This window comes from Taudactylus pleione, unplaced genomic scaffold (assembly GCF_031769625.1).
Source record: "Taudactylus pleione unplaced genomic scaffold, aTauple2 ptg000212l, whole genome shotgun sequence".
NCBI lineage: Eukaryota > Metazoa > Chordata > Amphibia > Anura > Myobatrachidae > Taudactylus > Taudactylus pleione.
In genome coordinates, this window is record NW_028284614.1 from 3,784,318 (window position 1) to 3,856,406 (window position 72,089).

General features: G+C 43.1%; 1 protein-coding gene across 1 annotated transcript; it reads right to left on the bottom strand.

Annotated features, from left to right (window-relative positions):
* Nucleotides 1-724: 724 nt before the first annotated feature.
* On the bottom strand, nt 725-41,314 carry CDX1 (caudal type homeobox 1). The gene is made up of 4 exons (XM_088478357.1): nt 40,882-41,314; nt 29,717-29,767; nt 3,071-3,216; nt 725-937 (listed from the first exon to the last, which is right to left on the bottom strand). The coding sequence occupies exons 1-4, from the start codon at nt 41,312-41,314 to the stop codon at nt 725-727; spliced, it is 843 nt and encodes a 280-aa protein (XP_088334483.1).
* Nucleotides 41,315-72,089: the final 30,775 nt, after the last annotated feature.

Below are 72,089 nucleotides of genomic sequence, written 5' to 3' on the forward strand. Positions count from 1 at the left end.
TGTTTTATGAGCCTACTGCTAGCTAGGTATAACCGTAGTTCTAGTATCAAATTACTTTTATTCCAAAACTAGAACAGTTAAAATATAGATTATTTTGTAAACGTCATCTATAGAAATGGGTAACAACTATACTCTAATTACATTTATGTTATTAAACATATAAATTGTATACATTATACACAATTCTGATGAGAGAGGCCCTTTAATCTGGAGGAAAAATAAACTATTTCTTCTTATCTGTATGATTAGGGCCACTTGACTTTCTTTTCAAACATTTACACAAAAAACATCACAGTAAGAAGAAAATTCAAAACATTTTATAATAACATAAAGCTCATTACTGAAGCTAAAAAATAAATCCCAAATGTACATGTAATAAAAAAAAATGCCTTCTGTCGATAACACCCTTTCTTTTAAATATACAGTAACACAAACATATGTAAGAAAGAGTTCATCCGCACGCTCAAATCATTTCACCTCCATCTTTTCTGGGTGTGCAGGGAATGATATCACCAGTTCTTTAGGAAAGGAGAAAATTATAAGATCAGTTCCGCAATGACAGGTTTGGCACCGAAACGCGTGGGTGTTCTGCAAGAACAGGTTTGGCACCGAAACGCGCGGGTCCCTTATTACACAAGATTCTTCAAGAATCAGGTTTGTGGAATCAAGCTGACTGTAAATAAGGAGTTTCCTGTAGTACTTGGTGTTTAAAGGTTTGAAGACCTTATGGAAGGTATTCTTCTTTGATAGTCAGTGCTGTCGGCGATACCAAATTACTGTTGCTGCTACTGCTGCTGCAAATGGCTCCCATCCCAGAGGTGCTGCCAATGGTGGGGGGTGTCGGTGTTGTGGTGCTGGCCTGCTGACTCTGCTGCTGCATTTTCTTCTTGTTTACTTTCCTTTCTTTTGCCCTCCTATTTTGGAACCAGATTTTTACCTATAGAAACAAAGACATTTAGAATATAACAAGTCTGCGATAGAAGGTGTACACATATTAAGAAGACCAAGACCTAAAATGCAAGCAAGTTATATCATTATTATAGCACGTTTATACGTATGAATTCAGTTACATATAGTATGCATTGGACCACACGATCTACCAGCACCAGTTTGGCAAGAACATCACAACACTATGCTATACTACTGGACTCTCTCATCAAACTTGCCTTCCCTTAATGTTAGGGACGCCAGTATAGAGGAGCCTTGACGATGGCCTGGTGCTTATTCATATATTTGCAAATGTATGTAACTAATACCTCTGAATCTCTATTATCATGTAGGATTTAAGTATTTTTTGTTGACATTGCTGCAGTGTTCAGTGTAAACCCCGCCCTTTACAAGCACCTGTGCTATGTCATTAAGCTGATATGAGCGACCACCATACTTTTTGTTTACATCTTTGTATGAGTTGGCTGTAGGGAAATACTATTTATTGCTGTAAACAACCAACGTCCCAACCACCTCATCACTTGTACCCATTTTTGAAGAATAAGTGCAATAGGGGCTAATTGCATGTCTCAGCAGAACTGTGGGTGTGGGCTTGGAGAGTGATATTTATTATTACCTTCAGAACTGTGGGGTAGATGTACTAAGCCAGATAAATTGGAGAGATATATGGTACCAAACCGGAACCGGAGAAATTTGGAACCGCGAAAAAAAAACGGGAATTTTGGGGAAATAATCCTAGAACCCCCCTAAAGATGTCAAGACATGGGGGATCACTATGGGTACCCCTGTTTTTGCCTGTAGAAGAAAGTCGGGTTTTTAAATAGCCGCGGCAGGTGCATAATGCGACTTTGAAGAAGGTGATGCAGAAGAGCATTTAGAAGTTTATTTTGGGAAAAATAACTATCCCCATCAAATTTGGGGTACATGAAAATGGGTGCAAGCATATTTTTAAATCCCTTAAATGATTTAAAAAAATTCTTCAAAAATGCACCTGCCGCTACTCCCGCAATGAAGAAAACACCTGCCGCATATAAGGGAACCCCTCTTGACTCAATTCCTCAAATTTACAAGTGTGTTACCTATATATTTTTTTTTAACCCCAAAATTTTAATTAATTTTTTGGGGTGCGCCCCGATTTTTTTTTTAAAACTTTTTTTTAACACAGAACATTTTTTGGGACCAATCCCATGGGTGCAGGCTATTTTTTTTAAACCTGCACCCCTAAACCCCAATTCTGCACTTTTTTTTTGCCAGCAAGTGGCTGGTGAAAATTTATCCCCATTTTTTAACATAGACTTTTCGCACAGGCGAAAAGTCAATGTAATTGAATACGGGGATATTGGAAATTATCGCCGATTACAGACTTTTCGCTCCAAATTGAATATGGCCCCAGGGGGACATTTATCAAAACTTGGAGGGAGATGAAATGGAGAGAGAGGAAGCACCAACCAATCAGCTCCTAACTATCCCTTTACAGCCTGTATTTAAAAATGGCAGTAAGGAGCTGACTGGTTGGGGATGCAGTTTATAGACCGGCGGGCTATATGCCGCTGGTCTATATCCCGACACGAGAAGCCCGACGGGGACTTCAGATAGGCGTCAAAATACCGATGCCTATCTGAATCCCGACGCCGGAACGCCAAAGGATGACTGCCAGAATTAGGTAAGTCCAGGGCGTCCTTAGTGTTAGCCGCGAGGGAGGGGAGGGTTAGGGTTAGGGAGTGTAGCGGGGTCAGGTTTAGGTTTTGGGGAGGGAAGGTTAGGGTTAGGCACCCCTAGGGTGGAGGGTTAGGGTTAGGCACCCCCGGGGGGTAGGTCACATTACAGGCTGTGTTTGAAACATAACAGTTAGGAGCTGATTGGTTGGTACTTTATCTCCGTCCACTTTATCTCTATCCAAGGCTTAGTAAATTGTAAACTGGCAGTTAGGAGCTGATTGGTTGGTACTTCATCTCTCTCTCTCTAAGGCTTAGTAAATCTCCCCCTGAGTCACTTACATTCCATTACATAACATGCCTATAGGGCTTAGAACACTGCATGAATAAGTGAGGCTGGGCATCCACTGAAATGACGTCCTATGGCTGTAACATTGCCCATCAGTGCTTCAGAGGGACTGTGTTACCTGTCGTTCTGTGAGTGACAATGTGGCTGCTAGCTCTGCTTTCCTGCGTATTGTAATGTAGCGGCTGTAGTGGAATTCCTTCTCCAACTCAAGGCGCTGATGATCCGTGTACACGACGCGATACTTGTCTTTTGTTCTGGTTTTACCTAGCGGACAAAAAAAAGAGACAGACGTGTTTGTCATTGAGATGTTTTACTTATTGCGTGGTTGGTATATTGTCATTTTAGTACACAGGTTATACTGTGCAATGTACCCACAACATAAATGGAATATTAGAACAATTTACTATAGATTCAGTGACTATGTAGGGGTATATACGTTTCAAGCCTTGAAGAGAGAAAAAGTAGTGAGAAATAAAGTACCAACTAATCAGCTCCTAACTGTCATTTTTCAAACACAGTCCGTAACATGACAGTTAAGAGCTGGTTGGTTGTTACTTTATCTCGCCCACAGTGACTACCACTGATAATTCTTTTACGAGATGTTAAAAAAACAAAAAAACCACAACAATAATGGTGGGATGCTCCATTCTAAAGCCTCTGCATAGTTATTTATACATCCTTTGTGTATTATAGACAACATTGCCTCTTTAGTTGTCTCCCCACTCATTTAGCATTTTAGTGGTGGTCCCTCTCTCTTCATATGACCGTCAACATTCCCGACACTAACTCAGCGGCCTGCATTTGACAAAACATAGAAACATAGAATTTGACGGCAGATAAGAACCACTTGGCCCATCTAGTCTGCCCCTTTTCATGTATCCTTTAGGCAACTTCAACCCTATTTACTCCTTACGTCTCTCATGGATATTCTTATGCCTATCCCAACCGACTTTAAATTGTTCCACTGTTTTAGCTCCAACCACCTCTGATGTGAGGCTATTCCACTTATCCACTACCATTTCTGTGAAGTAATTTTTCCTCAAATTTCCTCTGAGCCTACCTCCCTCCAGTCTCAGTGCATGTCCTCGTGTTCTTGTACATCTCTTCCTTTGAAGAATGCTTCCCTCCTGTCCCTTGTTAAAACCCTTCATGTATTTGAAAGTTTCTATCATGTCCCCCATTTCCCTTCTCTGTTCCAAACTATACATATTAAGATCTTTTAGTCCTTCTAGGTAAGTTCTGTGATGTAGGCCATGCACCATTATAGTTGCCCTTCTTTGTACCGTCTCTAATGTGTCTATATCCTTCTGGATATATGGCCTCCAAAACTGAACACAGTATTCTAGATGAGGCCCTACCAGGGACCTATACAGTGGCATTATCACTTCTTTTTTCCTGCTACTGATTCCTCTCCCTATACAACTAAGTATCTGACTTGCCTTCCTCATTGCATTGCATTGCTTGCCTGCCTTCAAGATTTCTGAAATGGTGACTCCTAAATCCCTTTCCTCCTCTGTATTTTCCTCCTCTGTATTCTCCAAAAGAGAAGGGTCGGCTATCAAACATTGATGGCTAGCAAATATTGATGTCTCCTCCCAATGGTTGATGGTATTACCATCGAAGCGGAAGTCCGATGGTAAAAAAAATTCCATTGCTTTTCTGTATTGCGCATGTGCGGCCAAGGTTCAGTTGGTTTGTGCATGTCCAGACTTGAACCATCGATGGTTAAACCATCAATTGTTTCCCCCTCTGAAGTTAATAAACCATCGACCAATAATGGTTTACCTGTCCAAGGGTAACTCTATATTCAGCATAGTAGGCAGGAGGGGGCGGTGGATTTAAATATCTTGCAGACATCCAATCAGCACCTCATTCACTCCATGGGGTGAATTTACTAAAAGTCGATTTCAAATCTATGTAAATCATTGTTGTATTTCTGGGACTAAATTAATTACTAAAAGACAATTTTGATTTGTTTTTTTTATTTAAGTTTTAATATACAGTATGTGTCATTTAGTCCCCAAATCACAACAACGATTTAGATCGATTTGAAATTTATTAAAATTGATTGAATTTGACCTTTAGTAAATATACCCCCGTGCCACAAATCCAAGAATCTGGAGTTTAGGCCACCAGCGCTATCAGCCTCTGGAAGTCATTTAACTATGGGCTATGGGCTAGGTGCTACAGTACATGGTGGGTAGTAGGTGAGGTTAACTATAGAGACGAGTTTACATGAGGAAAATGACACGGTATGTTGCCTAATTCTGCATTAGAAGACTCAGCACACGCTTTTCCGTTTTCTGAGATAAACCATTATATAAAGTATGTTTGACTTTCTGCCAACTAAGCAAATAACTGCTGAGTTATAGCTATATAGGCAAACATCACTGAATGATGGCCAATATAACATTTACAGGTATATTATAGGATAAACTTTATTTAAGTTTGACAACCAGGGATTAGGTTTCATTACATACTCCTTTCATGGTATTCTGTTTGATTTAATTTCATAGTATGGATACTGTATTGCTAGTCAGGCAGAGATAAATTGTTTCATTGTGGTTTTAATTGTCCACCTGCCTGCCCTGTTTTTGGCCCGTTGTAACTCTGCAAAGACTTTCTTAAAGCCTAGTAAACACACTGCAATGCTGATACTCCAAAATAATAATAATAACAACGTAATCATATGTCCCCATGGACTGCAGTGCTTAAAAAAGCGGGTTTACTGAAGGTCCGAAATCTTATAGACCGAAGAGTGTCATCCCTGCTGCTATATGGATATATATAATTATATATATATATATATATATATGGATCGGTATGGAATACCGTCGGCTATGAAGATCCCGACATTTAACTATTTTTTTAACATAACCCCCCCCAACCCTCCCTTAGGGGTGCCTAACCCTAACCTCACCCCCAAGTGCCTAAACCTAACCCCCCCTTTCCCGCAGCCTAAACCTAAGTCTCCCGGGGGGGGTGCCTAACCCTAACCCCCCCTTTCCCTAGCCTAACTCTCCCGGGGGGATGTCTAACCCTAAGTCCCCCCCCAGGAGCGCCTAACCTAACCCTTCCCCCCCCCGCGGCTGTCTGCGTACGCTGCCCGGCTTCCATTCGATTGGTATGCCGGGCGTCGGGCTACCGGTGTAAGTAAACTGACTGGTGTCGGGATTTTGACGCCTGTCATTAGACCCCTGCCGGGATTAGACAGTCGGGATGCCGACGGTCGGCATTTGGACCGTTGGCATCCCGACTGCCACCTATATATATATAAATATACTGTATATATATATAAAACTGATGTAATGCAAAACGAGAGACTGCAATGCATGTTTTGCATTATCTCCTGTAGCATGGATTACATCTCTAAATGCAAATTTTCAGCCCACAAAATTAAAGCTCATTTTTATGTCAGACAGCCATTAGGTGTACATAAGCAGTTGCACAGGGCACCAATGGTTATGGGGTGCCTAAAATACTGAATGAGTGTCATAATGTCACCCATCCATCCATCCATTCATTCATTGATTTTAAAGCTCCTGCTGTAACCCTGCAGGGAGCGCCTCTTTCTAACATGCAGGAGAAGCAGCCAATATTGTAGCTTCTTACATAGTAAGCTATCGGCTGCCGCTTCTCCATGTCTGTGATTGGCTGGAAGTGTGGTGCCTTCCACTCCCAACTCCCACCTGCCAAAGTAAAAAGCAGACGACGGAGACCCCAATTCGGATTGGGAGTTGGATGCATAAATGTGTCTATTTCATGCTCAGCAAGGAATGCCCTCCAATCTGGCCAACCCCTTCCACAAAAAACACCATCTTGGCCTACAGGTCTATCAGTAAAACTGAATTAGAAGTATGACACCTCGGAGTGGAATTTGCGCTGCGGTTTTTCATTTTTGCAGTTGGTAAATGAATATTACTGGGCCTGATACAAAGTTGCACGCAGACAGCAAAACTCATATGCTAATTCCGTGGCCGATTTTCTTAGTACTGAGACGCCCCCTTGCAGCATCTTGCGGTGGTGCATCTCCGTCTCGGTGCATCTTTAGGCGCACCATCAGTGCACTATCGAAACGAGCGGCTGTGTGTCTTTGGACATAGCCATTTACAGTGACATGCCCGCAAACCCCCCCTACTGCTTAGTCACCCCAGGAACATGGCCCTCATCTGCTTGCTTATATCCTAGGAACGCCCACTGAAATCCACAGACCCAGCATCAAAATTTGTTCTGCGTCTCCTGACGGTAACAATAGGGACTCAGGCGCTGTGTGATTTTGCGTGCGCAGAAGAAAAACCATTGGCCTTTTGAGTACGACGCTGAATCAGGCCCTCTCTTTATAGCAGCAACCTGTAGTCATGGGGCCACAGACAGAACGTTGGCCAAGTATGAGAAAATATCGTAACTTGAACTCAAATATCTTCAGGTCAGAAAGTTTTATAGTTATACTTATCTGTTAGTTACTGTTATTTGTGTCTATTTTATAGGTGTAATGGTCCTTTACAAGCTTATCATATATGGCATAATATACTCCCTACTGTAAATTATATAGACACTGATTATATATAGAAAACATATTCATTTAGAGATCTGTACATGCTTGGATAACTCACCATGGTGAATTCGACCTTCATGACTTGGTATAGCTAAGGGCCTGATTCAGAGGCGCTCGCTATTTGTGAGCGCTTGCTCTGAATCAGGGCGGATTTTTATTTTTTTTAAATTGCCTTCAGGCCGCTCGCATAGCTGTGGGTGACCACCCACAGCTTTTGCGAGCGGCCTGGCGATGGTTACGATTATCGCGACCATCGGGCTTGGGACCAGACCCTTGTGGTAGGGTCTCGATTCCCGCAAGCCCGAGTGAACTTCCTGCTCTAATAGAGCAGGAAGTTCACTACTGACATCACGAATGATGTCAGTACGGCCGCCCACAAACGCCCGTTCGTCCAGCCACCCCCCCCCCCCGATCAACATCAACAGCCGCCCCGTTTTGTAGTGAGCCCCAGAGCAAGTGAAGTTCTCATTCGCTCCGGGGCTCGCTTACGCGCATTGCGCATGCCGCGCGTGCGCACTGGCCGACCATCGACCCGCTTGCGAGCGCTATGTGCTCGCGAGTGGGTCTGAATCAGGCCCTAAGTATGAAGTCTCTCTTTTGGGATGATATGATTGTTTCTTTGTAATCTATCTCTTATTGTAATATATATGGAAATTCCATTACGCTCATGTATTGTTCTGTATTTGCATTGCTGACACTTAAGCTAGGTACACACAGGAGCGACGGGCATTCGTTGCCGTTTCGTTTTACGAAACGGCGGCATATCGTCACGACATCTCTCCGGTGTGTACCTAGCTTAGCTGATAGAACACGATCCAAACCTTAACTTTATACTATACTTGAATGCTAGCGCAACATCCGTTATCAAAATGCAATTGTAGTTTGGTTTAAAGTTAGCCGTTTATTGGCTTATTTAGTTTATTGTCTAGTTGTTAGTATATATAATAGTATGCAATAATTATGCCATTGTATATTTATGTATTATACAATATGCAGCATTTCCATTTGGATTTGGATATTTTCTCGAAGCTTTCTATGTAGTTCCAGGCAAACCCATGAGCCCATATAATTGCTGACCCAAAGGTTTGTTTCAATTCACCTCAGGTCATTGGCCAACTATGATCTGACTCTAAGAGGTCCTTATAACTAGAGATGAGAGGTTCCATTCTACTGGGCTTTTTTCGCCAAATTAGTGCAAGTTTGGATTTATCTTATTGGCTATCCAAAACACGCGAGAACCAGATGGCCAATAAGATGCCGTTTTTCTGATAGGAACGTAACCGTGTAGAACCAATCATCTCTACTTATAACAGCTCTTTAATGTGAACAAACAATATTTAGTAAGATATATTGCAACCAAATTAGTGAACTAAATCCGGGTTTGGTACGGGATGCCCGGCGCTCGTGAACCTGGCGGTCAGAATCACGATGCTGGCATCCCGACAGGGTTAGGATACCAACACCTGTCGGTAAGTATCCTAACCCTCCCCCTCTTTTTACCCCTCCCTCACCGGTGCCTAAACCTAACCTCCCCCCTAGTGCCTAAATCTAACCTCCGCACCATAAACTTAACCTTCCTCCCTAAGGACCTCATTCAGAGCCGCTCGCAAAAAGCGAGCGCTTGCTTTGAATGAGGGCGGCCACTTTTTTTTTTTTTAAAGCCGGCCTCCTGGCCGCTCGCTAAGCTGTGGGTGACCACCCACAGCTTTTGCGAGCGGCCAGGTGATGGTCGCAACCATCGGGCTTGCGATGAGACCCTTGTGGTAGGGTCTCGTCTGCCGCAAGCTCCAGTGAGCTTCTGGCTCTAATAGAGCAGGAAGCTCAGTACTGACATCACTGGTGATGTCAGTAGGGCCGCCAACAAATGGCAGGCATTCCTTCAGGAACGCCTCCGTTTGTCCAGCCACCCCCCCCTCCCCGCCTACAAAAAGGGGCAAGCTGTCAATCAACATCGACAGCCGCCCCGTTTGTAGTGAGCCCTGGAGTGAGTGAATTTCTCACTTGCTCCGGGGTTCGCACACGCGCATTGCGCACGCCGCGTGTGCGCAATGCCCCACCATCGACCCACTTGTGAGCACATAGCGCTTGCGAGTGGGTCTGAATCAGGCCCTAAGTGCCTAGCCCCTAACCCTAATATTAACCCTCCACCTAACTCTACTTACCTTCAAGATGCCGGTGCCGGGATTCTAATAGGTGTTAGGATTCCGGCGCTGGTATTCTAAGCTCCGGCATCCCATGTGCCGGGATATTGACTGCATCCTTAAAATCCAGCCATTCTGCACTCAGGCAGTGGGGTCTGGGTCCATTCCAGCTTCACCGGAGCCTCTGGTTATGCTCAGGAAGGTGACCACAACGGATCTACTGACAATATTTATCAGGAAATGCAGATAGAATTTGGCTGCCCCCTCTGGGATTATATGGTCACTTCTGGGACTGGGCAGTCAGGTCGGTCAGTGTGGAGCCGCAGTGCGCAGCTAAGTATTACGGTGCGGGGGGGTGTGATGCCATGTTCGTGTCAACATGCCCTCATCCCTGCCATACAATGCCATGATTAATGGTATTGTAAAGTGGGTAGGCGTGGTCATGATACTTCAAATCAGCGCAAATGAAAGTAGGAGTGGCTCTAGGCTAATTGTCCTGCCAAATTCCAGTTTGTGTGATCGGCTAGTTTATCAATCTACATATTCCTAGTGCCTAAACCTAACCTCCGCACCATAAACCTAACCTTCCTCCCTAAGGACCTCATTCAGAGCCGCTCGCAAAAAGCGAGTGCTTGCTCTGAATGAGGGCGGACGCTTTTTTTTTTTAAAGCCGGCCTCCTGGGCAGCACAGATGGTCTAATGGTTAGCGTTACTGCCTCACAGCAATAAGGTCATGGGTTCAATTCTCACCATGGCCCTGTGTGGAGTTTGTATATTCTCCCTGTGCTTGCGTGGGTTTCCTCCGGGTACTCCGGTTTCCTCCCACATTACAGAAATATACTGGTAGGTTAATTGGCTCCGAACAAAATGTCCCCTAGCCGGATGCTCTGACAGAGCGCTCGCTCTGAATCAGGGCCGACCTTCTCTTTTTTTATAGCGGCCTCCTGGTCGCTCGCATAGCTGTGGGTGACCACCACCCACAGCTATAGCGAGCGGACAGGAAGATGGTCGCGATGGTCAAGACCATCACGACCATCGGGCTTGCGATGAGACCCTTGTGGTAGGGTCTTGTTGCCGCAAGCCCTGGAGTGCTTTTGGCTCTGTCAGAGCCGAAAGCACTCCCACTGACATCACTTGTGATGTCAGTGGGGCCGGCCCCAGACGATAGGCGTTCCCATGGGAACGCCTCTGTCTGGTCAGCCACACCCCCGGCACGCCCACCAAAGGGGGCGTGCTGTCACTCACCATCGACAGCACGCTCCCTTTGTAGCGAGACCCATAGCGACGACTTGCCCGTCGCTATCCGGGTCTCGTGCATGCGCACGACGGAGCCGGGTCCGTCGTGCGCATGTGCACTGGGCCAACATTGACCCACTTGCGAGCGCTCAGCGCTCGTGAGCGGGTCTGAATCAGGCCCATAGAGTGTAAGCTCCACTGGGGCAGGGACTGATGTGAACGGACAAATATTCTCTCTGTAAAGCGCTGCGGAATATGTGTGCGCTATATAAATAACTGGTAATAAATAAATAAATAAAATATTCCAGCTTTTCAGGGTCGTGCCGTCCTCTTCATAAGCATGTGTCAGCCTAGGATTTATGCAGGCATACTTAGTAAATATATTGCACAGCAGAGCTTTTAGGTCTAAAGTTGACACCGTATAACTCGTGAAATAATTTTGGAAATGAATAAAATAGGCGTCTGCGCACTTATATAGCGTATGGAAGCTGTTGCAAATCCCCTGTCCTCTTGTAACTTTAGATGAGTACCGACACTTTCAAGTCATTATATTTGGAACACAATCAATGAAGTGGTGGCATTGTACTGCAGTCTCCTTGCTTTAGGGAACTTGGATTGTCACAAGTCAGATGTGAAGTGGTTAATTGTCACCCTTTAAGATCAAAAGGGGTTGTTAAGTTTGCCTAGTGCTTATGTATTGATTTCCCCATTCCTTACCAGCCTCTACCGTCACTAATGTTAGGCTATCCCTTGTAGGCATGGAGCCTCGCTGTCTGCAGTGACATTTTAATTATTAGTACATTTGCAGAAATCAATATTATTAGATCTAGGGCTGACTTATAAACTTCCAACAGTCTCAGGATTCAAAAATTTGTCTCTGGAAAATGTTTTTTTTTTTTTTTTGTCCAAAATGTTTTTTTTAATCGTTTCTTTAAATAGCATTATTAATATATTACCGCGGGGGCCCGGAGCTATTTTATTCACCTTGCAGTTTAGTCCGACAATGACAACTTAAGTCGGAGTATGCTGGTTCTCGCGACTTAACTTGGGCATTTAGTTGCGTGAACCGGCATTCTCCGACTAAAGTGCCGGCCCCCGAGGCTGTTAGCGCCGCGCTGAGCCAGAAAACAGTCTTGCGGTCAGCAGATTAGTCGGATTTCTCCTCGCACCTTCAGGAGGGTGCAAGAAGAAATCTATTAGTTGGCTTAACAACGCGCTGAATTGAATAACTCCGGGAACTCCTTCCTGGCAGCGTTAACAGCGCATTGGATTGAATCGACTCCTTTATGTACAATACAATTACCTGTACATTCTGCTAATTCCCATGTTGAGCCATATCTGGGTGTAAAATAAAATATTGGTGACGCACAAATGAATGAAAGGAAAAACATTATATTGATTGATAGGCTAGTAAACCTAGACTTTGAATCTTTTTTTTTTTTTTAACTTAACTTTTCATCTGTTCTGCCCTAAGTAGAATGTCAATTTTTGCAGCATAATCGACCCAAAGATCTATATAATAGCCAGCATAGTAACCCCAGTGTCCAGCACAGAGGTAGGCCCAATATCAAGCATAGCAGCTTAAATGTATGGGTTCCCAGGATGCCACGGTACCCAGTTTGGGAACCACTGGGATAATGCATTCTTTCCGACTGTAAATCCTATTGATATTAGAGGTCACCGAGATTTTGGATCATAGAATAATACAAAGCTACTGTATAAGCCAAGTGCTTTTACATAGGTCACAGAAATACATTTGGAATGTCAACACCATGATGTCAACATGTTCTGAGTGTCGACATTCAGGATACCTACACATTTAGAATGTTGACGGATAATATGTCGGCACATAATTTCAACATGTTTAAAATGTCGACATTAACATTAAAAACATGCAATTAGGATTAGGGTTCGTCTATAATTAGGGTTAGGTTACTATTAGGGTTACAATGCAATTAGGGTTAGATAGGCTAAATTTGTACTGTCAACATTTTGCATATCGACATATCATATCCAACAACAGCTGCCTGCCCAAATGTCTAGTATAAGGTCCTTAACACTAATGCATGCATACTGGTCATTGAAAGCCACTCTGCTGACCTTTGGGTTACTATGTATACTGGCACTAGAGCCCCACGCTAAAGCTCCAATGTCCAGGATAGTATGTGCAGTGCCTACCCTACTACATAGCATAGCAGCACCCATGTGTTTGCAGTTACGTCTTGGAGTGTTACCTGTTGTAGTGTTACGGCAACAGTTCAGCTTTGGCTCTCGTCAAAGCAGAAATAGAAGCAATCGCTTGGGTAACAGTACACTGCTGATGTGTGTTTATACAGTGCATCCTAATTGGTAGATTGTGAGGTAGTAGCCAATCACAGAGCAGGTTCCTTCTGTCATTAGTGTCTTCAATCGTGGACATGCTTGTATGACACTACAATAGACAAGGTACATGCACAGCGATTGCTAAATGCTACATTCCTTGTAGTCCATTTCAAATGGGCGCCGTATATAGTGACACATACATTTATTATTACATAATAATAATGTATGCTGGGGGTAAGTTAAATATATATCAAAGGAAAAATTTTATGGAGCATATTTTTAAGGGATACATCTGATCCGGTGTATCCAAACCCATCACGTGTGTCGCTGTCTTTTAGGGACTGATTCAGCAAGGATCGTAATTGCAAAGCTGCACGCAGGCTATAGATATATGATGTATGCACGCAGGCTATAGATATATGATGTATACACGCAGGCTATAGATGTATGATATATGCACGCAGGCTATGGATATATGATGTATGCACGCAGGCTATAGATATATGATGTATGCACGCAGGCTATAGGTATATGATGTATGCACGCAGGCTATAGATATATAATATATGCACGTAGGCTATAGATATATGATGTATGCATGCAGGCTATAGATATATGATGTATACACGCAGGCTATAGATATATGATTTATGCACGCAGGTTATAGATACAGTATATGATGTATGCATGCAGGCTATAGATATATAATGTATGCACGCAGGCTATAGATATATGATGTATACACGCAGGCTATAGATATATGATATATGCACGCAGGCTATAGATATATGATGTATGCACGCAGGCTATAGGTATATGATGTATGCACGCAGGCTATAGATATATGATATATGCACGCAGGCTATAGATGTATGATGTATGCATGCAGGCTTTAGATATATTATGAATACATGCAGGCTATAGATATATGATGTATGCATGCAGGTTATAGATACAGTATATGATGTTTGCATGCAGGCTATAGATATATGATGTTTGCTCGCAGGCTATAGATATATGATATATGCACGCAGGCTATAGATATATGATGTATATATGCAGGCTATAGATATATGATGTATACACGCAGGCTATATAGATATATGATGTATGCATGCAGATTATAGATACAGTATATGATGTATGCATGCAGGCTATAGATATATGATGTATGCACGCAGGCTATAGATATATGATATATCCACGCAGGCAGCTTTACAATTGCGATCCTAGCAGAAATGGTAATGCAGCAGGAGGCATCATGCTCCCTGTGCATTACTTATCCGAGCTGTGTTGTCCAACGCAGCATCAGATAATCTGCATAACATCGGCCGCTAAGGTATCCCATGTGGTCACGCAGCCGGCCGCCGCAGTTGAGAGGAAGAGGCCAGGAAATCTCCGTCAACCGACGGAGATTCTGGCCTCTTCCCTCCCACCCAACGGCAGCAACACGCCTCTGTTTCAGGAAATGGAGGCCATCGCTGCCCCCTCCCCGCCCACAAACGGCAGCAGACTGTCAATCATTGACAGTCTGCGAGCGGAATCCTAGACCCGTTCTACACATGCGCAGAACGGGTCATGCGCTTGCGCAGATTCCCGAACATCGTGATTCTGAATTCAGCGTGCACTGCTGAATAAGGCCCTAAGTCATCTTTGGCCTGTTACAGTCCCCATCATCTCACTTTTACGCCATTTGATCACAAAATATTAATTTTTCTGGCTTTTTAAATACTCCAGAAATATATATAAAGCTCAGAAAATGAGAATAGATGGAAGTAATCGTATCTTTAATGTGCAGTCAGTCAAAGGGAAAAAAAAAAAAGAACTAAAAGGACATTGCCTTATATCAAAAATCCCAGAGACAAACCTTTAATGCTTGGTTCTGCCATTAGATATAAGGGACAGATGGTAACTATGATTTGGCTACTACTGTCATTGTTGTTACAGCAATATACTATAGAGTAACATATATAGAAAAGCTTGTAAAAAATAAATAATTTGGTGGTCAGTAACCACAAACCACATTTTTATTGCGCCCACAGCCTCATCAATTTAGCTCCGCACCCCATCGAGCTGCCCAGATGCAGAGACGCAGAAAGAATTTGGGCGCAAGAACTGTGAGTTTTTAAGTGGGCTTGCCTGAGAGATAACAGGGGGGTGGCTAGCCACAAGCAGGCTTGTCGCGGGCGAGTGTGACAGTGGCTGCATCTTCAGAAGCAGCAGCGGTGACACAGGACGCCTTGCGTAGACGAAGGCCGGGGCTAGTTTCCATGGTACGACCAATGGCGCATCTAAAAGCACACTGAGACAGATCAGCCCCGCTGCATGTGGGCATCTCAGTATGATCTGCGTCCACCTACGCTGAATAAGGCCCAAAGCGAGACAAACAGATTATTTGGGGGGAATACATGGATCATGTGAAATGAGGCCACGCCTCTGATATACCCAGACCACACCCAGATCCACCCATGTCATAACTGTTTCCACCTCAAAAGTCAGAAGTGTAAGGAGCAATGTATGCCTCAGTACGTACAGTAGGTAGCTTTGCAATAAAAAGGGGCTAAATAAAAAGTCGGTCCGAGTCCAAAAGAGGAACCACTGCCACTTAAAAAAAAAAAAGATGCAATCAAGGGGAATCACCTCAGAGGGAGTAGCTGCTTTTCATCCCCGTTTTCCTGTAATAGAATGGGACGGCACCTTTGAGTTATTTTTCACATCAGTATCCACGTAAGCCGCCTGTTTATTTATCAGCGTTAATGAGCCACTTCATTTTTAGTCCTCTGATGTATTATGATTTACAACTATCCATATGATAAGCAGGGGTATTAATTTCCTATCCCAGCTGCAGACAGCTGGCTAATCAGAGCAGACTTTTTTTTTGTTCCCGCCTATTATTGATTTCAACCATAAGCTGTCATGAGCAAAGCAATAATCAGTGGCATATTGACCCAATTGCTTATTATGCGGTGTGAGAACTCTGGGAAGTAGAGATGTATATCACACATCGGGTCATCATAGCAATGCAGGGCTCATTTACCAGCGTAAGTGCCATATATCACATCTGTTTCATTACTCACTAATAATAAATACTAGTTGGCTTATATTAACAACCTACTAATAGCGCACAAACACCAACACAATCACACACACAATTCCCATACATTGAAAGGTACCGATATCCGTTGAACAGTCCCACTTCGCTGCCCATTGAAACAAAAATTTGGGTTCTGTTCAGATTGGGGCGGGGTCTATGTTGCCCCAATTTGCTAGTTTCAAATATTGTGAGGTATGCCATAATTCTCTGAGTAAGCTGGTGTATTATGTTAGCAGCCATTTTAATGGATTTCAGAATGCTTGGGCTATATGGCGAGGGATGTTGTGAGTGTGGCGCTGCAGCACGTGCCCCGGAAAGGGGGTGTGGCCTTGCAGCCCGATCCCTCTCGTCCCATTTTTTTTAACGTTACTGGGAGGGGTGCAGGGGGTGCTGACTGCATTGTGTTGCAGTGCCGGCTCCCTCACAGTGTCAGGAGCCGGGTGCTGCACTTAATATTACAGTGCAGCACCCGGCTCCTGTCACTGTGGGGGAGTGTCAGTCTGCACCTTGGTGGGTGACACCCGGGTGCGGCCCGCACCCCCTTTGTGAAGCCACTGAGGGAGATTGTGAAAGCAGCACCTATGAGCACGTGGTAAAGTGGGCGTGTACTGCTATATCTGAGAGGCATGTCATAAAATTTCCTTACATCCAAATGTAAATGAACCTCAAAGCAGTCAGTAAGATCTACTTGTTGATGAAAACACACTAATACTTTTGTAGTAAATGCATGTAGTCATAGGGATCGTTGTGCCTTATAACCAAAGAAGGGAAATTATACTAATGATCCCATTTGAATGTATACATCCCTGGGTTTTTTCATATACCAGCTTCATAATGGGAGTAAGAGGTGGCGGGCTGGGCCGAGGGGCAGGCTGCCATGTGCCCCACGGGCCGCAGCGCCATGCTGGCCGGGGGCAATCTGTGTCACTGTGACACAGACTGCACCGCGCGTGTACCGCTGACCGGACAGAGTTCGGTCAGCGCTACACAGTGACAAACACACAGCCGCCGGCACCGGCAGCTGTGTGTTTGTTTCAGCAGCTGATGAGAGTCTGTCAGACTCTCATCGGCTGCTGCTGCTCCCACTGCGGGAGCCATCTTCCGGCTCCCGCAGTGGGTAATGGGAGAGACGTCATGACGTCTCTCCCATAATGCAAAGCGGCCCGGGAGGACGGACGGAGGAGCTGATAGCAGCGGCGGGAGCAGGAGCGGGGTTTCAGGTAAGTGTTTTTTTTTGTTTTTTTTTTAATTACGTGTCTCTCTACTGGGGGGAGGACTACTACTGAGGGAACTACAAGGGGGGATTACTAGTGGGGCCACTACAAGGGGGGGACTACTACTGGGGGCACTACAAGGGGGGAACTACTTCTGGGGGCACTACAAGCTACAAGGGGGGGACTACTACTGGGGGCACTGCATAGGGGATACCACTACTGGGGGCACTATTTAAGGGGCTTACTACTGGGGGCACAAGGGGTACTGCACAGGGGTAGACCACTACTGGGGGCACTGTATAAGGGGCACTGCATAGGAGGATCACTACTAGGGGCACTACTGGTGGCCTGCAAAAGGGGGTCCTCTCCTGGGGCACAGGGGGGCACTGCATATGGTCACCACTACAGGGGCTGCCCCATATCTTTATTTTTACTTTACATTAATTACATAATGAGCCACCTCCTCCCTGGAACACTTGAGGGGGGGCACCCTGGCTACACGCTACTCCTCTGCCAAGGCCACCTGCATGCATTTGCCCCCAGGCTAAAAGTTGCCAGCCAGCCCCTGGGAGTAAGGTGTAATCAGGGAGATTGCTACTATTTCAGGGAGTCTTCCTGACAATGAGGGAGAGATGGCAAGTATGTTATTTGGTTTGCTGTATAAAGGGGCCGGTCTGATACAGATGTGTCCACTCCTCATACATCTAGCCTCCTTGCGCGCTAAACAGCCCTTCTAGTCGTGCCATGTCGGTAGCGCCGAGTGTCTTTTCGTGCGACTTTTTACCCTCAAATGCGTCTTATTCGCACAGCACAAGCAGCTTCTGCTGATTAAAATGATATGCAGCCTATATTCTGTTAGCAACTGCGGCTGCATCTGCATGCGAAAGGCTACGTTACACTGTCAGCGGCTGTAACACTGTAACGTAGCGTTATGCATGCAGGTACACCCGCAGATGCACCCAGAACATAGGCTGCATATCATTTTACTCAGCAGAACCTGCTTGTGCTAAATGTTTGCATCGCTGTGCGAATAAGAAACATTTGTGTTGCGCGAAAAGATGCTCGGCACTACCGAGTCACACGGAGCTCCCGTGTTATGTTGCGCAGGGAGGATAGATTGTTGCGCAGGGAGGATAGATGTATGTGGACACATCTGTATATTATTGACCCCTGATAAGCATGGGTCTATCTATAATGGGTGCAGGGTGTGTAGTGCACACGGCCATCTGGGTCTAGGGGGGCCTACACCGCACACCCTGCACACATTCACAAAACTTAACTCTGCATTGGCACCTCGGAACCAACTGGGAAAATGGTGCGGGATCCATTTTCCTGGAGATCGGTGCATGCGCAGTACTGAAATCACCAATAAAATGGCGCCTGTTCAGTAAACTCTTTTACAATGCCATCTACTGGGGACTGCCGATGAGTGTAATTTCTTATCTCTGCATATCACATCAATTAGAATTTATTTTTCAGTCGCATGAATTAAAAAACTCTTGAAAGGACCCTGGCTTGCGTAAAGAAAGAAATACAGCGATCACTTATGAGTTGCATGCGCATGAACGACCATAAAGGTCATGAATGGCCATTGACCTACGGCTTTACAGGAGAGGGGTCTGATCTTTTAGACTATAGGCCATACTTACCTACTCTGCCGGGACTGCCGGGAGCCTCCCGAAAATCGGGTGCCGCTCCGGGCACCCCGCAGGACTAGGCAAGTCCCCCGGAATGGCCGCCGGCCAGTGTTGCCAACTCTGAAATGGAAAACAAGCAACCTATAAGAAAAAAACAAGCCCAACCCAATCCTAAAAAGCCCAATAAAAAAGCCTAATTTATGGGGGTGTCTCTTTGTCCTCACTCTCTACCTGCCTAACTTCCTTTATTCCTCCCTTCACTAACCTAAATATGTTAGTGTGTGCACAGCCTTATTATCTGCCTATATTGCTTTTCTCCCTCTACACCAGCCTCCATATTGTTACCTCCTCCCTCTTTTCATACCTCATTCCCTTGCCAGTCTTCAGCCAGGTGCATACTTGCTGATGTGTGCGCCCAGTGTTGCGAAACTCAATCACGCAATATATATCGGGTGGTCAATATATACTGCACGATGTGGTGACCAAACGTCTGAAATGTTGGGCACCGGCTCCATCCACTATGCCGGCATCGGCATCTGGGTCGTTCCATCAGCCCTACATGCAGACTGACGGAATGACCCCGAAGGGACGACCTGCAGGAGTGCGCAGGGTGACGCATAGCGGTTACACACTGGCCGATGTGGACGATATATCAGCCCAATCAGCAGGATCAGGCGACCTATCGTCTAGTGCGTACCCACCTTTCCTTTACCTGACTCTTACCTGACTCTTCTTCTCCCCATTCCTCTCACCCCTCTTCATTACCTCCTCCATTCCTGTCACCTGTCTAATTCCATTATCCCCTCTTTTTAGCAGCCTCAGTAATTTTAACTGACCCCCATGTACCTGCCTAATTTCTATCATCTAGTTTACCTCTCCTTCTTGCCTGTCCCCTCCAACTTCACCCTGTCCACTGGCTACTGCCCTCTATTCCCCAGACACAGCCTTCCCCCCTCCCTCAGTCACTACCAGTGCAAAACACACACACACATTTACTTACCTCTAGGGGTGCCTCGGCAATGCACACAAAAAAACAAGCCGAAAAACAAGCAACAAGCAATTTGCAAAAAAAATAAGCAACTTGCTAAAAAACAAGCCCAATTCCGCTTGTTATAAGCGGACTTGGCAACTATGCCGCCGGCCCTCCGCAACCCCCCCCCTGTGCGCCCACCGTAAAAGTGGGCGGTCTGGGGGTGCGACGACACGATTCGCACTGAATTGCATCATCGTAGCCCCGCCCCCTGCCTTATAATGCCGGTAATATCGGCATTATAAAGTGGGGGCTTGATGACACGATCTCGTCAGCAGGCCCCCGCTCCGCCTACCTGGACCGCCCCCACCCTCCCTGCTGGACCGACCTGGCAGCCCCCTGCAGAAATGTCAGTAAGTATGCTATTCGCTATACTACTATAGGCTATGGTGGAGAACACCATCTAAAGCCTGGCTTTTAGGCTATGTATGCATTTACCATTTTTTACAGTCTCCACAGAAGCCTATGGAGGCTGAATGTGCGAACGATACCTGAAGGACGGCTGCAGATATTATATAGCCCCGATAGTGCGCCAAACGGAGGATTGATAAAAAAATGAGATTAAACATTCGACCCAAAAGGTTTTACAGTAGCACCTAAAATCTCCCAAACCACATTCTCCCTGACTTTCACCAACCAGCCCCTGATATTCCCCTACTTCTTAAATTGTTTAGTGGAGCTCCTCAAGCTAAAGACAGGAAGCGACACTTAGTGATCTGGGCATATGAAAACATCACTGAATTATGGGGGGAACCTCCCAGGCTCTCAGAAAAGCCCTTACCCAGGGGCTGGTTTAGGGGTCAGGTTGCCCCTAAGAACAACAGTAATTGCCGTCTCACAATTTTATTATTTTGATTGTTTGGTTCTAACCACTTATTTATTGAGTGGTAGTTTAATATAATTAATATAATACTACTACTAATACTATTACAACTACTACTACTACTACTACTACTACTAATAATAATAATAATAAAACAAGTCATGAGCTATGACATTTTATTTTTAATTATATATGCATAGTTACTAATTAGGACAGCTTGCAGAGGCAGTCTGCACATGTCCTGCCTGTCCACACCCCACTGAAGATGGCATATGGTACAGTAGAGTGGAAATATTTTGTGCCCCACCCACAAACACTCAGTGGGCAGGGTTGTAATCATACCTCCCAACACCTCAGGTAGCGGCAGCTGACCAGGGGGCATGGCTATGACGCTCTGGGCGGAGTGGCCACGCACTTGGTGGGCCCAGAGTGCAACACCTCCAGGATGAATATCCTATTCTTGGGACAATCCTCAAAAATCGTGAGAGTCCTGCCGAAAGCAAGACGGATGGAGAGTGTGCGGAAAGTGATATTAGGGTCATTTTACGACTTACCTCGCCTTCGCCCACTTGGTGCCATGAATGGCATATGAGGAGTAGACAAGTATGGGCAGGGCCAGAGCTAGGCTTCTCTGCGCCCAGTGCCGTCACATGCTGCACTGCCGCGCCCCTTCCCTCCCCGTGAGCATTTACCCAATAACGCCACGGGGATGGTGGGGGCCGGGGGCTTCCTTCAGAGCCGGCCGGGCGATGATGAGTTCAGGCAGGGCTGTGCCCTTTAGGCTATGGCGCTACGGGCGACAACCCTGCTAGCCGGTGCCTAGAATCGCCACTGAGTATGGGGTAACGGCTTTCCGGGGAAGAGACTCCATACATGCATGTGGCAGGTTTAGGTTTCCGCGGTCATTTAAAAGTGTATGACAGAAGTATTGTGTTTATAAGAAAAAATATGTTCCGCAGTATTTTATGCTATGTGAATGTTATCGTAGAACTTCAATATGGGATATTTTGTAATTTACTTATATTGATCTTTTAAGCAACTGTATTGTTTACACGGGTTTTACCCCAACAGAGGTCACTCCATTGGCCAGACCCGAATATTTGCTGGTTATTTATATATTTTTGTAAGTAGATCGAATCAAAGACATTCATTGCATGTGATCAGGGTGGACTCAGTATGATTTACCGCCGGCCGCATGGTAAGTACTGACTAACCTATTCTGCCCCCTAACCCTCCCTTAGGGGTGCCTAACCCTAACCTCCCCCCCAAGTGCCTGACCCTAATCCCCCCTCTAAGTGCCTAAACCTAACCCTCCCTTCCCCGCTGCCTAAACCTAAGTCTCCCGGGGGGGTGCCTAACCCTAACCTCCCCCCCGGGGGTGCCTAACCCTAACCCTCCCTTCCCTAGCCTAAACCTAACCTCCCGGGGGGTGCCTAGCCCTAAGTCCCCCCGGGAACCCTAAACCTAAACCCCCCCCGCCCCGCGATTGTCCGCGCTCGACGCCCGGCTTACCTTCAATCGGTAAGCCAGGTGTCGGGCTCCCGGCGTAGGGAAAATGACAGGCGTCGGGATTTCGATGCCTGTCATTTAACCCTTGCCAGGATTAGACAGTCGGGAAGCCGACGGTCGGGATTCCGTCCATCGGCTTCCCCACTGTTTCCCGTTTTTAAGCACTTTTAAGGGACTATAGGTAGCCACACCTAGCTTGAACCTGGCGCCTGTGTACACACGCAGGGGGTCAAATTGGAAAATTCACTGTCCAGCCCGAGGTGCTTGACCCCTTCTATATTCTACCTGGGCTTCCCTATCAAAAGGTCTTTAGAGGAGATCTTCTGACCATACGTAGTTCTAACCCGCACAAGTGTGATTTTGATTTTGCCATTCGGACTCATTCTCTGTCGTTATTTGAATGTGCGTCGCCAGTTTAACTTGAAAGACCCATGTTATTAATCATCTGGACTCATTCGTTTTTGGCATGTATTGACCACTTTTGTGTCAGTAAAAAAGAGAAGTTGAGGGTGTTATACATGGGCACATACGCATGTACTGACCAATTCTGCATTACCCAATGTGCGCTTTTTTACAAACGTTATAAGCAAAAGCAGACGGTAAAGTTATATTAACTAACTGGTTAGTCCTGGACACTTGGGCGTAAGTTTATTAAAGTGAGAGTTTTTAGAAGTGGAGATGTAGCCTATAGCAACCAATCAGACTCTAGCTATTATCTTCTAGAAGGTGCTAATTGAATGTTAAGTAGAATCTGATTGGTTGCTATGGGCAACATATCCACTTCTAAAAACTCTCACTTTAGTAAATATACCCCTTGCTGTGATATCGGGCGATTTTCACAATTTTGGAGCACGTCTCCCAATGAAAAACCCTGGTTCCCATTTGTAATCTAAAATCTCATAGTAGTCAATGGGATAATTATCAGGCATTTTGACCGATAATAGCCTGTGCATTTGGGCATCTAGGCCCCAGTTTGGTTGGAAATGATTATGGCAAAATAAAATAATAAACAAATGCGTAAAAATAAATATCTACCTGACTTTATGCAATGTTGTCCGAACAAATGTTTTTAATACATAAACATGGTTTACCTGTGATTCACATCACTGTAGCCCCTTCCCCTCCCTGTGCAATACCCACTGTCTTAGCATCATAAAGCCCCCGGACCACCCACATCAATGGGGATGTGGACAGGACCTGGGAGGATAAAATACTCTCCTGGGAGGCAGGAAAACTCCCCAAAATTCTGGAGTCTTCTGGAAATTCCGGTACAGTGGGCAGTAATGGATTTATGATGCCTTTATAGAAGCTAGGACAATAATTATATTACTTAGCATACATTTCAATATTTACATAACAAACTACTAAAAGAAAATTACAAAATAAGGGGGTTTATGTACCAAGCAGTGTGAAGTGTGGAGGAGTTGACAGTGGAGAAGTTGCCCATAGCAACCAATCAGCTTTGAAATAGCATTTATCAAGTACAGTCTATAAAATAATAGGTAGGAGCTGACTGGTTGCTATGGGCAACTTCTTCACTGGTCAACTTCTCCACGCTTTTCAAACCGCACAGTCTACTTTACACCATTTAGGGGTTGAAGTATCCAGCAGTGAAAAGAGTGGAGAAGTGGACCAGTGGAGACGTTGCCCATAGTAACCAATCAGCTTTGAGATAGCATTTATCAAGTACATTCTCCAAAAACATACTTGCCTACTGCTGAAAACATCAGGGGGTGGTACCGGACTGTAGACGTCATTAGGCCCCGCCCCATCACAGAAAAAGGCCACGATTCGCGGGTCCGCAAGCAGGGGGAAGGGCTCAATGATGCTAGTTGCACCGGTTTAGCCCCGCCCCTCCCTACTGGCCCGTGAATTCCCCATAAAATCTCCCCATTCTGTTCACTTCACTAGGAAGTGGGTGGGATGTAGGAGATCTGCCTACACTTGCGGTGGCTACCCGAAAAATCGGGAGCCTCCCGCAACTTCTGGGAGAGTAGGCAAGTAGGCTATAAAATGATAGGTACAAGTTGATTGGTTGCTATGGGCAACTTCTCCACTGGTACACATTTTCACTCTTTCCACCACTGCTTGATGCATCAATAGCACTGATGAAACCTATGCCTGCTTTGTAATAATAACCACATCTTCACTCCTATGTCGCTGATAACTTAAAGAACCACTATAATCCAAATGAAGTCACACCTGTCTGATAACTGATAAGTAATAGAATCACAATGGGTCAAATGTAATTACCCGCAATTTGCAAGAGCAGGCGCGAGAATCCAGCAAGATAGCCACTAGCTTTAAAGTGGCAATTAGTTTAAAGCCAAAAGTAACCTCGTTTTACCTTTATATTAATTGCTGCTTTAAGTCTAATGACTATCTCCCCGGTATTGTGCTGGCTCCCGCAAATCGTGGGCTATTACATTTGGCCCCATGTCGCAATACCAAACCAATCACCTTAAAGAGCACATTGCCCATAGGAAGTGGAAGCAGCCATTTTGTGGATATTAATACAGCGTATTAATAAATTTGCTTGAAATGCCTCAGTGATGTCACTGGTTCAGTTGGTAAATTTGCACGAATACGGGCTCTGCTGACAAAATGGCTGCTTTTACTGCATGTAGGCGACAAGTTCACTTTAACTAACATATAGGGTTTACCCTCCACATAACAAATATAGGAAACTACAGAACTCGCCTTCAAACAGACTAAGGGCAAGATGCATGACGCATCGCATTCGGGATGCGATGCATTCCGCCGGTCTTCACATGCATGCTGGCGTTGGTAACCCCGGGATGCATGACGATCCCCGCAAAGAACCGCTCTGTCGGTAAAAGCGGCCTTTTGCGATGGAGGGACTTCCGGTTGTATGACCCAGAAGCTCCTCCGGCGTCCTTCTGCACATGCGCAGAAGGACGCACGCGTCGCGGGGTTGCGGGGAGGCATCTGATTGGATCACTCTATCAGAACGCTGCAGAGATAAGCCCATAGGCTTCCATGGGTAACGCCAACGCCATCAGGAAGATGGCGTTACTCACCACATCCAAGAGCTTGGTGCATATGAAAAATGTGGTCAAGCCTGCATTTTGGGGTACAACGGGAGTAACTATTTGAAGGCCCCATAGCAAAAGTTTGTAAGGGCACCTATGTACCACCCATTTTTATTATATAACACATGTAGCTTTGACAAGGAAGATGGGCCCCATAGCAACTGCACCCCCTGCGCCCAAGGTAGTCACTCCCAAGCGTGGCACACCTGCATGTGACCCATGGCACCCCAATGTGCCACAGCACTCAGTTTATTACCACTGTATTATTCCCTGGCATTATATTGCTGCTTTTATGAGAAACATAAATTATGATTATCATTCTTTCCCTCTCGAGACTTAAAACGGCATATAGGAATATACAATTATATGCCAATTGGAAATATTGCAAACTGATGAAAAGTAACAGTCTTTAGTTTTAACAGTAAAGGCAAATAAAATTACAATATAGAATTACCAAAACAATGATGGTTGGCTCCTAGAGGCAGCCATTTTGTACATATTAGGCACCTACTGAGACTATGATAAATTGATAGTGACAGCAAAACACTGTTCTTAGGTTTCCAGTTTACAAAGATTTTGTAAATCAACGACAGTTCTTAATTTTAATAAATAATTTATACATAAACGTATATTTTGTATGGCCATGTTGCTGAGCAGTGGCGCCAAGGGAGGGAAGTGGAGCAGACTGAAAGAACTTGGCTCCATGCCTGTCCGGGGCCCATGCGGGCTTGCAGCCACTCCCTAAAGATGGCTTGACCACACCTCCAAGATGTCATGACCACACCCTCTTCAGCATGCTATGCAGTATGTAAAGAAGACTCCCAATTGCTTGTGTCCCTCTCATACTTGGCCAAACCCTTAGTAACAGGGGGCTGATAGATCTCCTGGCATCCCCGTTGCTGAGAAAGACAGTGAAACCAGTGAAGAAGTTGCCCATAGCAACCAATCACCTTTGAAGTAGCATTTATCAAGTACAGTCTATAAAATAATAGGTAGGAGCTGATTGGATCCTATGGCAACTTCTCCACTGGTCCACTTCTCCACGCTTTCCACTGCTTGATAAATAGACCCCAAAGTCTCTTGCTTTAATATAAAGGATAAAAGGTGGCCCCGCCCCAATTCTTCCACACATAGAAATGACTAAAGAATTATGAAGCATTGCACCTCTGCGCCCCCTGCTGGACGCAACTCAGCCCCATTGCGTCAAAGTTATGATTCATACGATTGCATTAACCTACTGGGCCCAATATTGAGGCGCAACTACATTTGGTGCAGACGGACCAACAAGTGATGTGGTTGTCAGGTCCTGTCATATTTACTAAGATAACGGGCCTCATTCAGAGTTAGATTTAAGCGCAAAAAGAATAAAGGCACAATTTGCACCTTGTAAAAAATAAAAACATCTTGTACTGCAGGTGGGGCCAAATTACACTGTGCAGAAAGATTTAAGAGTGTCCTAGTTTAATTGTAAATGTCAGTGTAAAAACAGAGCTGCCCGTAATTTCTAGAGATGTGCGGTTCGGTTCTCAAGAAAAATCCGAATCCACCCGAATTTCGTGAATCCGAGTAAATCCGAGTCGCGGTTCTAATCTCCTGAGGAGATCCGGGTCGCGGTTCTGATCTTTTTGCGGTTCAGAATTTGGATTTTAAATCCGAATTTCGGGTTTTTGGATTGCATAAATTACATGACTTTAGCTGTTTTTAAAAAATTTTATCTATTTTTTATTTAAAAAATCCAGATCCAAATCCAAAACCAAAACACTTGGGGGTGGTTTGTAAAACCAAATCCAGATCCAAAACTTTGAAGGAGATACAGATCCAAAACCAAAACACGGGGGTCGGCGTACATCCCTAGTATTTTCCTTGCATGCAAAAACACTTTGTTGAGTAAAATATTCCGAATCTCACCCTATAGCGTAAACTTCTCATTATAAATAAATGTAATAGGCTTGTACAAATGTTTAAGAATTTAACTCGAAACGTAATCCCGTATACTTATTATTTACAAATTGCACTGAAAACCTGATTCTTATCACCTGGTATTTTATTATATTATTATTGGAAATAAACAGTTTTAATGCAAACCTATTAAACTGATGTCATGTTGGGGGGGCGAAACGGCACAGGGTCAGTGCTAGCATTCACTCAGATGTGGACAACGACACATACCATCTACAATATGATTGACCACTTAACATTGACTAATATCATTATAAAGTATAGTAACACTACATCACATCTGTAAAAAGTTCCAAAAATGTTCAAGGACACTTTTTTAAAAACTGTTTTCGGGAATTTATAGGCAAGTGACAATTGGATGTAGCTCATAAGTGTAATTTTAAATATTTGAGGTAAAGTACTCCAAATTATGGGAAAGTTCTTATCTGTGAAACCCTGGATAGGCATTCTGGGTAATAGATTCCATGGCTAAATATTACAATACGATACGGCCACAGTCAATATCTAGACTCTCTGAATGTGGCCTAAGTGAAGTGGATCTTATATTTGACTGCGGCTACAAAATACTTTCCAAATATCCTAAGAGTTAAACTATATTTTCTAGTCATTCTGTACCGTCATATAAGGACTTAGGGGTCTCTAGTTACTAAGCAGTGTTAGGAGACAGAGTGAAAAGTGATAAGGTGCCAGCCAATCAGCTCCCAGCTGTCATTTTTCATACACAGCTTGTGAGATGGCAGTTAGGAGCTGATTGGCTGGCACCTTATCACTTTTCGCTCTGTCTCCTAACATAGACCCCTTAGTAGCTTATGTTATTATACATCAGTGAAACAGAAACTCAGAATAAGAGGCCTGGCCACCGTCAGTTAATTGTAGGTACGTGGACTTTCTCATGCAATTTTTTTATTTTCTTTTTTCTTTGTATCCAATGAGCAAGTTAAACCTTCTGAATTTAAAATGGAAGAATTGTGTCAAAGATCAAAGCTTTTTCCTGTTGTATCCCCGCCCCAGAACAGGTCAGGTTAAAGCCTTAGAACAATTGGGACTATTAAGGCTTTCGTCAGTCTCCGCCCTCTTCCTGCACAGGAGCCTCTCGGAGACATCGCTCCACCTGATTTGCATCAGAAGGAAAAAAAATTCTGATTTCTCCAAAGGGAAGTCACTTACGGATTCAACCATTAACCTGTCCCTCGTGACCTTTATAAACATTGCTAAATAGCACTCTTGAGAATTGTCTAAAACTCTATGGTAAAGGATATTTGCACTAGTCTGAACAGTGCAAATATCCCATCGTGCATTACTCGATGCCTAATTTAATGTACAGTTAACATTTACTGGCACTTTATAAACAAAGTAGAAATACCGCAAATAGCTTTAGATGTTTCTATGAAAGGGGTCAAATTGTGTCAAAATTATAGCACATAAGACCATTTTTGGGAAAACCGTTTTGATAAAAATAACACAAAAAAGTTACAATAAGTGTGTAAAAGTAATTGCACATCAATTTTAGCAGCATGCTCAGTACAAAGATTCAATTCTAAAACCAAAGCGGCCTATCTTATTTCATTGCAAAAAAAAAATAAAAAATTCAAAATGTTTCATCTGCAAAATCTAGTTTGTCAGAACATTGTCTAGTGTCGAATCTTGGCCAACTTGATAGACTACATGTAAAATATTTATAACTTTAAAGACTGAAGGGTATATTTACTAAGCAATGGATTTTCAAAAACACACAATTTTTTGCCGATTTCACCTGCCAAATTTAAAACGGCAAAAATAGTAAAGGCAAAATCAGGTTTTCTTTTTTGCATTGAATATTATTGCCCTTTTAAATCTGGCAAATCAGCAAAAATCGAGGGTTTAAAAAATCCACTGCTTAGAAAATATATCCCCAAAGGACCAAATAAAGACGCTTTACCTCTCACCTTCATATTCTTATCTTTAGTCATCAAAAATAAAATGGATAAAAAAAAAACAACCTAAGTTTACCAGACCTTGTTTGACACTACAAAGCCGAAGTTAACGACTCACCAGAACAATAGCTGTAAAGAATTAAAAAGGGTTAATCTATTGCCTTCTTTCAAATGCAGCCCAGGCACCCTTTGAACTGCAATTTGCAAAACATGCCTATTTGGTTTTTCATGTGGATTCACTTCCACTTTCTAAGGAGGGAAACCAGTTCTAGTCTTACCTTGTCCGCGCTCCTCATTCTTGTACTTGCTGGGGTTCAATATAAGATTCTCTATGAGACAACAGAAACTATATATAATCACCACATACATGAACCCGACAGGTTAGAATTCGATTCTACAGTTTTCTATGTATATATAATATACACACACATGAAGTGACAGCCCAAATAACAGGTGATATGATTTTATATATATATATATATATATATATTTATATATATATATGTGTATCATGTAATACGATGACTAAACACATTATGGTTTGCCCACTTTGATGAGCTCCAGGATTGGTCCCAAAGTTTTTCACCATATAGCTCAATATTTCATTTTAGGTAGAATTTAACGGCAAAACAGTCTGCATATCTGGCACCTGGAGCTCATAATATACTATGGGTATACTGATATCTTCTGCAAACTGTTTCTGTCATGTCAACTCCTGCTGGCATCATGTTGTTGATGGATCACAGCAGTGCTTCTCAAAACCAGTCCCCGGGACACACGAACAGAGTGCATGTTTTCCTTATGTCCTTGCTGGAACACAGGTGTATTACTTACAGACTGACACGAGCACGGGTATATTCATTACATACTGACACAAGCACAGGTGTATTCATTACATACTGCCACGAGCACAGGTGTATTCATTACAGACTGACACAAGCACAGGTGTATTCATTACATACTGCCACGAGCACAGGTGTATTCATTACAGACTGACACGAGCACGGGTGTATTCGTTACAGACTGACACGAGCACAGGTATATTCATTACAGACTGACACAAGCACAGGTATATTCATTACAGACTGACACAAGCACAGGTGTATTCATTACATACTGCCACGAGCACAGGTGTATTCATTACAGACTGACACAAGCACAGGTGTATTCATTACATACTGCCACGAGCACAGGTGTATTCATTACAGACTGACACGAGCACGGGTGTATTCGTTACAGACTGACACGAGCACAGGTATATTCATTACAGACTGACACAAGCACAGGTGTATTTATTACAGACTGACACGAGCACAGGTGTATTTATTACAGACTGACACAAGCACGGGTATATTCATTACAGACTGACACAAGCACAGGTGTATTCATTACATACTGCCACGAGCACAGGTGTATTCATTACAGACTGATACGAGCATGGGTATATTCATTACAGACTTACACGAGCACAGGTGTATTCATTACAGACTGACACAAGCACGGGTATATTCATTACAGACTGACACAAGCACAGGTGTATTCATTACAGACTGACACAAGCACGGGTATATTCATTACAGACTGACACAAGCACAGGTGTATTCATTACATACTGCCACGAGCACAGGTGTATTCATTACAGACTGATACGAGCATGGGTATATTCATTACAGACTTACACGAGCACAGGTGTATTCATTACAGACTGACACAAGCACGGGTGTATTTATTACAGACTGACACGAGCACAGGTGTATTTATTACAGACTGACACAAGCACGGGTGTATTCATTACATACTGCCACGAGCACAGGTGTATTCATTACAGACTGATACGAGCATGGGTATATTCATTACAGATTGACATGAGCACAGGTGTATTCATTACAGACTGACATGAGCACAGGTGTATTCATTACAGACTGACACGAGCACAGGTATATTCATTACAGACTGACACAAGCACGGGTGTATTTATTACAGACTGACACGAGCACAGGTGTATTTATTACAGACTGACACGAGCACGGGTGTATTCATTACAGACTGACACGAGCCCTAGGGTATTCATTACAGTTTGACATGAGCACAGGTGTATTCATTACAGACTGACATGAGCACAGGTGTATTCATTACAGACTGACACAAGCACAGGTGTATTCATTACAGACTGACCTGAGCACAGGTGTATTCATTACAGACTGACACGAGCACAGGTGTATTCATTACAGACTGACCTGAGCACAGGTGTATTCATTACAGACTGACCTGAGCACAGGTGTATTCATTACAGACTGACACGAGCACAGGTGTATTCATTACAGACTGACCTGAGCACAGGTGTATTCATTACAGACTGACACGAGCACAGGTGTATTCAATACAGACTGGCACATTTTAAAAGATTCACAGATGGTTCTAATTATAATGATGTGATTCTGTGAGTTGAGTCTGGCCAGAGTCTCCAAACAAAAAGTATGGTGGTTGCTCATATCAACTTAATGACATTGCACAGGTGCTTGTAAAGGGCAGGGTTTACACTGAACACAGAAAAAAAGAGATTTGCCCTCCAGCACACTGCAGCAATATCAACAAAAAATACTTAAATCATACATGATAATAGACATTCAGAGGTATTAGTTACATACACTTGCAAATGTATGAATAAGCGCCAGGCCATCGTCAAGGCTCCTCTATACTGGCACCAGTATAGAGGAGCCTTGACTATGGCCTGGCGCTTATTCATATATTTGCAAGTATATGTAACTAATACCTCTGAATCTCTATTATCATGTAGGATTTAAGTATTTTTTGTTGATATTGCTGCAGTGTGCTGGAGGGCAAATCCCTTTTTTTCTGTGTTCTTGCCGGAGTCTCGCCAGAGCCTGCGTCTCGCAGTCTGTTACATGCGTCCCATATTGTGTCCCCAGGACTGGGTTTGAGAAGTACTGGACTACACAATATCTGTCTGAAGTAAGGTGAACAGGTGCGAGGAGAGAGTATTGGATGGAATTAGCCATTAGGATTTCTGTAAATCAAATAAAGAGACTGGCAGGGAATGCGGTGCCCCATGTAGTTAGAGTGCCACATGACGCCTAACTATGCTATAACAGATACACGTTCTTTCATGATAATACATATGGATGCAATCAATTTGATCTGTAAACAAGACGTTTGTCCCCATAAAGTTCTAGGCAAGAAGAATGGATTCGGCCGTACAGCTGGGATCTGCGCAATTGCCTAATTCTGGCCACGCATACTGCCATATCGCAGCTCTTATAAAATGTCCCTGACATTGTAACGTGAATGCATTAACCAAATATAAGACAAAGGGATGTTGTTCCACACAGTATTAGAGTATTATTCATTTATTATAATTATAATTATTATTGTTTATTTATATATCTCTATTTTACATATTTGCTGCTATATAAACCTTTTTGCACATCTTTCTGCTCATTTGCACCCATTTACCGTAGTGTTATTATTGTAATTTTATTAGTGTTTTATTATGTTTTATAACTTATGTATTTTAATTGTTGTTTCACGTGGCATGATCCTATTTTTGGACTTATTAATGAGGATACATTCGCTCTGAAGAAATCGTTTATGGAACAATAAAGATATCAGCAATTGGATTCCCCTTACTATGGTGGACCGCAATTTAGTGCCAATGGAGCACAAGACTTCTGGGTGGCTGTGGAATGCACTCGGGTCATTGACTTTCCCGGTTTCCGGAGTTTAGTGCATTGACGCAGCGCCTGACATCCGCCGGCTAGCGGCAAGTGGCTCCAGGTGAGGTACTTGACTTTAGGGTATTTAAAACAGGATTGGGGTGAGCATGACACACTTCTGACGAAGGACCGTTGATGTCCGAAAACCGTTAAGCGGGGTTCACCGATTTTGGACTTGTTGCGGCTGTTACAGTATGGTCATGTGTATTCTCTTCTATTGGACTGAACATCCGGAGTGAAGATCTGATTACTCCCTTGGAACACCTGGGACTGAAGGGTACACGCTGACTGGTGCTGGCTGTAGCATTTTGCCAATGGATGATGTTATATGCTTTTTATCTACTTGTGTATTGTAAGTGCAACTTTGTGATTAAAATCAATATCTTTAAGGCAACCTGCACTATTACCCTATTTTCCTTTTGTGTCCCCTCTATGCCTTATGGCAGGGCTGGGGAACCTTTTTTCTGCTGAGGGCCATTTTGATATATATAACATTATTTGCGGGCCCGGTGCAGGCCACGCCCCCTCCGCATGATGTCACACGGGAGCGTGGCCACAATCACCCGGTGATTACAGCAATGCACGGAGCATCCTGTGGATACTCCGGGGAGCTGTAAGGGCAGCGGTGTGACCATCTGAAGCGTCCTAAGGACGCTACAGGCGGCACTGCTGCATAGATTCTGGCTGCAGGGTGTCATTCTAGGCACCCTGCTAGCCAGATGAGGCTAGCAGAAAAAAGCCAGACCAAATTATTCCAAGGGCCTGATACGGTCCCCGGGTAGGAGGTTCTCCATCCCTGCCTTATGGTGTTAACCAGTGCATTTAGGTAGATCGACATTAACTTCCCATAGAGTAATGTCAGTGGAACTGAAAATCAGATTGAATGATCTACAGAATTTAAACCTATATGGTGATTATTGTTTATATCCTAGTGTGAATACACATTGATGATTTTTTTTGTACATATGTTAAGTGGGGAGCGCTATTAGATGTTTGCACTATTCTTTTGTTATTTATATGGTGCCACAAGGGATCCGCAGCATCTTACAAAGTACATAAACACAAGAATAAAGTGCAATAGACATACAGTACAAAACATTGCAGAACACAGGATGCAAGCTATAAAACCATTATTTATTTATTACCATTTATTTATATAGCGCATAAATGTATTCTGCAGCGCTTTTCAGAGGATATTTAGCGTTCACATCAGTCCCTGCACCAGTGGATGTTACAATCTATATTCCCTACCACATGTACACACAAACACACACTAGGGAAAAACTTTTGTTGGGAACCAATTAACCAGCCAGTGTCGGAGGAATTTGGAGCACCGGGAGGAAACCCACGCAAGAACAAGGAGAATATACAAACTCAACACAGTTAGGGCCATGGTGGGAGTCGAACCCAAGACCTCAGTTCTGTGAGGCAGTAATGCTAAGCATTACGCCATTGCTGCATTTGCAGTGGTAATATCACAGAAGCAGTGCCGGCTGAACCCAATGGTTCGGTGCCACTGATAAGGGAAGGAAAAGCACAAGAGGGAGGAGGGCCCTGCTCGTGAGAACTTACAGTCTACAGGGGAGTGGTATTCTGCCTTTCTCTGCGTCTATCTTTTCTATCTCTGTTACTACTGTACCGCTCATCAAAGATTTGGACCCCAGGTCTTTAGAGGGTATAACAATGTATTGGGGGTGTGGCCACACCTCCAATGTGATTACTGAACCCTGTGCATTATTGGAAGGGGGATACCAATGCCATCCTGGAGGCATGGCAATATTCCCTTCCCATACTGCCCTTACCACCAGCCAAAAATCTCTGTATGCCAGTGTGTTATATAGCAGAATGGAAGATTGATGAATACTTCTGGATAATAATGTTATTAATAATAAAATAAATATCACTAGCAATTACAACATTGGCAAAGTTTCCTCAAAGCTGGGTGACCTGGAAATGAAAGAGTTATTTTATGTAATTGTGTGCATTGTTTTCTTCTAACAACTTTGAACATTGAGGGCCTGATCCAGAATTAGGCACAAATCAAAAAAAAGAGCAAACAAGGAGCAATTTGCACCTGGGTCAAACCATGTTGCAATGCAAAGAGTTCAAATGCATTTTTTTTTTTGCAAGCAGTGAAACTACCAACTGCTTTTGCATGTAGGGAACAAATACTGGGCAGCTTTAATTTGACCCTAAAAATTTTAAATGAAGCTAGGACAAGCCCCTTCCCAATTATAAATCTATCTGCACATTTTAAATCTCCTCCATTTGCACAACATGGTTTAACCAGGGTGCAATTTTTTATTTTTTTTATTTTAAATGCTTCTAATTCTGAATCAGACAGTAAGGCTCCTATATTAGAGTTAAAAGTCAGTCCAGCTAGAAGGTGCAATTTACACCCTGGCAAAACCATATTGCACTGCAGAAGGGACAAATTCAAAATGTAGTGGTAGATTTAGACTTGGGACTGTGGCGCATTCAGGCTCAACTCTAAATCGCATTGTTAAAAAATTAAGCTGCCCTTTATTTTAGGCTACAAGCAAGTCTGTCCATAGTCCTCCTGGATGCAAACATGAATCGCCTCTTGCATTTGCAATATGGTTTGTCAAGGTGCAAATTTTCCCCTTTTACCTGAACGAGGCCGTAATGCTCCCACTTTGTGATCCCTCGGCTTACATTGAACATCGGAGTGCTTCTATTTCACCTGTTATGTGTTCTTGATCTAATGTTCGCATTTTGAGTTACATACACCATTCACTCATTCTCTTCATTAAGGTGATTTCAATTGCTCTAGTAGGGCAGTGTTCTTTAAATTCACTATGTTATTATATATTCAATGGACAATGGGTAAGGTGGTGATATATCAGGGAAATAAACTTATTTTTTGGCTTTATTTTAAATGACTAACAAATGAAATAAATTAATTTTAAACAAATATAATCTTCCAACAAAATATGTGTGTGTGTGTGTGTGTATATATATATATATATATATATATATATATTGACTCTAAATTACATAACAATTCAACTAAATCACACTGAAAACCTAGATCACATAAAGTCATATATTAATATGCAGAGCAATTGTTTTTCTGTTCTCGCCATCAGGCTGATATTGTTTCTTTATATATATATATATATATATATATATATATAAATATATATTTATTTTTTTATTGAAAAAACACTGCCAAAAAAAATCTTCTGCCGTCCACGAACAAATACGTTTTGCTGGTGTTGTTTCTTATAAAGTAAGTGTAGAGTGTTTTCAAAAATTATACATAGGTATATACATATTTTAATATATTCATTTTAAAATATTTGATAGTTGTTTAATGCATAAACTTATTTAATTTGAACATACACAAATTGTTACTTATTAGATTGTAAGTTTTTGGGAGCAGGACCCTCCCTCTGTCTGTTCTATATCCCTGCTTCAAAATAAGTTGTGATAATTATAAGAATAACAATATTTATGTGATCTGTGTATAATATTCAGATGGAGATGAAGATTCATGCAGCGTATAAACAATACAGAACTAATTTAATATAATAGAAATAATAATAATAATAATAATAATAATAATAATAATAATAATAATATATGGCTATTTTTGTGACATAGATAACCCCAGATGTACAAGTACTTGGCTGAATAGGAAATATATGGCTGCATTTAGGTGTAAACCCAGGTAGTGTAGAAAATATTTATAAAATAAAGGCATTGATTGTTCTCCACCTGCCCATATCCAATCTATATGCACATACTATTGGAAATTATAAGTCTATTAGAGGTCATTCCTTTGCCATACAAAGCACAAGTCTGTAGACCAAGTTTTTTAATACAGATAATTAATTCTGAGGCAAATTCTAAAGCACGTAATAAATAACCATAGGGGGTATTTAATTGCTGATAATACACAAATTTAATGTACACAAAACACACAAACACAATAATAATGCAGCACACTGACACACAATTATATTATTATTATTATCATTACTAACACTTATTTATATAACACCAGCACTTTGCATCGCTTTACAATCGGGACCTAAAGTAGTAACATACTGTACAACCAAACACACCTGACACATACATACAATATATAGGCATCACATTTATACACAGGAATGATAAATATTTGATTTTTCTTTCTTTTTAAATTAATTTCTTTTTTTTAATATTGTATTATATGCTTTCCCACCCCTCCTCACAATAGACCCCCCCACCTGTCTTGCAGACCCCACACCTGAACGATATCCTATACTGTTAATCATCCAACCGTCAGGTCTGAGTGGATGTGCTGGATTTCACATCTCCCACAGCTGATGGAGAATCTCTATGATAGTTTGGGGTATGCAAAATACTGACATACTGCCAGGACCAGTGGGATGTACAAAGGAAAAATGGTGGAGAACCCGGCACCGCCACTGACATAGAGGTTTGCATGTCTGTCTGTTAGCAGCAATAGAAAAATCATAATCTGTGCACTCTGATGTCAGAAAGCAACATTTATATAGATATCGGTGACAGAAAAGTCAATAGACACAATCCATGGCCAATACTCCACCCGCTGGAAATAGCAGACAGTCCCATCTGTCATTGATGACAGCATTGAACTGCAGTCTTATATAGATTATATATAGTTTTATATAGATTGATAGATAGATTGATAGATGATAGATCTATATATATATATAAAATTATGCATCCATGCAATCCTTTCTTTAGGGATTTTTTTATACCTCTGAAGAAAGTTTTGTATTGAACACTGAAACTTTGGAATTATACTTTGTGGGTTTCTAAGACCCTGAGTGCAGCCTTTCCTTTATTATAACGTTTTATTGGGCTGGCTGTTATCATTAAGTATGAGTGCTGGATTTCATAAATCCCATTGCTTTTTCCTGTTTCTGACCGCCACAATACAGGCAGGATTCAAAATTATGATACTATGTATTGTAGATGGTGAACCCATTGTTCAACAAAAGTATGGAGAGATTACACCAACCATTGACTCTAAACTTCTTAATTAGATTTTATTCCTGGCACTTCAAACAATTGCTTTTTTAACTTTTTTTTAACTTTCCTTTAAATGACCTTTGTTAACAAAACTATTGACGTCTCCCTCCTGAAACTGGAGGGTCTTTCAACGACACAGACACAATGCGGTTAAGGTGCCACTGACACATAGATTATCTATAAATTGCATATTGACAAAAAGTAATATCAACGAGCAGGAAAGGAGACTAATCACCACGGTTAAATCATTCCTCTATCAGGTGGAAGTGATCGTGGAATAGTCACCGTCTCCCTAAATCCTGGACACTGTAGACTAAAGACTAAGATTGCAAGCCATAAAAACCGGTATGCATATATCCCAGAATCCCAACCTATTGGAACAATTTCAAACAAATGTTACATTAAGCGACGAACAAGGAAAATTAAAGCGAAAAACCCATTGAACAACATAAGGAGACATTTTAATTGATCCTGCTAAGTAGAAAGCCATAATGAATTAAAAAAAAAAAAAAGAATAATTATAAATGACTAGATATCTCTTCTGCTAAGGCCACTTCTATTTTAGGATGGTTTTTTTTAACGATTTTCATTTCTCTTTTTTACTAGGTAATCACAGCCAACAAATTAGGCCTATATAACAGGTAATTAGAATTACAAGGAACATGACAAACAAGATCCAAACAGCGTGCCGTTCCTATGTAAAGATCATTATATCGGCATGGACGGCATGGTAACGCAGTATATTGGGATTTCAACTATAGCGTCTTCAGCATGGATTTTGTATGCTTTCCCTATCTTTATGCCGGTTTACTCCCCGAAAATATATGAGCGAAAATCTGATTGAGCTCAAAAGTTGACTAAATTGGTCCCATTGTTGCATGGTCATGTGCCTAAAGTAGGGACTGTAAGTGCCATTTGGGCAGGGACAGACTAGACTGAGTAAAATAGTCTGATTGTACAGTGCTGTGTAATTTGGTTGTGCTGTATCAACAAATTAATAATAATATTAATAACAATAATAATGTACAGATTGTAAGCTTGCGAGCAGGGCCCTTTTTTCACTCTGTCTGTTATTACCCAATTTTGTTTTATTACAGTGTTTATTCTTAATATTGTAAAGCACTACTGTATATGATGGAGCTATATGTACTGTATATGAGGGAGCCATAGGATAAACGTTAATAACACTATGTATCGCGTTGCACCTTAGCGCCTTGGTACACCATTGTCACATTTCACTCTCACAATAATAAATCTGATTTTCTTTAGCATACCGGAGAAATAGATGAGGATTACTTTACTTTTGCTTTTTTTTTTTTTTATCTTGCAACATATTTTGTTTGTTGAGCATCTGTGTGCACACATATCAAACGTAAACACAACATAAACTAGAGAATGTGCCATGCACTTTATAAACAGGGGCTGAAGTTCATATTTGCTGACAGAAGTCCTCAGGTACATTGGGAAAAATATATATTTGTATGAAAAATGAGCAATAACTACAACAGTGCAAATATGGGAAACTTGTGCTTGTAATCATTTGGATGCTTTTTAAAAATGTATTTATTTATTTATTGACATTTACATATATGTAACACTAGAATAGTCCATTACGCTCCACAACTGTGAACAATGTAATAAAACATACAGGCCAAAAATGTTTTCATCTTATGTGACAGAATATTGACCCTCGGCAGGATAAGAGTTACCAACGGCCCCTACACACTACACGATATTGACAATGATTTGGCCGATTCTGACGCATTGGAACGACAAATCGTTCATATCGTGCAGTGTGTATGCACTACACCGTGTAGTGCGCATTCCTGTGGCGTTGTTAGCCACATCATCTGATCTTTTGTACATGCAGTCAAATCCGGCAATGCGGCTGACGATCCCATGCAGCGCTATGTGGAGTGGGCTGGCATATCGGGCAGTCGGGCACCGGATCGTCCAGTGTGTACGGACCGCCCGATATGTCAGCACGTCGGCGCTGGGGTCGTGGGTCGCATCGCTGGGTACACAGTCGTTTAGTGTGAACCCAGCTTTGGAAAGCTGTGGCTAGCCAGTTGCTGTGCAACTATAAGTTCCAGCATGCCATACCCAAATGATATTATTTGGCCACAGCCTGGCATAATCCGCTGGGACTCGTGGTTTTCAAATAGTTACAGACTCACTTTAACTGCAGCTAAGTGACCACATTATATTTCACTACTGAATATTATCCAAACCATGTGTTATTTCTTAACTTGATAAGTAACCACCACGTGCAATATTCCACTCCTACTTATACCACTGTGCTAATTATTTATCATTCTGGTAGGTGTGATAATTTCTCTGTGACAAATTAAAAATAATAAAAATTACAATTATTTTCTGAAACAAAAACCAAACGAGCATAACTTTCTGTCAAAACCAACAATTCCCGGTCAAGCAACGAATATCTTACAATGTTGCTAATATGTATCCACTATTTGAGCTATTCAGGGATACAATAATACTTATTATGGAAATGTTTAACAAAGTGATTGATTAACGGAATGTTACTCCTGTATAGTCACCAATATATATACATATATATATATATAGATATATATAGATATAGATATAGATATATATATATATATAAAAAATCACCAGGCACACATTTGCACCTTGGCACACTTCTCTTGCACTGTACTCACCACTGCTTGGGTTGCTAGGTGGAACGCCACTGCGCCTCATCCATTCATAGGGGTTGCGCCTTTGCGCATTGGGGGATAGGGGGGGCACTGAGCTGCTGATAACTGGTGCCAGAAGCCCTGATCCTGTTGGCTGTACAGAATTAAAGTCAGTTGGGCTGAACCCAATCTGTCCAGGGTTAGCTGAAGATGCTGCTGGTCCCGGTCCATAGGAGTGCCAGTCTTCTCTGCTTGGCGCATAAGGAGAGCTCCAGGTGCCACCCGGCTGCCCATGGTGGGGATCACTGTTAATTCCAGGGACATGATGATAGCTGGCAAAATCTGAATACTGTGGGGGCGCTGGAACGTAATTTTGGGGGTTCAGGTTCAGACCAGGGTGCCTGACAGGGTTGGGGTACATGTTGTTGTCCTTATCCAAAAGATAGCCCACGTACATTTTTGCCAGTCAGTCTTGTGCACATACTGTGCCTGCCCAGCTGTCCCGAGTCCTGGAGTTTTCTTCAACTCTGTTGTACTTCTTCCTGGTTGACTGCTATTCCCTTCACCTTCCTTGGCAGCTCACTAGCAATCACTATGATAGGCACCTCCCTGTCTAAGCCCTTTTATTGGGCAAGTAGGCATAGGATTTGCATTGAAAGGCAGCTTTGCATTTCAAAGGGACTCAAGTGCAAGAATCAAAGTGGAAGCCACTAGGTGTATTCAAATGGTACAAATTGCTTAACAGATAGCCCTGGTGTGTGTCCGTGTGTGTCTCCAAGGGGGGAAAAAATCATCACAGGGACAATACAATAAACTCAATTAACAAACCAAAGCTCTTCTGCATTCAAGTCAAACACTAAAATGTTTTACTAAAGTTACAAACCCTCCAGAGCTGACATGGACAAGTTGTATACAGAACAGATGTATGCAGCCCTAGCAAGCACTGCAGTTGCCCCAACACTGTCAGGGAAGTTGGGAACTGCTCAAAGCAACCTCTGAAAATTACTTTTCTTTAAATGCATATTTCTGTGGTCACATAGGGGAGTTTAAAAAAAATATATATATATTTATCTTATATGTCAGATCAGATCACCTTTGTACATTGATTTATTCTTAGCAATTGTTAGAGTGCGCTCATTACTGTATATACATACCAGATTAGGGCTGTTTATGTCATCTGTGGTCAAAGGTTATTCTTGTGTATACCATGTTCTACTATCTAATATGGAAAAGCTATGTAGTGGATTATCTCAGCACACACTTAATTTAATTATTAATTGCATTAATCTGGTTTGCAACAAGCTGGGCCTGTATATATATATATATATATATATTATTAATAATCTTTATACATTACTATATTTACTTATATAGCACCACTAAATTATGCAGCTCTGTGCAAAGAAATATTTGTTATCCAACCTGTTTTCAGGGGGTAACAGCAAACATTTAGTATCACCCCCATGTATGAAGGAGAGACCGCGGCACAAACCTCTGATACCTGCTGCGATCCCACCATTCCCGCCGGCAGCCGCAGTCCCCATTTCGATGGGGTATGGGATGCTGCCAGATTAACCAAATTCCAGAATGCTTGGCATTTCGGAGATTGGCACCCGCAGCTAATGCCAGCTGAAGATGGCGTTAGCTGCTGTGGCCTATGGGCTACACTTCACAGAATTAAAACTTCACTCCACTTTGCAGAAACCCTCCCCGGCAATGGCGGCTGCGCACGTAAAGTCAGCGGCACTGCGCAGAAGCTCCAGCAGCACTTTGGAGCCCCTAGTCCTTGCGGGTGCCAGATAATACATTCCAGCACTATGATCGCATCTTGCAATGCGATCATGGGTGGTAATGTCATGCCCAGATGGCATTGCAAATGCAATTAGTAATAAATGGGGGCCCAATATGGTTTCAAAGTAAAATAGGATCATTCCAGTGTAATTCACTATTTTAAGTAGCAGGCAAGGGGTGCAGGTATTGCACTTTGGCCGGAAATAACACTGTTGGTTGCTTCTCTCGATGCTAAGGGGTTGATTTATCAAAGGATCCCTCTGTCACTGCTCGGAAGTCACGGACGCGCACTAGTCAGACTCGGCAGTGCTAAGTGTCACTGCTTCGAAAGTAGCGGGGAAAGGATTGCGGAGATCTTCGGATCTGCTGTCTCCACTCTAGAGCTCGCGGCGAGTTAGAATGTTAATTATTGGGGGCCGACCAAACCGTGATAATTAACCTAATGAATAGGCCCCTAAGGGAGAACCGGAACTTTTTATTCATAGAAAAAAATATGCTAGACCCCATAGTGATGAAACTGATATAGCAGTTTATAATAATGAAAATATTCTGTGTGCCCAGTAGAATTGGAGAACTGTCTTCTTTGTGACAGTTAAGTGACAATTCTCAATCTGAAGTTCAACTGACATATCAAAGCCTGTGTATTACGAACCTACATTGATAGTTATTATTATTATTATTATTATTATTATTATTATTATTATTATATTATCTTTTATTTTTTATTTATTTTAAAGGGTGAAACAAGGGGTCTGTACAGCATGTGTTCTTCATCTCTTCACTGTCGGTTACCCGCTTCACTATCTGCCTTTACAGTGGGGATGTAAAGCTGGGGACACACCTCAACAGTCATCGGGCCACCCCAATAATTGCATAGGCGTGTATACAGGAGCGTCAGCCGATCTTCAAATGTTCCTGCAACGGTCGGATCGGGAACTCGCAACTTAAAGAGCTGGTTAATGCCATAGAGGAAAGCACACACTGAGCTAAAAATAGCTCAGGGAGTATGGGGTGCGCACTGGTCAGATCGTCGCTACGAGGAATCGGCGTGTTTATATGATCTGCAGAGAGATCTGAATGTTGTGTACCCAGCTTAACAGTTAGGAAATAGCACTGGTAGCTTTTATTATACTAGCCTATGTAATGCAATCACTAAAAAGTTAATAATAGCTTGAAAAAGAATAGCAGGTACCTGAAACATCTGCCTGATGCTCCAGTGCTATTTTATCATGTTCATATAACGAAAGGGTTTTAACCCGTGCTTATCTGTGTGCGGTTTATGTTTTCTTTCTGCCAGTGAAAGGCAATTTTACAGACTTTTATCTTATTTATTTATTTTTTTATATTTGTTGTTCCTACTCCTATGTTTTAAATCATGGGTGTAGGGAATAGGTACGCAGTCTTAAATTATAAAAATGCTGTGCACTGAGGAGGCACAGCCGCGCCACCAAGATGTGTGCCGCACGACATCTAAAGAGGACTCCGGGACTTCCAAAAAACTGTGACCAGGGAGCAAACCATGAGGGTAGCACCGTTGCTGCCCTGTTGCCCTTCACTTAGTTTGTAGGGTGCATGGATAGTGGACATAAAAAGTGGGTAGTGGGTTTATAAAAGATCAAAGTATACTTAACATATTTTATAAAGCATACTCTCCAATGCTATACATGGTTTTACATTTTGGATGGGTTGACTCCATGGTCTTGGTGGATTGATGGCATGGCCTAGATTAATTGAGGGCATGGTTTTGGAGGATTGAGGACATGGTCTTGGTGGATTGAGGTGATGGCCTGGAAGGATTGAGGTAATTTTCTGGATAGATTGAGGACATGGTCTTGTTGGAGAACATGGTCTGGTAGAATTGAAAGCATGCTCTGGATGGGCTAAAGACAGGGTCTTGGTGGAAAGCATGGTATTGGAGAATTAGAGCATGGTTTGAAGGAATTACATTATGGTCTGGGTGGATAGAGGACATGGTCTGGATGAATTTAGGGTGTGGGTGGATTGGGGGCATGACCAAGAGCAACTAGATAAAAAAAATCCTAAAGACAAAAACAATTAGGAAAAGAAACATTTTCACAAAGAAGAATCACATTTCTGTTATTAGTACACTTCTAATTTGCTTGCCTTTATTGTTCTGTGTGTTTAGTTTGTGTTGTTATGTTTATCTAATCACTCTTTGCTGGTGAAGGTTTTGTAGTGTACATCTTGCTTTTATTTCTATGTACTTGCCGTTGTCCTATATAAAAAGTATCAGATTGTTCATATCTTTATTAATATACTTTATATAGCACCAAAATATCACACAGCGCTTTACATGAAATGTTTAATCATTCACAACAGTCCCTACCCCTTGGAGCTTACAGTTTCAGTTCTTTACTTTAATTTAAACCTGATATGTAAATTAGCTGTGACTAATAAAATATATCTGATCGATTGTATTATTTTCATCAATTTCTGTAGTCATTTAGGGAAGTTTGGTCTGCAAATATGAACCCATGAATAACAATTTATTCAATCACCAAAAATTTTTCATATCTAATTTGACCATGAGTCTATACCAATGGTGATCTTGGGGCGATTCGATCTTAAAACCAGGGACACACTATCAGGGCCAGACTGGCCAGCGGGCACTTCTGGCAAATACCAGAAGAGCCGATGGCCTCAGGGCTGACTCGACGAGAATGGAAGTGTCCGCGCCCTCCACCCCCACCTTTGGATTCACTACGTGAGCCTAGGGAGAAGGAAGTGATGGGCCGGTGCGCTGTGCTCGGCCGGTAAGTGACAGGGCGTGCCGCAAGGCCAGGCCCCCGTGACTCACGGCACGTCCCCTTGAAACAGCCATGCAGGGTGAACTGTCAGGGCTGATCTACAGCCCTAGTCCATCCCTGCTCACTATAAAATTATCTGTCCAATCTGGCTCGTTGGAACAAAAATCTGGTTATATATGGGAGCAACTTACAATCGACCATTTTTGCTCCCAAACGCAGGAAAACGGACAAAAACTGTCATTCTGTCAAATTGGTTTAAATCAGACAGATGTAATCAATTTGTCTGAACGACAATTTTTTTCTGTTTTCCAGTGTTTGGGAGCAAATGATCGATTGTAATTTGCATCCATACATTCCCACATTTCGTTCCAACCAGCAGGGGTGTTTTAAGAGAGGAGGGGGCCCATGTACAGTCAGCACACTGAGCGCTGTAGATTCTGCCCATTTGCGGGACTCCGGGAAAATGGCACCCGCGCCTACTTTCCCGGGGACATCTTTTCTGCGCATGCACAGATCACTGGGAAAATGGCCGCCACTATTTCCCCAGTGAGTGTTTGCTGCTCTGCAGTGCCGGTCCGGCGCTGTGGAGCATCACTTCGGAATCTGCGGAGCGGTAAGTATAATTTATAACTATGGGTGCAGGGTGTGCGGTGTGGGCTCCCCTGGACTGAGGGGCCCTTGTGCACTGCACATCTTGCACCCATTATGCCAGCCAGCCAGCCAGACTGGACAGATAATCTTATAGTGTGTACCTAGCTGCAAGACATTTGGCCAGTGCAATAGCCAATTGTAGAGACTTTTTTCTTGCTTTCTTTGTAAACTACCGTTTCCCGCCAATTTCTCCCGTTCTCTCTCTTTTTTTTTTTTCTTGCATAGATGTCAATGATGTTATAGGTCATGTTACTGTAACTGTTGCAATAAACTTGCGTGGAGATTGTTCTGTAGTCTTCAAACATAAATGTTTTATTTTCTAGTCTTTATACCCAAGACATTTCTTTTTATGTCCCTCTTTTGGATGTGACATGTCGATTCCCAATCAAATATATGTCTCTCGCGATGTCACGTGATGATTACTAAAGTCAATGGATAACCCATAGCATTAATATATATGAGTACAATTAAACTAAGCCCATTTCTGTGCTGCCTGTTTAAAACCAATTATGATAAAGAGCACATTCAAGCAGGTTTATACAAAGGCCCAACTTTGACAGCTACCAAAACCAGAGATCGGTAAAAATGTAGTATTTGTGAATATATTTGTTTTTACACTTCGCCTTGACATTGATATATGGCTCTCGCTGCAGTATGCTTAATGTGCCACAGAACATAAAATGGCGCCATGAAGTGTGTAAATTGACCATAAACTTTCTAAGTAAAGATATGACCCATTAAGTCATTATCCAAAATCTGTGAAAGGCTTTAACCAGGACAGGTTTATGGAAGTTACATGTTGATTATCGTCTGTCTGTCTCGTATGAACTGTTATGTTGTAAGGAACTGTGCAAATACTGAAGGTTAAGTGACGTTTCATTGTAACATGGCTGAGTCCTGATATATCACTGATTATAATGGAGGGATAAATACAGCTAAAATAAATAAAATAATCCATATAAAACATGAATTGTAAAAAATAATAATAATAAAGTAATAAAACAATAATATATGCAATCAGATGTCAGCACGTTTATAAGCGTAATAACAGTTGATAAACATCAGGAAGTTTATTAGCGAATAACAGGTGACAGCAAACTCCTATAAATGTAGACATTTTAAATGATACCAGTTATATAATAGTTGTGTTTCTTTTTCATTGTATTTAAATATTCATTAGAGAGTCCCTAAAATCTAAAAAAAATCCCTTTTTTCAGTAATTTTTTTTTTATCACAGCTGTTTTATTATTATCATTTACATTTTGTTACAGTATTTATTTGTTTTTTCCTTTCCTTTTCCACTGTGACACAAGCATAAACTACTATAATTGCCGACTATAACCATAAATATCACACCAGCTATTTGTTCTAATCAATACAACTACAGCAATATACAGGGCAAAATCAGATAGAGGACATTTATGGTGATCAAATTAATGAAATTAAATGATTTCTATTTCTATGGGTGTACTTCTGTTGTTATCAATAATGTTATAATTATTAGTGCTGTTAGGTGTTACTATTTACTAATTAGTATATTTTATGATGCTTAATACTTCTAACACACACACATACATGTACATATACCATATGTATATACACATGCATAAACAATACTACATATATATATATATATACCCAAACAAACAGAAATGTATATACACACCATATATATATATATACATATATATATATATATATATATATGTATATATATATATATATATATATATATATATATACAGTATATATGTGTAGATAGATAGATATGAGATAGATAGATAGATAGATAGATAGATAGATAGATAGATAGATAGATAGATAGATAGATAGATAGAAAGATAGATAGATAGATACTTATCTACTGACACTGACAGAGAGAAAGTTTGTAAGTGTTGTGTCCACTTACTACTTCTATTGTTATCATTAATGTTATTATTGTTATTAGTGCTGTTAAGTGTTGCTATTTACTATTTAGTATAGTTTATGATGGCTTAGACTACTAATATTACTACACACACACACACACATATAATATATTCCTCCCATTCCCGCCTCCAAGACTTTGCCCGCGCTGCTCCCCACCTTTGGAACTCTCTCCCACTTCCCATCAGACTCTCCACCTCTCTTCAATCCTTCAAACGGGCTCTCAAGACCCACTACTTCATCAAAGCCTTCCAGCTCTCATCCTAACTTGCTGCTACATACTCTTCCTCCCTGCCCACCCCATCTGTGTCACCCCTGTTTTTGTCTGTCCCTCCCCTTTAGCATGTAAGCTCCTATGAGCAATGAGCAGGGCCCTCTACCCTCTTGTGCTTCTCCTTACTCTACCTTCATCTACTTCTTACTCTCTACCAGGGCACCTAACACTTGATTGCTTTGCATTGTTGCTTATCTGGGTGTTATGGTCGCGAATGTAGCAATGTATATTATGCATGTCCTGTATTGTATTGTATTGTACTGGACTGTACTCTAAGTGAATGTAAATCAACCTATTTGTTTATGTACTTTGTAAGGCGCTGTGGAACACTTGTGGCGCCATATAAATAAACAATAATAATAATAATAATATTAATAATAATACCAGTGGTTCCCAAACTGTGCGTCGCGGCACCCTAGGGTGCCTCGGGACACTTACAGGAGTGACTCAGGTTGATGGTCCAGCACCAAATCAAATTCTTTATGATCAATGTAATGTAAATATGAGGACAAGTAGAAGCACAAACCTGTCCACCACTATATAACCAAACCTAAGGATGACAGGTCAGCACAATTTACTTCACTATATATTTTTTTCTGAATTTCTCAATAACAAACTTTTGGCTTAGGGGTGCTGTGAAAACATTGCTGATACTCTAGGGAGCAGTGATTCAAAAAAGTTTGGGAACCACTGATATATACACACACATACATTTATATATACTATATATAGAGTATGTATATATACATACATAAACAATACTACACACACATATATAATACACACACACACACATGCATGCATATATATATATATATATATATATATATATATACACAGTATGTGTGTGTATATATGTTTATATATGTGTGTGTGGAGATATATATATATATATATATATATATATAAAATGTGTGTATATGTATGTATGTATGTAAATGTGTTTGTATATATATATATATATATATATATATATATATATATGTATATTTATATAGACTTATCTACTGACACTGACAGTGAGGGAGAAAATTCAAAGTTTTGATTTATTTTAAAGATTATTTAAGCATTGTACTATTGGTATATTTTAAATGTACCATATTTCCTAAATGTAAGTATATTAGGTTTGTGCGTTTGTTTTAAATATACTCTTCACATTTTTTTTGTAAACATTTATGCTGTGCATTGGATTATAGAAATGATGTCATCCTGATCAGGGTGATTATATTGCAGTGTAATAGAAGCAGATTGCTGTCATCATAACATGCATTTATAATAAGAAAACGCAGATAATAACGGCAGACCTGTAAGACACTCTTTTACAGACAATGCTTGCTGTGATTTGCAGTTCCTCAGCAGCTGCAGAGACACACTTTTGTCCTGTATGGTGACACCTGTTACTTAGCATTATAACAGCTAGTACCCATAGGAGGGTTGCTCGCTCAATGTGTGTGTTTAGCACTGGGTTCTGCACACAGGCCCGTATCCATTCATTACACACCTGAGCAGTTTCTCCTTACTGCCATACACTTCCCTGTGTAATAATATTCGGCACACATGTTCCAACCTAAAATATATATATATATATATATATATATATATATATATATACACACATATATGTATGTATATAATATATATATATATATATGTATGTATGTCAAATATATTTCCCTTTCCCCTTTCTCCCTGACCAATTGAAAGATCGGGATCAAGGTGTCCAGCCACGTGCCAGCCGTGGCTCTTCCCCTATAGACCACCTTGTCCTCCTGGCCACCCCACCCCTCCAGCTTCTTTCCCTTGTCTAAGGCCCCTGCCCCCCTCCTGTCCTTGTTCCACCTTCAGAGACTATCAGGCTCCGGGATATCGCGATCTGGCCCTGCCAGACAAAGAGATCCCACTCTTCTATTCCTCTAGGACATCCTTTCATCCCTTGGTTCCACCTCACACCTCAGTCCTGGAACCAGGTCGCCCGCTATTGTTCCAGAGGTGGCAGGAACTGAGAGAGCCACATAAAATACAAAGAGCCAACAGCTCTCCTCCAAATCATAAAATGCTAAATAAATGTATTTCCCAGTCGTTCTTTCCCCTCACTGCTGACATTCCCCAATAATGTCCATTCTGACTTACAGAAAAGGGACTGTTTTTTTTTTTTGTTTTTTTAATTCCAGACTCGTTCCAGGCGCACTGTAGCGCGCCGTTGCGCAAAGGCGCACACCATTTACGCATGAAGCAAAAGCGTTTAGTGAAGAAGATATAATGTATCAAACCACAAGCGAACTACATTATTGAGGATGTATTTTTTATTTGTCAACATGAACAGCAAGTAGCACAATGAGCAGAAAGCTGGCAGGGACAATTAGCAGGAGATCCTCAGGAGACATTAGTGACTGCTGGGAAGTGCCGGAGTGGCACATTTTTATCAGCTAATAGACTGGTCAAAGTACCATAGTGTGAAAATAAACAGCTTTAACTCATTCCATCCCGCTGTGACCTGCACTGGTGTCAGCGAGAGACCTACAGCAGCCGCCTCACCTAATTCGCTTTATAATCCAGCCAGCTATATAAAACAGCAATGCACAGCTCCAAAACCACTCTGACCCCGTACATATATACAAAAGGGGAATAATTATGTTATTTTATCACAGTAACATATTACACTGATAAAATAAAGTGACTAGGATGAAAAATATCTCTATATATGTCTTTATTATATCTATGTATGAATATATATATATATATATATACATATATATATTATATATATATATAATATAAATATATACATATAGATATATAAAGTTTATTGTCGACTGTTCATCATAAGGATTCTGATTGCGCTTGGTACAAATTATTGTCAATACTTTTGTATGTTTGGATTACTGTTTTTGTTGTGTTGTTTTGAGTCCATTCTGACACTGTTGGAATATGTAAAGACAAAACATCGGATTGTTAACACATGAAAGATGAGGCATTGACACTATTTTTAATATAGTAACATTAACGTAGTATTATTATTATTATTATTATTATTATTATTATTATTATTGCTTTTGACACGTCTGGCATATACTTGCTAAATGCATGACGATCCTGTGCTGATCTAGTGAATTAATACATACAGCTGTGCAAAAGAACTTTAATATATGACTGTAGATTATTTTTTTATTATTATTATTTATTGTATTATTTATTTGGAAACATTGTAAAGCTTGAGTGATCAGTATAAGCGATACAACGATGTAACAGATACCTGTGGTGATGATCCTGCTCATAGATGCAGAGTAATAGCTTATATATACCATAGCAACCATCATCACAGTAATAAATACAGACGGGTGCTGCCCTGCCGATGGCTGCAGTGACGCCGGATAATGTAGTGGTCTGTACATAGCACATATTTTTATTAGAGACATCTTTGGCCAAAAACAATTTCTACTGTGACTGTGATTCTGGTGTATGTGAATGTTACACTTATCTGTCCCTATCAGGTTATATAATAATCTCCAGCAACTGTATAGTGAGAGAGGAGGAAGGAGTGAGCAGGCCGACAAGCTTGTGTGCCTGTGCATTGTATGTAATGCATATACCTTATACGGCTGTGTAACAGCAGGGACCTCTGCGATGCCATAAAAGCATGAGGTACTCTTATACAAGGCAAAGGTACAGGTCCTCCTTAATATCAGTAACAATTCGCAATAAGTAGTGCATTATCCCTTATTATACACAGGCATTACTAATGAGCATTAAAGTGATGCTAGCAGAACTCACAGATGATAGTAGATAAAATCAGAACTCATTATATATATATATATATATATATATATACACACACATATATATACACATATATATATATATATATATATATATATATATACTCATACACTCACACACACATCAGCATTTTTCAAAATATACTAAGTTGTGCTTATATGTCATCCTACTGCTGGGTACACACAGGCCGATATATCGGGCGTTCAATTGACAGGCCGATATAGCTTGTGTGCGTCGGCCAGTGTGCACAGATTATATGTCTGTGAACGACGTCCTTCACAAACATATCGCATTGAATGTGTAGCACAGCCCATGCCCCGTGTATCTGTATATTGGGGCATCGTGTTGTGTGTACGGGCGGTCAGCTGACCGCCCGTACACTTGCTGCAGAGGCCGCCGGTGACTGACAGCTCAACTGGGCTGGCACATGTAAATGCCCGCCCAGTTGTGATGTCAGTCACGACACATCGGGCCGACGATTGGTCAGTGTGTAGGCACTGACCAATTGTCAGCTAGGACGGCGGATCGACCGGATGGCCGAACCGTCATCCTAGTGTGTACCCAGCTTTAAGCTTAGTTATGGGCTGATGGGTTGTGCTTCTGTTTGTCCATGTGTTTTATGATTGGCAGCCACCAGCTCTGGTTTTGCCTATCACATTGACTATATATAATTTAATTTGGTCCTGGAGTGCAAGTGCCATTCATTGAATTTATTTATAATTATTTATTAACTGATATTTATATAGTGCACACAAATTCTGCGACACTTTTACCGGAATATTTAAGTTTCTCACATCTGTCTTTCCCCCTGTGGAGCTTACAATCTATATTCCCTACCACATGCATGCCCACACACACACTAGGGTTAATTTCTTTGTCAGAAGCCAAATAACCTACCAGTATGTTTTAAGGATGAGACTGGAGTACCTGGAAGAAACCCATGCAGACACAAAGAGAACACACAAACACCATACAGATAGTGCCTTGGTGGGAATTGAACCCAAGACCTCAGTGCTGTGAGGCAGCAAGCTATTCACTGTACCACCATGCTGCCACAAAGCTTTGCTAAAACCAATATAGCTATCCAAAGTGTAGCAATGAAAAATCCTATGTACTGTTATGGGGTGGGATCAGGAAGGATTGCACACAGTTGTTAAAATTTCTAAAAACACTAAAAACGTACAGTAAATTCAAAGTCTAGTAGAGATGTGGTTCCACTTCATATCAGAAATTCTCCTTCGTGGTGGAGCAAGCATTACAGATGATTTTTCCAGCTGCCGAACCATCTGAACCCCAATGGGGCTCTTCGTTCATGGAAGGTGGGATTACTAATATATAGTATTTTTTTGGTGTTGCCCTTTTGTTTCCATAATTAATTTTTCATTCATCTATAATGTCTGGTTTCAACTTTCATACTGTTCAACTATTTAACTACAAAGTTCCCATAAAGGGCTACTTTGGTGGGATTATATAACTCTCCACAATTATCTTACCCATGGGGATGCCTTACCTATGACTTCCACAATTGTTGTAAGGAATACTTCTGGCATCAATGCTTGGTAAGTAGAGAGGTCATCATGAGTTGGATGTAAAGTGCATCTTGCAGCGTAAAATACACATTTCACTTCTACACATGCATATAAAGAACTGTGGGATGCGGTCAAGATGCCGGATGCCGAATGTCAATATGCCGACGCCGGAATCCCGACACCCATCAGGAAGCCGACGCCGCCATCCCAAAGAGATCAAGATACCGACGTCAGCATCCCGAATGCCATCAGCCCGATGGTAAGTATGCGGGTTAGAGTTAGCCCGGGGATGGGGTGGTTAGGTTTAGGGATCTCCCGGGGTGGGTTAGGGTTAGGCATCGACCGGGGAGGGTTAAGGTTAGGCTGCGAGGAAGGGGGTTAGGGTTAAGCTACCTACCGGCCCCTGTTGGAATCTTGAACATCGGGATCCCGCGGTCGGTCTTCATATCATATGAACAATCAGTCGCATCTTGCGCTTACAACTGCTTAAATTTCCTTACGATTGAAGAGTGGGATCAGGTGAAGGAGGGGTCCGTGTAACTGTGGCTAAAGAACAACGGGCATATTGACGCAGTATAGGTTCACAGTCATATATGCACCTGTCAGAAGACAAAAACCTTGCGGATGCTTGACCCCTGGTGCAAGTCATGCAATGATGATGATGATGATAGTTCTGATGAAGAGTACCCACCGTTATAAGGGAAAAGCATTCATTTTTAATTGCATTCAATTCATACTTTTATTTTGGAGCTGTGTCTGTATGCAGTTTAGTTTTCAAGTGTTTTAATGAGTCGGTACTCTTTATTAATTACACTGTCCAGAGTAATAAAGTTTTCTTAATAAGATACGAGGGCTGATGGAAAAGTAATGAGACTGCCTGTGTTTTTCTGCCCCATAGGTAGACGTGGCAACGCTATACTGGTTATTGTAAAGCTCATTAATCGATGTGTCTGAACCTGCGGATTGTACTGTCGTAGTCTTCTTTGTTTGGTCACAGCGAGTGGAAGATCTTCTTACGTTTCATCATGGCGGATGAGGAAGTCGTGTCTGTGAGATTACGTCAGAGACGTGTGATTGAATTTTGTGTTAAACTTGTAAAAAGTGGAAATGAACTCATGAAATGTTACGGCAAGCATGCGGTGGAGAAACAATTAGCCGTGCTGCAGTATTTTGGTGGTGGAGGCACTTCAAAGAGGGTAATACGCGAGTGACTGATGAAGAGCGTTCTGGGAGACCATCCACCACGGTTACAGATGTCAAAATTGGCAAAGCTGCAGAGATGTTGCAAAATGACAGAAGAATAAGTTTACACAAACTTGTTTCTGCATGACTTGCAGAGGAAATGGGCAGGGCCGGCTCTAGGGGTGTTCGACCAGTGCGGTCGCACAGGGGCGCCACCCATAGAGGGCGCACCCCTCCACAACATCCCGATTTCCACCCGTGGGCCGAAGTGGCCTGTGGGTGGTCAAATCGGGAGGCTGTATGGCGCGGCATCCATTCACTGACGGGAGAGGGCTGGGGAAGCCCAGCCAGTGATGGAGGGCTGGGCTTTACCCCCAGCCTGACATTATTTGGAGGCATGCCATGTGGGCATGCCTCCTAATAACGTCACTTAGGGGGCATGGCCTATGGTAATGAGGCCACGCCCCCAATTTCAGTTGCATCGTAACGGGTCGGCACAGGGTGCTCAGAAACCTGGAGGTGGCCCTGGAAGTGGGGGGGAGGAACCATTATTATATATAAATCCATAAGAGGGGTAGGAGTCACAGGCATATTTATAATGGGTGCAGGGTGTGGTGTGTAAACTGGCCCCTTGGTACAGGGAGGTCCTGCACTGCACACCCTGCACCCATAGTAAACTTGCCTTGTAGCGTTAAGCGGGTACCTCCTTCTCTGCAGCACCATCTTCCCAGTGACATCCTCAGGAAAATGGCACCGCGCTGTGATAGCAAAGACTCTGCCACGGCGCCAGAGCCCTTTCATCTTCCCAAATATCTCTGAGAAGATGCTGCCGCAGAGGAGGAGAGACCTGCTTGTTGGCACAAGACTTGGGGGGGGGGCACTGCTCAGAGGAAGCGGCCTGCTGCACATGGGCCCCTAGGGTGTTAATATGCCACTGGCAAGAGTCCATTGTACACTGCTCTTGAATTGTAATTTTTACAGCTGTTAATACAGGGTGCAACTATAAAGAAATATACTGGAGGGGGCAGCTAGGTCGACACAGCGGGGGTGTGACTCAGGTATATGTGAGCAGTGCGGGAGGCATGACAGCATGATCGCGTCATCATGGCCCCGCCCACCACTATACAATGCCAAGATTACGATATTGTATATGGCAGCAAGGGCTGCTGGGAGCTGTAGTTTATTTTTAGTTTCTTCACTGTAGTATAGTCTGGTGCGGTGCTGGACACCGGCGCCAGCGACACTGCCTGCTGTGCGAGTCTCTAGGCCAGGCACTTCCCAGGGGGGCAGACCAGGGGGAGTTTATTATTTCTGTGGGCATAATGTGTACAGTGAAATACTACTGTGGGCATAATATGTACAGGGCACTACTACTGTGGGCATAATGTGTACAGGGCACTACTACTGTGGGTATAATGTGTACGGGGCAGTACTACTGTGGGCATAATGTGTACAGGGCACTACTACTGTGGGTATAATGTGTACGAGGCAGTACTACTGTGGGCATAATGTGTACAGGGCACTACTGAGGGCATAATGTGTACGGTGCAGTACTACTGAGGGCATAATGTGTATGATGCAGTACTACTGTGGGCATAATGTGTACAGGGCACTACTGTGGGCATAATGTGTACGGGGCAGTACTACTGTGGGCATAATGTGTAAGGACCACAACTACTGTCAGTATAAAGTGTATGGGGCAGTAATACTGTGTGCATAATGTGTAAAGGTCAATACTACTGTGGGTATAATGTGTACGGGGCACTACTACTGGGTAAAATGTGTATGGGGCAGTACTACTTTGGGCATAATGTGTACGGGGCAGTAATACTGTGTGCATAATGTGTAAAGGGCAATACTACTGTGGGTATAATGTGTATGGGGCACTACTACTGTGGGTAAAATGTGTACGGGGCACTACTACTGTGGGTAAAATGTGTACGGGCAGCACTACTGTGGGCATAATGTGTACGGGGCAGTACTACTGTGTGCATAATGTGTAAGGGGCACTACAACTGTGGGTATAATGTGTACGGGGCAGTACTACTGTGGGCATAATGTGTAAGGACCACAACTACTGTCAGTATAAAGTGTATGGGGCAGTAATACTGTGTGCATAATGTGTAAAGGTCAATACTACTGTGGGTATAATGTGTACGGGGCACTACTACTGGGTAAAATGTGTATGGGGCAGTACTACTTTGGGCATAATGTGTACGGGGCAGTAATACTGTGTGCATAATGTGTAAAGGGCAATACTACTGTGGGTATAATGTGTATGGGGCACTACTACTGTGGGTAAAATGTGTACGGGGCACTACTACTGTGGGTAAAATGTGTACGGGCAGCACTACTGTGGGCATAATGTGTACGGGGCAGTACTACTGTGGGCATAATGTGTAAAGGGCACTACAACTGTGGGCATAATGTGTAAGGAGCACAAGTACTGTGGGTATAATGTGTATGGGGCACTACTCCTGTGGGTATAATGTCCATGGGGCAGTACTACTTTGGGCATAATGTGTATGGGGCACTACTACTGTGGGCATAATATGTAAAGGGTACTACTACTGTGGGCATAATGTATAAGGGGCATTACTACTGTGGGTGTAATGTGTATGGGGCAGTACTTCTGTGTGCACAATATGTAAAGGGCAGTACTACTGTGGGTATAATGTGTAAGGGGCACTACTACTGTGGGCATAATGTGTAAGGGGCATTACTACTGTGGGTATAAAGTGTACAGGGCTCAACTACTGTGGGCATAATGTGTAAAGGGCACTACAACTGTGGGCATAATGTGTAAGGAGCACAAGTACTGTGGGTATAATGTGTATGGGGCACTACTCCTGTGGGTATAATGTCCATGGGGCACTACTACTGTGGGCATAATATGTAAAGGGTACTACTACTGTGGGCATAATGTATAAGGGGCATTACTACTGTGGGTGTAATGTGTATGGGGCAGTACTACTGTGGGCATAATGTGTAAGGGGCATTACTACTGTGGGTATAAAGTGTACAGGGCAGTACTACTGTGGGTATAATATGTAAAGGGCTCAACTACTGTGGGCATAATGTGTATGGGTCAATACTACTGTGGGCATAATGTGTATGGGTCAGTACTACTGTGGGTATAATGTGTACGGGGAACTACTCCTGTGGGTATAATGTGTATGGGTCAGTACTATTGTAGGTATAATGTGTACGGGGCAGTACTACTGTGGGCATAATGGGTACGGGGCAGTACTACAGTGGGTATAATGTGTACGGGATAGCACTACTGTCGGTATAAAGTGTACGGGGCAGTACTACTGTGGGTATAGTGTGTAAAGGGCACAATTACTGTGGGTATAATGTGTACGTGGCAGTACTTCTGTGGGCATAATGTGTATGGGGCAGTACTACTGTGGGCATAATGTGTACGTGGCAGTACTTCTGTGGGCATAATGTGTACAGGGTAGTACTACTGTGGGCATAATGTGTACGGGCCAATACTACAGTGGGTATAATGTGTAAGGGGCAGTACAACTGGGCTTTTCCCATGAGACCACGCCCCCTTAATTATTTCAGGTGCATGTCTTTGGTGTGCACAAAGTGCATCAGTGGGAGCCGAAAAATATTTTTGCTTACTAAAAAAATTGGGCTTGGGCACGCCCTGGCCCCACGGGGTCTTAATCCGGCTCTGTCTCTTGTACATTGGGAGCAGCTTTTTGCTGCATCTGCAATGCAACTAAAGATGGGTACACACTGCATATATATATTATCGAGTGATCTGCAGATATATCTGTAGATGATAGTCATTCATATACACTAAACGACCATCATCTGAGAGCTGCCATTGAATATGTACACACTGGCCAATGGACAGATAGAACTGTCCATCGGCTGTGCAGCACAGCCGACACAATATGTCTGTGAACGACATGTCGTTCACAGACATGTCGCTGATACACACTGGCCAACGGGCATTAGATATATTGGCTGATCAACTGATTGTCCAGATATCTGTCAGTGTGTACCCAGCTTAAGACGCAAACTTTAAAGAAAAATATGATACGCTTCTCCTCTCGGAGCATCTCGGTCTCACACCATATGAAGCTAGCCTGCAAAACTGTTGGAACAGAATGACAGAGAGCCTGATTCACTACGGATCGCAATTCCGCTTATACGCACGCACTGCAGTTGCTAATATCAGCGGTGATATTTAAATGCCTGCATTCACATTGCGAACGCAGCCAGATATAAGGACACCCACTTCCCATTACTCATATCCATAGCGAAACAATCGGTAACATTGTGTAACATCGGACCCTCTGCAATCGCAGTTCCCATCACAATTGCTAGTTCGCGTGCTGCGATGTATTCGCATGCACGGAACGCAACAATCGACCAATCGTGCGTATTAGCAAATGCGTTTTCTTGCTGAGTAAGGCCCAGAGAGAGAGAGACAGGTAGCTTTTTTTCTGTGTGGGAATAGCTACAGGGGTGGGTGGGTTTAGGATGTGGCAGGTGGGTCTGTTTGAAGTGGACAATTTACATTAATGAGCCTCATCAACCTCTGAGTGACCTTCAATAAATGAACTAGTCAGGAAGACCAGGGACAAGCAGTCTGTTCATCTTTCAGCCATGGGTAAAAGGGTCTTGGATGTTTTTTTTTTTTCTTTTTGGTTAGGTACGAGAACAAAAACACACAAACACACAAACAAACAAACAAAAAAAGTACCATAAATTGGAAGCAAGCTCTGTTATTTAGATGCTGGTAACATCTTTCTAGTGTAAAGTGGATCCATGACATTAGGCTGAAGTAGATTTCAGCCTAATGTAAAAACAGAGTAATGCGACCAAACCCTTGATGTGCATAGAAAGAGATTTGGACTTAGGCCCGTATTCAATTTGAGGCGAAAAGTCCGGATCCGCGATACTTTTTCGCCGATGACGTAATTTTCGCCTGTTTTGCTTTTACCCCGTATTCAATTTGAAAGACTTTACGCCTCAATGCAATGTACTAGGCAAAAAAGTTTCACCTGTGAATAGCAGGCAGAAAAAAGTGCAGAATTGGGGTTTTGGGGTGCAATGTTGCGGGAACCCCCCTGCAGCCTTCAGACAGTCGCCCAAAGGTAAACTGTTTCAAACATTTTTTAAAAAACACTTAAGGACACCCCAAAAAATTACTTTGAAAAAGGGGGCGAAAAAAAAATGTTGGGTTACAAAGTTAAAAACTAGCGAACTTGACTCTGGGGGGTCCCCAAGTATGCCCCAAGTGTTTTTTTGATTGCAGATAGTTGCGGCAGGTGGATTTTTCATGATTTTTTCAACTTCACTTTAGCAACTTTTAAATATGCTGACCCCCATTTTGAAGTACCCCAAATTTGCTGGGATAAGTTATTTTCTGGAAAAAATACTCCTGAATAATATTCTGCACCACGTATAGAAAAACGCTATTTAGCAGCTATTGAGCCCGTTTAAAAACACCAAATACTTAGCAAGCCAAATCGGGGGGTACCATAGGGAACCCCCACGTCAGAGCTTCATTTGGGGGGTGTCAGGCTGATTTCCCCAAATCTGACAGTACTTTCCGCCTGTTCAAGTTTCGCCGAGTCCCGTTTTCAAGTACCTTCAAATAGAATATGGGGTAAAGCGGGCACGTGCGCGACACTTTTCCACCTACAAAACAGGTGAAGTAGGCGAGAAGTCCGGGACGCGAAAAAGTATCACGGCTCGGCTCAAATTGAGTACGGCTCTTAGTAGCCAAGTGCCTGAAGCCCTGTGCACATTCGTCGATGTGTGTACGAAGCGATATTGGCAGCGGCTGGCCTGGCGGGGGTGCCGGCATTGTTAAGTGCATCCACACTTGCTAATGCCGGCAGCGACAGCAGCATGGCATCGTTAACAATATCCCCAGATTGAGGTGCATGTACAGACGACTGGGAATATCGTTAACGACCTGCGGGAGCGCGCATCGGTCATCGTAAAGTTCATACACACAGGACGATTTGAACGATATATCCTATCATTCAACGATATCGGTATCGTTCATAAAAGTTGTCCAGTGTGTAAGCACCCTGAGTCAGAGCAGTACGCTAAATGCCGTCGCAGGCGCGAGTTTGTGCGCGGCTGCTATGAGAAAATCTGCAAATATCGCAGCTGCAGGGAGATGTGCTGAGACGCCCCCCTGTGGCTTTAAATATCCAGGTATCTGTTTACAAAGACGCAGCATCGATTGCAGATCATTCGATTGTCGCAGTCCTGAGTGAGCCTATGGTCCCGCAGGATGAGACACTGGAGCCATATTCCTTGAATAAGGAATCGCAGTTGCAGGGTGTGACACGTCCCCGAAAACGGTCGCAAATTCCTGCGTTCTTTGCAGCCACGCCCCGTTACCTCCCCAAATGCTCAGACACTGTTAGTCAGACTGGGAGTAAATAGTCAATGCAAACGACTATGGTAATGGTCCCTCATGCATGCGCAGTTTTCCGATCATCGCTCAGATCCGTACACAATCGGAATAGCGTACATCTCTGGATCAGGCCCTAAGTAACCAAAATAAAATAGAGAAATGGATGGTCTGCGGGGATCATTTGGGGTAGATTTACCCTGATGCAATCTTATTAAATAGTTAATACAATGAGGTCAATTCAATTAGGTGCATATTGTGGGCGATACCAGCACTGTGCGGCGTTAGATAGCCTGCAGCTGCACCCTAAATAGCCCTGATTTTTCAGACGCTTTAGTTTGCTGTCTCATAGGGGTGTGTAATAAACTACGCGATTCAGGGACTACCATAAGTGCGGCTGGTATGCGCACTGCGTCGCTCCTTATTGTATCGACCCCAATGTGTTGCATTTTATGTGAACATCGCCAGTTGAGCTTTAGTATTCGCCGGTCTTCTGTTAATTACTTACTGATGTCACCGTTTACAATCTGACTGCGGGTTTAGGCGGAATAAACCAACGATTGTTCACCATGAACCAGCAGTCATCTCCTACTGCTTATCATTCACGAATCTGATCCAGAGCGCATCAAACCCGTTAATATCGTTGTTACATTATGGCAGAGGCATCACCAGGTGTGACGACACCTGGTGTGGTGCTAACCAGCCTCTCGTGTTGCCAACTCTGAAATGGAAAACAAGCAACCTATAAGAAAAAAACAAGCCCAAAACAAGCCCAACCCAATCCTAAAAAGCTCAATAAAAAAAGCCCAATTTATGGGGGTGTCTCTTTGTTCTCATTCACTACCTGCCTAACTTCCTTTATTCCCCCTCTTCTCTAACCTAAATATGTTAGTGTATGCACAGCCTTATCTGCCTATATTGCTTTTCTCCCTCTACACCAGCCTCCATATTATTACCTCCTCCCTCTTTTCATACCTCATTCCCTTGCCAGTCTTCAGCTGGGCACACACTTGCCGATGTGTGCACCCAGCGATGCGACGCCCGACCACACAATATATATCAGGTGGTCTATACATACTGCACGATGTGGTGACCAAATGTCCGATATGTTGGGCATCGGCTCCATCCACTATGCCAGCATCGGCATCTGGGTCGTTCCATCGGCCCTACATGCAGGCTGATGGAACGACCCCGATGGGGCGACCTGCAGGAGTGCGCAGGGTCACGCATAGTGGGTACGCACTGGCCGATATGGACGATATGTCGGCCCAGTCAGCAGGATCAGGTGACCTATCGTCTAGTGTGTACCCACCTTTCCTTTACCTGACTCTTCTCCGCATTTCTCTCACCCCTCTTCTTTACCTCCTTCATTCCTGTCACCTGTCTAATTCCATTATCCCCTCTTTTTAGCAGCCTCAGTAATATTAACTGCCCCCATGTACCTGCCTCATTTCTATCATCTAGTTTACCTCTCCTTCTTGCCTGCCCCCTCCAACTTCACCCTGTCCAATGCCCTCTATTCCCCAGACACAATCTTCCCCCCTCCCTCAGTCACTTCCAGTGCAAAAAACACACACACACACACACACACACACACACACACACACACACACACACACACACACACACACACACACACACACACACACACACACATTTACCCCCTCTAGGGGTGCCTCGGCAATACACAAAAACACAAGCCGAAAAACAAGCAACCTTAAAAAAACAAGCCCAAAAACAAGCAACAAGCAACTTGCAGAAAGAATAAGCAACTTGCTAAAAAAACAAGCCCAATTCCACTTGTTATAAGCGGACTTGGCAACTATGCCAGCCTCTCGTGTGCGCCAAAGGTGGGCGTGGCTTCGGCACTACGTAACTTGGGCAGGGGGATATGCGTCCCATGCTGCTACAGACAAGATTGGCATAACAATGCCCAATACATAAGAAGGAGCCGGGAATGGAACGGCATCCTGTAGCCTGTAGAGGTGCTGCAGAGAGGCCACAGGACGTTTAAAGGACGCTGTAGGCGGTGCTTTTTTTCCCAGTGCCAATGGCCCAAGTGTGCAGATAGTGTCATTATATAGAGAAGATAAAAGGTCGGGCGCCCTCCTCATATGAGCAAACAGTCAATATAAATTTGTATATTTCCGTACACCAAAGTTTTATATTTAATATTTTGTGACCTTTTCTCAAGTTAACCATAGTAAATAAATAGGGTGAAACAAGCAGCGTTCCAGAGAATAAACATACAAGTTTAAAATAGGCAGAGCGAGGGCCTAATAATATAGGCGGTAATGCAGTGATGCTATTTCTCCTGCATCGGATATTGCGCATAGAATTCTGCATGCTCTATTCCCTCATTTCTCCTGTTATCCTTCAAAATGCCTGAACAGAACAGGTGATACAAGTGTATACAGTACATTACGTATACAGGTGATACAGGTGTATGCAGTACAGTACGTATACAGGTGTATGCAGTACAGTACGTATACAGGTGATACAGGTGTATATAGTACAGTACGTATACAGGTGATACAGGTGTATGCAGTACAGTACGTATACAGGTGTATAAAGTACAGTACATATACAGGTGTATGCAGTACAGTACGTATACAGGTGTATGCAGTACAGTACGTATACAGGTGATACAGGTGTATGCAGTACAGTACATATACAGGTGATACAGTTGTATACAGTACAGTACGTATACAGGTGTATAAAGTACAGTACATATACAGGTGATACAGGTGTATGCAGTACAGTACGTATACAGGTGTATGCAGTACAGTACGTATACAGGTGATACAGGTGTATGCAGTACAGTACATATACAGGTGATACAGTTGTATACAGTACAGTACGTATACAGGTGTATAAAGTACAGTACGTATACAGGTGATACAGGTGTATAAAGTACAGTACTTATACAGGTGATACAGGTGTATACAGTACGTGCTCAGATTTACAGTTAGTAAATGGCCATAATATACGGGGAAGTGTATCCTGTGGATGGTAAGTTATATAGATATTAGAATACACTATGCACTGAGGAGATCTTGATACAAATAAACTACATACAAACCAGAAGATAAAGACAGCTCTGTCTGAATCTTAGACACGACGAGAGCAACTGATACATAATGTAGCGGAATAACAATTGCAGTTGATGATGGGGACAATGTGTGTGTGGCTACTGTACGGCAGCATCATTGTCAGATACCATAATAAAGCAGCCATTAGTGACTGTGGCTCCTGCGCAGCCATCTGTGATGTGGCCTAGTTGGAATAGACAGATGGACTAGTCATTGTAGAAAGCTTAATACTGTTGCTGGACACCATGACTGTCTTTCACCCAGGGTCGTAACTAGTCATTTCTAGGCACCATAGCAACATTTGTAAGAGCATCATGTGCCGCCCAATAGGCAAAAAAAAAATAAAACTCCCCTAGAACAATGGGACAGAAGATAGGTCCCCCCACAGGTGTCAGCCCCATAGCAGCTGCACCTGGTGCACCTATGGAATTTATGTCCTTGGCTTCACCATTTGTCATAACTGAGCTGCTAAATAGCGTTTTTCTATACGTGGTGCAGAATAGTATTCAGGAGTATTTTTTCCAGAAAATAACTTATCCCAGCAAATTTGGGGTACATGAAAATGGGGGTCAGCATATTTAAAAGTTTCTAAAGTGAAGTTGAAAAAATCGTGAAAAATCCACCTGCTGCAAACATCTGCAATCAAAAAAATCACTTGGGGCATACTTGGGGACCCCCCTAGAGTCAAGTTCGCTAGTTTTTAACTTTGTCACCCAACTTTTTTTTTTCGCCCCCTTTTTCCAAGTCATTTTTTGGGGTGTCCTTAGGTTTTTTGTTTTTTGACACAGATTACCTTTGGGGGACTGTCTGAAGGCTGCACGGGGGTTCCCGCAACGTTGCATCCCAAAACCCCAATTCTACACTTTTTTTCCACCTGCAATTCATAGGCGAAACTTTTTCGCCTAGCACATTGCATTGACTTTCCACCTAGGCGGAAAGTCTTTCAAATTGAATACGGGGTAAAAGCAAAACAGGCGAAAATGACGTCATCGGCGAAAAAGTATCGCGGATCCGGACTTTTCGCCTCAAATTGAATACGGGCCTAAGGCTCCTTGAAAAGGTGAGTGGATGTGCATTATTCAACCTGAAATCAATATGGCAAATGAAACTTGATGTGTCAAGTGACATGTGAGTAACAATCTCGCCAGAAGCCCTTAGGGGGTGGTTGGGGGAGTGGGCACCCAATAACATTGTGCATAGGGGCAGCCTGACCTGAAATCTACCCCTGAAGACTGGTGATGATGATTTTGACAGTCTGGTGAAGGGGGCATATTGGGCAATCCATTGGGGGGTCTGTAACTGCAAAAATGCTATGGGGTATATTTGTTGCAATCCAAAAATTTTTTCATGCGGATGTCATATATTTTTTACACCTAAATTCACAACATGAAAGTGTAACTATTTCACGCAAATATTAGTTCTTACCGGGAGATGGGCTCCGATAAGAACCTGTCCCTGCGAAGCCCTGCAAGTAGAGTGATAGGTTACACTATCACTCTGCTTGGGGTATAGTATGTAATACCGCCAGCCGCGGTCAAATCCCGACAGCGGTGAAATCCCGGCAGGGGTGCAGATCCCGATCACTTATAAAGTAAGTATAACTAACCCTATTTTCCCCCTAACCCTCCCTTAGGTGTGCCTAACCCTAAGCCCCCCCCCCAAGTGCCTAACCCTAACCCCCCTATAAGTGCATAAACCTAAGTCTCCCAGGGGGTGCCTAACCCTAACCTCCGCCCGGGGGTCCCTAACCACCCTTCCCCTAGCCTAAACCTAACCCTCCCGGGGGGGGGGGTGCCTAACCCTGTCCCCCCGGGAGCCCTAAAACATAACCCCCCTGCAGGGCGGTCCACACCCGGTGCTCTGCTTACCTTCATTTGGTATGCTGGGCATCGGGCTCCCGGCATGGGTCTAATGACAGGCGTCAGGTTTTGCACATATGCGGCAGTGGGTGGTGGGTGATGACGGAGAAGATCCCTCTCCGAAAGAACCTACTACAGTAGCCCATAGGCTAATATAGGCCAACACCATCTCGGCAGACCCGGCTCCATAGCATCCCCCATAGAAGGACAACAGAAGATATCTGCCCCTATACCTCCATGTTAAATGCGGAGGATCCTTTATATTTGCAGGGGTATCCCACAAATAGTGTTTAATAAATATACCCCTAAGAACTCCTGTCATAAGGGATCATCCATGACGATCAATTCACAAACCAGCAAGGTCATTGATAACTGATGTGCTCCCCGGCACTATCACAACCATCACCAGAACCAGCCCATGAGTGTGGTGGGAAGTGTAGAAGTAGATACTGGGGCCCCTCATTGAGCAGGTTTCCTCGTCTCGTCACTTTGGAACACGTCAGTGCTTGCCCGATCATTGCTCCATTGTCTCCCAGCAATAAGCTGGTGTCTACTTAGTCTATAGTTGGTAGTAGCCAATATTGTGGTCATTTGGAAGTTAATAAGGAAGGGGGATGGTAAGTAAAGAGGAGGGGACCTGGAATAGATAAGGTTGCCCAGGAAAAGTGTTTGCAACTGGACGTCAACAGTTTAAATAACACTATTATTATTATTATTAGCATTTATTACCGGCTATTTCTGTATATTCCATTGTATTATTGTTTTGTTCCCAGCTGTAAAGCACAAGTGGCTAATAGCAGACAGACTGAGATGTACTGTAAGGGGTCCTGGTCACAGGCAAACATTCTATAGAATGACGACTACCTGTAATATACTTATATAAAGTTGATGCATAATATCCCATAGATGTGGTCAGAAAATTAGAGATGTGTAAAGACCCCAGTGTTTTGGTTTTTGGATCTAGATTTATCTTCATATTCTGGTTTTGGATCTGGGTCTCTTAAAAAAAAAAAAAAAAAGTTTTTAAAAACAGCTAAAATCATGCAATCCAAAACCCGAAATCCAGATTTAAAATCTGAATTCCGAACCGTGGGAAGACCAGAAACGTGACTCGGATCTGGCCGGATTCACGAAAATTCGTCTGGATTCGGATTTCTGGAGAGCCGAACCAATCATCTCTATTCTGCATGATACATTAGCGTATGCATGCATAGTTCTGTGATATTACTTATTACCAACACTCCCTTATATTTACTTTGTATTGGAAATTCCAGTCATAAAATCATTTTGAAATCAAGGTTTTACTAGCATTGCTGAGATTACGCTCTGATAGAGAGCCTTGTTGTGTTGATGGTGTGAATCTGCCTTTTATGAGTATTTTATAGAGTTTCCTTACTGCACCCATCCAAACGCTTAAGTATTACAAGGAGCGCAAAGCAGCTGTCACACTCCAGATGGATACAGTAACACAGTACATGCGTGTTCCCTGAATTAGAGGGGAAATTAATTATTTTATATTTTACCAGTGCTTGCTGTTAGATGCTTCGGGGGCATTGCTGGACGGCATAGAGGTGAGTATCTACCAAATATTGGGTCCCCTTCAAAAAAATATATTGGGCCTGATTCAGAGATGGACGCTATGCAGCCACGGTCGCAGTGGCGGTAATATGCAAATGCTAGTTTCAGCCTTTCACTTGGGCACTATAGTGCGCCGGACTGTGCAAGCCTTAAGACGTCCACTTTCAATGCCCGTGGACAGTGTAACTCCGCCGGTTGAACTGAACACCCAAGCATTGGCGCGCAATCGGGATGCAGTTCAATTACCGGCGTCCGGAATGCCAGCTGATGGAATCTCGACGCTGGAAGCCCGACCTGGTACTAAAGATAGGCGTCTAAATCCCGACGCCTATCTTTAGGCAAACGCCGGAATCCCGACGGCCATCATCCCGAACGAAGGTAAGCGGGGAATTGCAGCATGTAGCCACGGTGGGAGAGAGGGTTAGTTTTAGGGACCTCCGGAGGGATTTAGGATTAGGCACCCTCCGGGGAGGGTTATGGTTTATGCTGGGGGAGGGGGGTTTAGGGTTAGGCACCATCGAGGGGGAGGTTAGGGTTCGGTACCCCCCCGGAAGGGTTAGGTTTAGGGTGCGGGGAGGGGGGGTTAGGTTTAGGCACCTCTGGGGGGTCCTAGGGTTAGGCAGCACCCCAGGAGTTTTAGGGTTAGGCACCAATAAGAGAGGGTTAGGGGGGGAGAGGGGAGGGTTAGGGTACTTACATACCCCAGTCGGGATGTTCATGTTTTGGCCTTCTGGCGTTGGTATTTCATTCAATGGGCATAGATCCGGTGGCATTACATACTGATTCCGCGCAATCCCATCCACTTTCGACACTTGCACCAGCCTATGGCTGGCACAGGGGCACCTTTTGAACTCCAGCTAAACATGTTCTCTGTGACTGTGGCTCTGTGTTTGGGAATGCAGCGCAGTCACTGACACGCCCGTGAGACCCCCCGTTACACGCACATGAGACGGCCTTTTTTTTCCATTCACTTTAGGCCACCTCCCAGACAACATCCTCATGGTTTTGCTTCGCCAGTTCTCCTCCATACGCAAGAGCGGACTCCGCGCACACTCAGGGGAATGCATGCACGTAGGGGTTTACGGGACTTTTCTAAAATGTGCAGTAATAAATAATCAATGAAGTGTGCAAAGAATGGCATCGCCCCCACCTCTGAATCAGGACCATAGGCTCAGCATGGCAAACGACCAAATAATTAATATGAAATACGATGATTAATTAACCAAGGCTGGTGCCGGAACCTGCATTTACACAGTTCTGCCATTCATTAATATTTGTCAGTGAATTCACAGCAAGCGCAGAGCATACAAGTATCAGTTTTAAATGTACTTTCCTGAAACTTTCTTTATATTGAACATACTGGCCATAGACTACCCTATAAAAGTGCCCAATGCGACCAACAGGGGAAGGGGCTGGACGATTCTGCGTCCTCCATCCAGTGCACGATGTGCGGGCGCGATCTTCAGTTCACTGCATCAACTTGGCAGAACGACGGTGGGGACGATCCAACCATTTTTGATTATCATTCCTGTCCATACACTGAATGGTAATCGTTTAGAACCGTCACGCATCGGCCAGATGTGAGCGCTAATCGTTCGCCCTATGGCTGGCTTAGGTATCTGGTTGTGTTTACTCTTCCCAGGTAACAGTTTGGACAAGCTGGCAAGAAATCCGATGCAAGTAAAATGCCACATTGGGCCTGATTCAGACCCACTCGCGAGCGGCTGTCCGCTCGCAAGTGGGTCGATGTTATGGACTGAGCATGCGCACGACGGAGGGAGCTCCGTCGTGCGCATGCGCCAGACGCGACGAGCGAAGGAAAGTCCTTCGCTCGTTGTGTCCAATCAAAGGGGGCGTGTTGTCAATGTTGATTGACAGCACGCCCCCTTTGGTGGGCGTGCCGGGGGCGTGCCTCCCTGATGGGGGCGTTCCCACGGGAACGCCTCCCGTCAGAAGCCGGCCCACTGACATCACTAGTGATGTCAGTGGGAGTGATTTTGGCTCTGATAGAGCCAAAATCACTCCGGAGCTTGCGGTTGAAAACCTCAACCGCAGGCTCCGGCTCGCAATTTCGATGGTCGCGATGGTCTCGACCATCGCGGCCATCACAATGCACGCTCGTATAGCCTGTGGGTGGTGACCCACAGCTATACGAGCGTCCAGGAGGACGCTCCATGAAAATGGAGCCCGGCCCTCATTCAGAGCGTGCGCTCTGCTCAGAGCGTACGGCTCTGAATGAGGGCCTTTGTCACATAACACACCCATTCTTTATATAAAGGGAAACGCGACAAATTTTTACCAGCAAAAAGAAAAAAGGTGGATATGAGAAGCAATTGAAAAAGAGGAAAAAAGATAACATAAGCAAGCAGCAGCGATGTTTTCACAGCCGGTGAAGGCCAATGACCATTTCCAGGTGTATCTTCCTGTCTGAGAACAACCTTATTCATTAGGTTGGAAGAAAAGATGGGTCTGTGGGACAATGGTGACATAAAGATCTCACTGATAAACTTTATGTTTCTTGTTTTGTCCGTTTTTTATTGCGGCTCATATAAGCACTCAATAAGAAAACATTCGGCACTCTGTATTTGCTCTGGAGAAACACTGATTAAAGAGGAAGTTTTCATGTAAACAGATACAATGTAACAGTGACCAGTCCATGCGGAGGCAACCTGTCTTTATCTCTGTTGGGAAAGTCCGCTTCCCAGCATGCATTGTGACGCTCTGCTAAGCGGCGTCTAACCTCGACTTCATCCATGGAAAGATCTAGACATGATCGGGTTAATAATGGCAGAATCACAATCCAGCTCTTTTAGGCGGAGTCCTCATGGGAACAAGCTTTTAACCCTTTCATACCAACATTACTCCGCTTAAGCCGGCCAAACACACTGCAATTCTACCACCGAGGACTAAGAGCGGGATGTACTAAAGTGGAAAATGCGGTAAAACCCCCCAAAAATGTAGTTTTCGGGGGTTTTACTGCATTTTCCATTTGTATAAAGCTTTGTCCCAGTGGGTAATGCCGTCTTCAGGTGGAGTTACCCAATAGAAGCCAATGGGCTTCTTTTCAGGACGCTCCCCGTGAGATGGATCCAATCGTATCAGGAGAGCTGTCTTTTGCGCGGGTGCGATGCTTAGTACATCCCGCCCTAAGGGGCTGATTCTGGGTTGCATGTAATGCGATAGCAATTCTGACGCCACTAATGAGCGGAATTCAAATGCAACTATATTCTAAGTCTTACGCATCTTTGCGAACTCACTGCCTACGCCAGCCCTCGTAGATCAGGCATCTTCGCTATCATTGGCACTTAATCTACCACATGCTAGGCGCAGGAGATACGGCTAAATTTGGAGCAGACTGTGCACACGCAGGACTCATAATAGCTAGTACCTCATTACACACCCATGGAGCGTTTCTCTCACTTTGCCACCATGGTGCCACTCAGTAATGCCCATTCAGGGGTTGCAGAGAAATGATTGAGATGCAAATGACTCATGAGGTCTAAAAGATGCCTCGTGACGCATGTGCCGTTTGCCATAAATCGGTCGATGGGACCGCATTTGTGGCTCAGAATCAGGCCCTGTATTGTTAGGTTATCATGATGATTGTGAGAAAATGAACTAAGGCCAATGAACAATCTACACGTTGACAAATTGTACTTTTCTGTGATTGGTGCTGTGATTGGTGCAAATTGGCCAATAGGATCACTTTACAGTGCATGCCCCAGAGCCTGGTAGGTACAGATTATGGGGTAAATTTACTAAGATGGTAGTTCTGTGATGTTGCCCATAGCAACCAATCAGATTCCAGGTATTATCTTCTAGAAGGTGCTAGATAAATGAGAAGTAAAATCTGATTGGTTGCTATGGGCAACATCACTTCTTAAATAGAACTCCCATCTTAGTAAATATACCCCTAGGTATCTGTATGAGAGGAGGTAAATCAGGGCAGGGGTGTATTAATGCCTAAGGGTGCCCATGTGCAGCGGACCCCCTCATCTGAGCAGCAACCCCCACCAATCAGGCATCCCCACCAATCAGGTGTCCTCACCCACCAAACAGGCATCTTACCTTGCTCCTGTAAGCTTGTCCCTCCTCCTCCGAAGCACCATCTTCCCAGTGATATTTAGGAAGATGACGCAAGTGCACTAGAGAGCAAAGGCTCTGTCACTGTGCAGCGCAATCTTTCAGCAGCTGTCACTGGGAAGATGGCGCAGCGGAGGAGGACGGAGCGTGATAAGTATACTTAGGGTGCAGGATGTGCGGTGCCTCCCCTGGGTCCCGGGGCCCGTGTAAACCTGCACCAATTATAATTTATAAATATGCCTATGAATCAAGGGCATCCTATGAGAGGAGGGAGCCTGCGTGGAGTCTTTGACGGGACCCTTCTTCGTATCAGTGCATGCGCAGT

Bases quoted from the DNA above. Each gene is read 5' to 3' on its own strand.
- CDX1 (XM_088478357.1), bottom strand. From the start codon at position 41,314: ATGTACGTGGGCTATCTTTTGGATAAGGACAACAACATGTACCCCAAC. The intron at 3,217-29,716 runs GTAAGACTAGAA...TTTGTCCGCTAG, and splicing joins GAATGAGGAGCGCGGACAAG to GTAAAACCAGAACAAAAGAC. The intron at 938-3,070 runs GTAACACAGTCC...TTGTTTCTATAG, and splicing joins TGTCACTCACAGAACGACAG to GTAAAAATCTGGTTCCAAAA.